Raw genomic sequence first — 72,089 nt, 5'->3', positions numbered from 1 at the left:
AAAATAAAATAATAATAAAAATAAAAATTAAAATTAAAATTAAAATAAAATAAAATAAAAAAGAATATAAAAATGAAAATAATTTTTATTAAATACAAATAATCAAAAAAACTATATAAAAATACATATGAAATATATAAAAAATCTATTTAGCAGTGATAAGACACACATAAAGAATTTTTATTGGAAAATAACTATGCTCTTACCAATTAGACAAAAAACAATTAATGTCTATGTCCGAGTTCAACCCCTTAGGGTACAAAGATCCCAATTGAAAGATCCATTTTGTTTCATTCTGCGAGATGCTCTTTACCAAATCTCCTCCCCTCCAAGGGGAAAAAATCCGATCAATCCCGCAGAATTTCAAACACGATGGATCCCTATTATGACACATTCTAAAATGGTAGGAAAGACTGTGATATTTGTATCCTTTTTTAATATTTCTAATATGTTCACCTAATCTCACTGACAATTTCCTGGATGTTCTACCTACGTATTGGAGGTGACATGAGCATTCCAACAAATACGTAACAAAGGAACTGTCACAAGATATGAAATTATTTATTTTATAAGAGGAACCCGTAGAGCAAGAATGAAACGAATCATATCTCCTCTTAGTATCTCCTTTCATATTTCTACATGCCATACACCTATTACATTTATAGAACCCCACAGTATCCAGAAAAGTTGCCTTTTTCTTAGGAATATCTGGAATATTTTTTGCTAACTTCATTCTCAATGTGGGCGGTTTTCTATAAATGAATGAAGGTTTCCTAGGTAATAAATCATGGAGAACTTCATCCCTTTTCAGAATCGACCAATGTTTCCTTATGATGTTTTCAATAACCTTATGTTGATTTGAGTAACCCGTAATAAAAGCCAGTTCACCTATTTTCTTTTTTTTCCTATTATTTGTTAGTAATTCATCTCTGTTAATCTTCCTCACTTGATCCATTGCACCTGTTAAAATTCTTTCTTCATGGCCTTTTTCTCTAAACCTTTCCAACAAAATATTTGCTTGCTCTTGAAATGTCTTATTATCATCACAATTCCGTTTAAGTCTTATCAATTGACTTTTAGGAATGGACTCGGACATAGACATTAATTGTTTTTTGTCTAATTGGTAAGAGCATAGTTATTTTCCAATAAAAATTCTTTATGTGTGTCTTATCACTGCTAAATAGATTTTTTATATATTTCATATGTATTTTTATATAGTTTTTTTGATTATTTGTATTTAATAAAAATTATTTTCATTTTTATATTCTTTTTTATTTTATTTTATTTTAATTTTAATTTTAATTTTTATTTTTATTATTATTTTATTTTTATTTTTATTTCAACTTTATTATTATTTTTAATTTTATTTTTATTTTTATATTTATTTTTATTTTTATTTTATTTTTATTTTTATTTTATTTTTATTTTTATTATTATTTATATTTATTATTTTTATTTTTATTTTATTTTATCCTCATTTTTATTTTCATTTTTATATTTATTTTTATTTTTATATTTATTTTTATTTTTATTATTTTTTATTTTTCATTATTTTTATTTTTATTTTTATTATTATTTTTATTTTTATTATTTTTATTTTTATTTTATTCTAATTTTAATTTTATTACCATCATTATTTTCATTTTTATTTTTATCATTATTCAGCAGTGATGTCATTCATTACTCATTTAATAAGGAATGCTTTTTGTAATAGGTAGGCAATTTTTAAATTGTATTTGTGTTTTTCCCACTAAGGACATGTGGTAATATACATGTTGTTGCTGGGAGAAAATTAAATATTGTTGGGAATAATTTAAAAAGGTTTTTAAGTTGTGTAGATATATGCCTCATTTGTAAAGGACTCTCACGTCACATAAACAGGAGGAGTGTTTTTTTTGATTATCCTGGGGATGTGTTTTGACCAATTGTAACGGAGGGGTGGGTCCCTGTTGGGTATGTAAGGGAGCTTCAGACAGGAAATGGACGTCTTGAGAACGCCCGATGGGAGGGGCGAAACGCGTTGACGCATTTCCAGTTGTTACCCCGTACGTCTGACGTCACTTCCGGTGAGTGGAGCGCATGCTGAGCGGTGCGTTCCAGCGGCCATCTTTTGGGATCTGTGCATGTTTGGTCTCTGTGGAGCTTCTGCTGTAACCTGGAGCTGTGATGTGAGATTCCGTGGGAGGTTGCCTTACATTCATTGTCCATCTGGAAGAAGCTTGTCCTAATAAATATGCCTTTTTAAAGTGATTTAAATGTGAGTGGCCTTAATCCTTGATTTTACTTCTAAATGGTATTTTGCAATATTACACTATCTGAGATTTTTTTCTCCCCGGTTGGATGGTGGAGCCTACACTGAAGGTGAGGATTCCTATAGAGTGGATACGAAAGAGGGTTTAGGATCCCATAAAAATTCCTAAAAGGCGTTTCACTCACCTAAATCTGGTGAGTGCATTTGATGTTGGTTTTCACGGGTGGAAGGTGGAAGTTTTTTCTTTATATTAGAAGAAGAATTTGAAAATTTCTTTTTGCACAAAATATTTTTGAGATTTCTGAACTTTTGTTGTTTATTAATCATGATGGACTTCACTATTAATATAAATTTCTATATATGTTTGCACTTTGTATATTGATTTGATATAGAGGTCTATGTTTGCGCTGTTTATTTATATTTATCACATTTTGTGTTTACCACATTGCACAGCAGCAGGATAGATCCTGTAGTAGGGTGTTTCACTTGGCGCAGGAAGAATTTTTAGTTTTTTTATAGTTCTGAATAGACTGTGAGGTCGCTGATGAGCGTCCTTACAGCTCATTCACAAGCCCTGCAGCTTGTAATTAGTCAGCCCGTATGAAAGTACAGGCTGTAATCTGCAGGGCTTATCTGCAGAAGTCTGACATATTACTCCTGATCCACTGATCATGGGTGCAATGCTTTCCAGGCTCTTTAGGAAAAAAATAATACAGAATATGCACTTTTTTTCAAGCAAAAATATGTGCATTTATTATTTTTTCCCAAATGCTGAACTTACCCTTTAACTCTAGTGCTATTAGACTGTTCAGCCAGGTTTATACACCTTGCACAACTGCTGTAACAGGAATGTCTATTTGACTGCACTATTTCAGTTACTTCAGTTGGGCTTTTAAGTCAAACCAATGCTTTGTGCAAAAGCCAGCAAGCTTACTCAATTTCACTTTAAAGTAACTTTAAGGTCAGACCCAGTATGGGCAAGTATAGGTTCACTTTAAATTAAAGTTCTATTAAAAGATTAATTTTCAAATGTGCATTTGAATTTTCAAATGTGGATTTTAACTCCTGGGCCTCTATTTTCTTATTGTTTTTTATTTTGTTTGTAAATTTTCAAAACAGCAAAGAATAATGCTTTTGGCTTTATTTCTAATTAACATGTACAGTAGATAAGCTTTGATCAAACACCCGCATTACATCGACACTAATCCTAGATACCGGTGAAAAATGCAAGGATGCCAGCTATAATATTCAGCATTATGTTTCTTCCTGTGCAATTGTAGGTTCTAATACATAAAGCATACCTGGCATCATATGGATTTTTTCATGTTAAAAGTGTAGTGCTACCCTCTTGAGAACCGCTGTGTTTCTAGGTCCTCACAAGCTTCGTACAGCCAGGTAACACGCACTTTCCATACCTGCCTCCACAGTCAGTGAACAATCCATGAGCTTGTATTTTGATTAAGGGATGCCCAACTTGACTGAATGAATGTACAGGAACAACTTTATTCGTTTACAGAAACAGATCCTGGACTGTTTTTTTCCTTGAAAGTAGTCAGTTTTTGCAAATCAGTAGCAACAGCCCCTTACAGGCTAGAGATTCATAGCCCTCTGAAAGGTAGCTTAGCTTATTGCAAACTACATGCATAGATATCTCTTTTCCCCTGTAGAACTGCTCCCAGCTCCCCAGCCTGCAGACACTACCAGCCCTCCTGGCTGCTCTGAAGATCTCCCAGGACAAGGATATAGGATCAAGCACAATGCTGTCCTTTGAAAGCTTGCTACATCTGGCAGTCTTTCACTGGGTGTGCTGATGTACTCACTCTGTCTTCCTTGCTCCCACTGATCCCAGGCCTTGATCCTGTTCATGCCGTGATTTTGAATGGACCTTCCTGAGCCAGCCCAAGCCCTGCCCAGAGGCCATCCCTCCCCCAGACCTAGAGGAAACCTACCAGGCCATGACAGTCTCCTCAGCACTCCATCTTCCAACCGACTCCCCTGTTAACCTGATTCTCCCAGTTATGGGTTGGTCTCACCACTCAACCAGGACCTCCAAACCTGGGATTGGTTAGACTCCCATAAACATGCAGATTAGGTCTCCACCCCTTCCACCCACTGGCTTCTGGAAGGTTCCATGGTCCTTCAGAACCAGGTGGAGGCGATAGAATCCCAACCTGTTAAGCCATCCAACCTGACCTAATTACACAGTTACCGTGAGTCATACACTAGACATTTACCTACACTACCCTAGTAGCACACTAGAGGGTGGTACAAAAGCATGCATACTAAATATAAAATATATAAATGTACATGCAGGTATTTACTACCTCTCATTGAGATCACAATACTTACCAAACCTTCCGTCAAGATGAAAGGTGCTATCTTTGTCCAGGCGTTATCCATGGTCAACATCTTGTCAGGGAGTGAGGAGCCAGACACACGAGGGGTGCAATAAAAGGTAGGTTTATCAATAAAAACAAGACAGAGTCTATGCAAGTCCAACAGCAACAGCGGATGACTTGGTAGAACAGTAGCCAGGAAGGATGGTTGCCAGATCCGGGGTCAGAAGCCAGGAAGGATGGTCGCCAGAGCCGGGGTCAGAAGCCAGGAAGGATGGTCGCCAGAGCCGGGGTCAGAAGCCAGGAAGGAGTCTTGCCAAAGCCGAGTCGGTATCCAGGAGAGCGATGAGAAACTAAACAGGAGCTAGCTGCTGTGCAACAGACAGGACACGAATGCAATGGACAGCTACAAACAGCAGACTTATATGTGATAAGCCGCCACCTCCTGGGGGAGGAGCCGCAGGGGGCTGAAAGCATAAAGGATCCCACAATGCTTTGCAGACACCTAAGATGGATGCCAGCACATGGAGCAGCACAAGCCCTGAGGAAAGGTAGGACCTTGACACATCTACTTGCTTGACAAGATCCTGACTCATTAATTTATTTTATTTCAGGTACTTACATAGCACTGTCAATTTATGCAGTGCTTTACATATATTGTACATTCACATCAGTCCCTAACCCTCAAGGGGCGTACAATCTAAGATCCCTAGCTTACATTCATACATACACATACTAGGGCCAATTTAGACAGGATCCAATTAACCTACCAGGATATCTTTGGAGTGTGGGAGGAAACCGGAGTACCTGGAGGAAACCCACGCAGGCACAGGGAGAACATGCAAACTCCAGGCAGGTGGTGCTGTGGCTGGGATACAAACCAATGACCCTAGTACTGCCAGGCAGAAGTGCTAACCATTTAGCCACTGTGCTGCCCATGACACAGACATTTAAATCCTGAGCCCTGCACAGTCCTTAAGTTCATAAATGTCTGAAACAAAGCAGCCTTTAACCTTTTGAGTTGCTAAAAAAAACATTGACTGGCCATTGGTGGATATGATACAGCAGAAATATCTCCTGCCTGCACCAGACCAACAACATCATCTCAGCCTAGGCAAACTCACTCAGCTACTTTATATTGATGAAGGTTGATACTGTTCCTGTATGTTTTGACATGTCAGACATTTATTCATGCTGACGTTTATGGTTTCTGCAATGTCCAGGCTCTTCCTCCTGACTAGCTTCATTGAAAAAAAATTGTTAAAAAAATTAGTGGTGATGAGGAGTCTGTTCATTTGGCTATGTTCACAATTCTTGCTACAGTGGCCTATGTTGTTTAACCTTTCCTGCTAGAGGATTTATGGGCTGAAAAAAAATGTATGTATATTCACAAGCTTCAAGGCCTTTCAAAAACAAATTACACCTTGATGCATAGGAATTAAGAAAACTGGGCAGCCAGCTGCACATCAATGAAAATTACACCTGTTCAGCAGAGAATTTGAATAAGTGATCTTTTACTGCTGATTACTCATCCAAACCATTGTGAATTTAATAAGTGAATGTGATTTCTGCACCATCCCTCCCTTCTCTGCAACAATTGTATCTTGCATCATAAGTGATAACTTTTCTTTAAAGATAGCTTTCCAGTCTGATACTCTGCATCATAGAAACCAAAAAATAACTATAAGTCCTATGCATGAAGCAGTGAAATGAAAATATAAGTATTCTAATATTGTATTAAACATCAGCTGTAATTCCGACCTTAACTAACTATTTAAATATAAATCACAACAGCTCAGGATTCATTGATGTGCACATTAAAGAGCATAGAAATGTAACCATTACTTTGGGTAATTATGTTTTGAAAGCATATGGTTAGAATTGCTTCCTCATTACCATGAGGGGATATGTGTGTAGGTGTTACAATATAATCACTAACTGTATCAGAGAATAAATATGTACCTGCATGAACTCTGCTATGAGTGTGTTAGCTGCGTACACACTGATCTCCTCAGCAGTAAAGCCTCCAGCAGAAAAGTGATAAATTACATTCTAAAGTGCAAATCAAAGGAATTAGATGTAAAGCCAAGTTAATGAGAAACCGCAGGATTTTACATTTATGCTGAACAGCAGGCCTTCAAGAATGTAGCTTAATGCTGACAATCTGTGATCTACACAATATGTAGCATTAAATAAAAAATGTATGTAAAATATTCACTCATTACACAGGTTTGGTAACTAAAATGCCCCTCTTTTTGAATATACGCTATATTACCAAAAGTTTTGGGACACCCCTCCAAATCATTGGATTCAGGTGTTCCAATAACCTCCATGGCCACAGGTGTATAAAATGAAGCACCTAGGCATGCAGACTGCTTCTACAAATATTTGTGAAAGAATGGGTCGCTCTCAGGAGCTCAGTGATTTCAAGTTTGGTACCATGATAGGTTGCTACCTCTGCAATAAGTCCATAAGTAAAATTTCCTTGCTACTAAATATTCCACAGTCTGTTTGTGGTATTATAACTAAGTGGGAGCAACTGGGAACAACAGCAGCTCAAAGTGGTAGGCTACATAAAATGACAGAGTGGGGTCAGTGCATGCTGAAGTGCACAGTGCTCAGAAGTTGCCAACTTTCTGTAGAGTCAATAGCTGCAGACCTCCAAACTTCACATGGCCTTCAAAACAGTGCACAGAGAGCTTCATGGAATGGTTTTCCATGGCTGAGTAGCTGCATCCAAGCCTTACTGTAAGGGAATTCCTGTGAGATGGTTGGCGAATAGAAATGCGCATGCGCACGGAAATATCCGGAGAAGAGTGACCAGTCGTGCATATGCGCACAGAAATGTGCGAATGCGCACACACATGCTCACGTGCACACACACGGCGAAGATTGGCACCAGACGGACTATTTAAAGCGTGCCTCTGCCTGTGCTGACTGGTCTTCAGCTGTCCCCCATGTCCTGCTTGTTCCTGTGTGATTCCCTTGTTGCTGACCTGGATTTTTCCTGACTTGACTCTTGTTTCCTCTCCTGCTTGATACCCGTTCCTGACCTCGGCTCTGCTCCTGACTTTGGCTTGCTTATGATTTGGTACCTCGCTGTCCACCTGTTGATGACCCCAGTTATTCCTATGACATTGCTCCTATCTCCCATCCCAGCTTCCTGCCTTGCTCTGGTACACATCTGGTGACCTACCATACCAGCTCTGCATATCGCTACTGTTCTTAAATCGGTGGTTCATCAGTCTTTTAAGGACTCCAGCTGCAAGTGCCTCAAACAAAATCTGCTGGCACTCTTGTCCCCCTGGTCCCTAGACACCATCTGTTCCACTTTCAGTGGGGTCAGGGCTAGTGACACAAGTGAGGCCGACCTCATCATTTCAGTCTCCAATCAGGTACGTGACACTTACATCACTAAGTGCAATGCAAAACATCGAATGCAGTGGTTTAAAGCACACCGCCACTGAACCCTAGAGCAGTGGAGACGTGTTCTCTGGAGTGATGAATCACACCTCTCTGTCTGGCAATCTGATGGACGTGTCTGGGTTTGGCAGTTGCCAGGAGAACAGTACTTGCCTGACCGCAGTGTGCCCAGTGTAAACTTTGGTGGAGGAGGGATTATTGTGTGGGGTTTTGGACAATTTTTATGCTCTCAACTTTGTGGGAACAGTTTGGGGATGGCCCCTCCCTGTTCCAACATGACTGCGCACCAGTGCACAAAGCAAGGTCCATAAAGACACGGATGAGCAAGTTTGGAGTGGACAAACTTGACTGGCCTGCACAGAGTCCTGACCTCAACCGGATAGAACACCATTGGGATGAATTAGAGCATAGACTGCGAGCCAGGCCTTCTTGTTTGACATCAGTGCCTGACCTCACAAAAGTGCTTCTGAAAGAATGGTCAAGCATTCCCATAGATACACTCCTAAACCTTGTGCACAGCCTTTCCAGAAGAGTTGAAGCTGTTATAGCTGCAAAGGGTGGGCCAACTCAGTATTAAACCCTACAGACTAGGATGCCATTAAAGTTTGTATGCATGTATAGACAGGCTTCCCAATACTATTGGCAAAATAGTATAGATATACTGTCATTTGATCAGCCAGTAGACATACCAAGGCAAAGTTTGAAGTAGAATAGTCACTGTCCTTGGTTCTTATAGTGTAGTATTCTCCAAAGTGCAGGACAATTACATCTGATGGCACTTAGCCTCACTCTAGGTGATACTCAGAAAGACTTGGGATTTATGGGAAACACTAAGTTCTAGGAGAACACTCTTACTCTAGTGAAGGCTGTAGTCACAGAAACTACTATGGTATTGGGATGTGGGACTTGTGTCCATAACAACATCAATGCATTTGTAAGGCTTGCAATATCCATATAAACTGTCCTATATACACTTTACCCTAATATTGTAATGTTCTGTCCACTCATAACATTTCAAATATAGATATATTACATTGTTGTCTAATAAAGATACAGCAGGTGTCTACACATTTTGTGAACAACGTTCACTTCTTCAGGAGAGTATAATTGTGTGCTAAGTTGTCCTTGTTGGCTATATAGAATATCACACCCTGAATCTATAACTATGAAGGACATTTTGTTAGACCAATGGAGGTATATATATCTTTGAAATGCTGTGAGTCCATATACAGCAGTTCTTGTGATGGATATTACCAGCCTTACAATGCATTGATGTTTTAATAGACATTTTCAGTCAAGAATAGCAATAAATTGTTGATTTTATGAAATTTATGGCTCTGTACCTTTAAAGTCCCAATACCAAAAAACTTTTCAATATACCTCTGTCCAAATAATAGGGATGATGGTGCAATCCCATTAATGGAGCATAAGTCATGGACATTATTAGTATAACTTGGGTTATTATGCTAACATATAGATAGCATTCATCAAAATTGTTTGTTGACACAAGCTTCAGGACTTCACAGGTAGAGTGGGGAATTGACAAGAAATAGCTGCAGCAACAAAGTGACCAAATACTATTCTCAGTTACAAATCGTTACAAGTAGAATGGGAAATAAATCCCTTTTGGTTTAAGCTAATAGGGAAGCCAGGATTGGTGTTGATATTAAGGGAGTTTGTGGAGATGAATGTGGTACTGTGGCCTCAGGGGTAATGTGGGATGCTCTCAAAGCCTTTTTTCGTAGAGTATTAATACAGCACATTTTGGGGATCAAGAGATGCACTAAAGAAATAGAATTATCTATTATGGAAGAGGTGACATTGGCAGAAAGACAAAATATGTATGATCCGGCTCCTGGTGCGCTTCTTGATTGGATGAATAAACAGGAAGAATATAAGAACCTAGTCTAGTCCTTGAGAAAACAGAGAATAAAATGTTGTTTCATAAAATGCATTGCTATGAGGGAGGGGAAGGTGTAGGTTATATGCTGGCATTATTAGCAAGGGCAAATTCTGTCTCTTCTGTTATACTGGCTATTAAAACAAACATGGGTAGAGTCTCCTCATACTTCCCAGAAATTGTAGATAATTTTAAAAGCTATTAGAAGGGGTTGTATAGCTCCTGTTATGTAGATATGGACGGAGAGATTTGGTATTTTTTAAAACTTTTGAGGATTCTATGCCTCTCTAGGGAAGATGCTTAATCTCTAGAGAGAGATGCTTGATGTGCTTATAGCTTTAGAAGGGTTGCAGGCTGTGGTAATGGCGACCGCGAATCAGAAATCTCCAGAGCCAGATGGCCTGTCAGCAGAAATATATAAGTAGTATGGGGTGTATTGCTACCAGAGTTGTTGCAGATTTTTAATGGAGCAATACTAGAAGGAGCTCCTCCTGCCTCTATGATGGAGGCTACTATTATTGTTTTGCCCAAAGAAGGAAAGATCACCTTAAACCATTCTCATATATACCAATATCCCTGTTGTGCACAGATATGAAACTTTTGTCAAGGGTTCTAGCTAATAGGCTCAGTAAGGTCATTCAGGTACTTATTCACTTGGACCATTCTGGGTTTATACCTAATAGATCAACTAGTGTGAATATAAGGTGAGTGAACCTTAATTTACAGATTCCAATGTTAAATATTGGATCAAGAGCTCTGTTGGCCCTTGACGCAGCCAAGGGTTTTGATAGCCAGGAATGGTATTATCTTTGGCATGTGTTGGGGGCTTTTAAGTTTGGTCCCTCCTTTATTAATTGGGTTAGGTTGCTTTATAAGGCTCCTTGAGTAAAAGTAAGAGTAAGTAATAAATGCTTGGAGACTTTTCCTTTGCTCGGGGGCTGATTCAGGGGTGTCCTTTGTCGCCCCTCCTCTTCACCCTAGCAATGGAGCCATCGGCAATAGCCATTAGATCATCGCCAGATGTCCATCTGTTCCTCACTGATTAAGTAATGGATATAATTTAAAATTTCAGGCTGTTCTCTGGCCTGACCATTAATTGCGATAAATCAGTATTGTTTCCCATGCATCCATTAGAGGAACTTTTACCAGCCCATCCTTTCAGATGGAGATAGCTAATAAAATTAAGTATCTAGGGGTATATTTAATAGGACATCCTAAGCGCTATATTATTGATAATTTAGCCCCATTAAGAGCTGGTTACCACAACTTTTGTTTGTATTACAGAACTCCCCGATATGGGTCCCTAAACAGTGGTTTCAGAGATTGGATACTATTTTTAGAGAACTAATTTGGAGAAAGGGGTGTCATGAATACGCTTATGTACATTACAATTGCTGAAGAATATGGGGGGATTACCTTTGCCTCCCCTCTGGAGTCATTTTCTTGCTTCACAATTACAACACTTAAGGAATAGTGGATTAACAGATGGGGAGGAATGCATGCAGAGATATTGTTTTTGATCCCCTCAGTACCATAGGGTGGGCCTACCATGTCTGCTAAGTTAAAGTCAAAGTCACCTCAAAACCAGGAGGAGTTGGAATTAGATTGCATTGCTGGTCCTTTTGATCTGCCGTCCTGATTGCTTCTTACTTTTGGGCTGCTATTTCTAAGGTAGCTATTTTGGAACTATGTGTCTTTTTGGGATGCGCTATCTCAAGCTATTACTTTGAATTCTTCATTAGTTTCCTTAAATAAGTGTTAGGCCAGTGTTCAGGCCTACTGTCAGTCTTGCACTGTATGGATGATTTAGTTGTTTATCGGTCCTGCAGATAGTAACTATTTCCAACTACATTTGGCCTCCTTCTAGGAGGTTTACATTCACCCGGGTATCTCATTGTCCACCAACAAAACAGAAGACCCTGTAAATGTTCTGTTGTTTTTGGGCAGGGAGATTGATGCTGTGTAGATGATCTAGTTTCCTGACAAATCATTGGTTAGGCTTTATGAGCATGACTAGGATAACAGTGGGGACCCAGGTGTACCATTTTCAGTCAGTTTTTAGGTCTATTGTTTTCTCTGGTGACTTTGATGCTGGAATTTGTTCCAATCACCATGGCAGTGAACCTATGGGGTGAACAATAGGGAACCAGTGTGTATGTGGGGGGGGGGGTTGGGACTGATATCTGAGTGTCGTACAAGTGATAAATCATCTCTCTGCGCACTCACAACCTGTGGTTGTATTTTTTTGTACTAGGATGCTTGAAATTGAATATCTGATTTGCAATGACATGTTACAGCTATATTTAATGCTATTATCTACGCTATTTCTCATTCACCATTCAAATATTTCTGCTCTGTGGCTCCTCTGTGGGTCTTCCTTGTCTCAAAATTTTGTGGACTCCCATTTCCGATGCTTGCTAATCCCACTCCAGGCCTTCCTATCTCAAAACACATGGGTAGCATATTGTCAGGTTTGGGACACGTGCATGCCTTCATAACGCAGTGCATTCTCTTTTTCCTCTCACCAAGACAGACATCTGCTTCTTTTAACTCTTCTTCCTGTGAGATGTCATTCAATTCAAAAGTGGGTACTTCTCTTTCTGCTCTGTTGTTTTGGTTTAACCTCTCTGGTTGGAAAGATGTTACTAAGATATTCCCTATCCTGCTTCTTTAAAGAGGGTTGGAAACATGCCTTGCTGTCCTGATCCCCGAAGTCAAATTTCTTTCCAGATCTTATTGACGTCCTCATGTCATCACCATCTGTTTGTTTTTTTTCCTTCTAAGTTGAGTATCTTTTAGTTAGAGTCGCATTTTCCTGGGTGTTTTTTTACTTCCTTGGTATTGGTGACCTTTTTACTAAGGACAAATGTACAGTTAGTGGCATCAGACTAAATGATGTGCTTCTACCAGCCTCCCTTGTCGCCATCCTTCTGCACTCATCAAAAAAGGAAAGGAAATCTGACTGTCCCATTCTTTCCCTGTGCTTCTGACTTACATGTATTCCCCTGTTGACCCCCCCTGCCCCCCTCTTCACCTCCCTCTGTTTTTCCCAGTCTATGCTGACTCCTCCAACCTGAGAAAATGATGGGTATTGAGGTATTTTCATCTTTGTCTTTCAAGCCGGGGGCTTACTCTCCTGAACTTCCCAACACATTTCTTCCACATCAGTGGAATGTGATTGGTTTTTTGACATTGAACTGTAATGTTCAGCAGGTGAGTTTTTGTCCCATTTTCCTTATGCGTTCACCTTTATTTTTTATTTGATTTTGTGTTCCCTCCAACATTGATTTGGATAATCAGCGATTCCTTCTTTATTGGGTCTCAAATCGTGCTTGAGTCTGGAGTTACAGGAAGAATCTGAGGATTTTCCTACAAAATGGCCAGAGTTTGCAGACACTGTCCTGAAAGCCTAAGATGGTCAACAATATTTCCTGGACTTTTCCACCTTCGAAAATTTGCTTTGTGCTCCATCCTTATCACCGACATCTGAGGTTGCGGCATGAGGGATTCTTATTAATTGCACCTGATTAAATATGCTAAACTTTATACTGCTCACTGTTGTGCTATTTTTACCAACTTGTTATACTTTGGTCCGATATTGTACCTCATTTGGTCTGGGCCCATCCTATACTGTATCAGGTTCATGCTTGGAGCGTTATAGACAAATGGTGTGTCCAGGTTTTCAAAATTTGTGTGCAGAATCGGGGGTACCATGATTTGTCACAGGAGTTTGGATGGTGGTAGCGGTATTTGTTCAGACCTAAGGGGTTCATTTGCATTACATTGGCTTTGATATCTTCCACCTTGGCCTTCAGTCTGGTGTTGAGAAAATACTGACAGCAGGGGGGTGCTGGCCAGTAAATCTCTGACTTGCGTGTGGCAGTTGGACCTTGCCAACAATTAACATTGCTTTAAAGCATGGGTGCTCACTCTGTGACCCTCCAGCTGTTGTGAAACCACAAATCCCATGAGGCATTTCAAGACTGACAGTTGCAAGAATGACTCCCAAAGACAGAGGCATGATGGTACTTGTAATTCCGCAACAGCTGGAGGGCCATAGGTTAAGCACCCATGCTTTAATGGGTTATGACCTCAAGTTTAATTTTTGGTCAGTCTAACACTAGCCTGGCTCTTATGGTAAGGACAGGCCTCCCAGAATATGTCCAGTTTTTGTTTACATGCTCACAGTATGACAGTAACTGGCACGGGTTTATTTTTTATATGGGAAAATTTCAATAAAGCTGTGTCCTTGCCCTTTTACAAATTAATCAGCCTCTGTGTCTTTTTTGGCCAAGGCATAGTTTTTAGTTGGCCATGACGGAGTCTCTGCTTCTCAGCAGTCAAGCTATATGAATATTTATTAAGTAGATGTTTGCCATCTAGTGGTAAAGTAAATAATTACATACAGGAAAGGCCCAGGAGTCAAACCCTTGCTTTTATGTTTCTTTTCATCCAAAAAGTGCATCAACATACCATATGTACACTGCATAGGTGTATACTAGGTAGTGGGATCTCTTAGTCTGGAAAAAACTGTGAATAACTAAAAAAAAAAAAGATATATATATATAAATGAGAGACATTTTCTTTTATAATGTATTAATTAAAATAGGTGTAAAATATTTTTGAACTATTATAGGCATGAATTTGAAGTTTATGCTAGGTACTGTATGTGCATATTAGTTAGTTGCAGGGCTGGAGCCACCATTAGGCAGTCTAGCCAGCCACCTTATGGTCGAAGGCTTTGCAGTAAAATCCGGATCTCCAGCCACTTTCTAGTGATTCAGATTTTTAAAATGCTTGTCCCCACCAGCAGGCAAATTCTCTCCTCCTCTGCATCCTTGGATCTGTTCCGTCAGGGGTAAGATCACTGCCCCGCTGCACCTTACTGCTCTCCAAGGATGCAGAGGAGGCAAGAATGGCGGGTGGATCCCAGGCATGTATAGGGAGGGGCAGTGTTCCATTGTCATGCAAGTTTCGGTCAGGGATGGTAGTGTGCGCCCGGCTATGCGGAGTGGGTTGGGCGAGGTGGTGCCAGCGGAGGAGGGGGCAGGGAGGAGCAGGCACCCCATTCTTTTCTGCAGCTGCCACCACCACCTGAGATCCTGGTGAAGATCTTCTCCTGTCTGCCTGGGACAGAGCTAATATGGGGGGGGGGGGATTGGTAAACCCAATGTGTGGGTGATGCTGGAGGGGGGTATTTGGAGGGGTGAACAGGAATGGGGGTTTGATCAGAGTGGAGGGATATGGGGGTGTAATCACGTTGGCAGTAACTGGGGGAGGGGGGGGGTTGATCAAGATGGGGGTATGTGAGGACTGTGATTAGGTTGGTGTTAGTTGGGGGGGGGTGATCAGGTTGGTGATATGTGAGGGGTGTGATCAAGTTGCTGGTATGTGGGAGAAGTTGTGTTCAGGTAGGCGGTATGTGGGTGTGTGTGATTGGAATGGAGGTATGTGAGGAAGGGTTATCTGATGGTGTGATCAGGTTGGGATTATCTGGGGAGGTGTGATCAAAGAGGCGAGTATCTGGGTGGTGTGATTTGGGAGTTTGTTTATAGGGGATGCCTGGGTGTGGGGTGATCAGGGGGTATATGGGGCAGGGCATGCACTGGGGTATGTGTATGGGGTGGATTCCTCTGGGGTAGGTGAGATAAACTATAGGGTATGTATATTGAGATGGAGGGTATCTAGGGCCAGTGCCAGCATAAGGCTGCTTAGGAAGCCACTTTAGGGTGTCAGGATGGTGTGGTGGTAAATTCTGAATCCCCAGCCACTTGGAGATTAAGATTTTTAAAATACTTGTCTTCTATTCCCTAACACTGTACCCTCTCTCTTTCCTGGGCACATGGAAATTTGCCTCACCTGCCAGCTGATTGTAGACAGTGAGGGGAAGTGGGGAATGCATAACCTGCCACCTCATTACACACTGCCATTTAGTGGCAATTAAGCACAGATCGATTTTCATTGCTGTGTGACATCCTTCATGTTGTGCCCCATCACATTACATGTCCAATGTGAAGGAGGTACCAGCATGGTTGTAGACAGTGGTGGGAGGGAGGGGGTGGCAGGAGAATGGGATGGGGGGGGGCAGCAAAATGCACCTTTGACTGTGTAGATATAAATCAGCTCTGGTTCGTTGAAATAGTAATTGGCTGAATTTATTATTGTAACAGTTCATGCTAAAAAAAGGGTACTCCTTAAGCATATCCTTTGTCATTTCCATACTGTATTTCTAGCCTACTTCTATTGATCTGAACAAGCCTCTACTTTGTAAACTTACTTGGTGAAGATCCCTGCACATTTGCTTCCTGGAATTCTGTGGCATGTATCCACTATACCCTGAAGGCAGACACTGCTGTGTCACACATTTCACAGAGTCTGACTTCTAAACTACAGAGGTGATAAGAGGAGGAGTTTCAGGAGGTGGAGTCAGTACAGGAATAACTGCTTGCAGGCAGTAAGGTACCACGTGATATTTAATTCTTAGAAATAGAAAGTAAACAGCGGGGGGGGGGGGCGCTTGGTCTCAGCATGGCTCCCCTGTAACCCTATCGTTACCCAGATAACTCAAAAGTTCGGCTACTACCTGTGTTTCACATGATGAAAAAACCTGATCACCACCCCCTGTCTGTCTCTACCAGCATGGATCGCTACCCGGAACCCCAACAGCCTGTGATCTTCACTCCAGCCCTTCCCAAGATGGTGCTGACCTGCCTTGCGGGTCCTACAGTGGACTCCCCAGATGCTAAACATTCTATGCAGTTGGAAGACAACAATACAATTCCGCCCTTCACTCCTCTGAGTGATCTTTCCCCCTGCCTTCCTAGATCATTGGCTCTGTACCCAGCCAAGGAGGATGGTTCACTGAGCCCACATCCCTGTGCCACACCAGCAGCCCTCACTCCACACAGTGGCCTTGGCCTCAGCCAAGCACCGGCTGTGGACACCATGGAATCGATACTCTCCCTGCAGGGCACAGTGAGTACCAAGTCTGCTCCCCCTCACCATCGAGATCATTTATTGCTACTGAGACTGAACAGACCTTATGGTCATTTTTACAACTGCATATGAGAGCTGACTTTGAGGTATTGGCAAACAGGGTGGAGACCACCTTGAGGGGAGAGGTGTAGATTCTGAAAGAAAAAGTGTCTATACTGGACTACCAGCTGTTTGACCTGGAGAAGGAGCATGGCACAGTGTACTAAGCCATACAAACCTTGCAATCTTTCCAGACAGACTTCTCTGACCACAACTCAGACGGAGCTCAGCTCTGTAGCCACCATCTTTAATTGATACTTGGATGATCTAACTAACATGGAGATTATCATTGACAGGGTTCACCAGACCCGCGGCCCACAGCCCCCTTTTCCTGACAGGTCCAGAGATGTATTATATCGCCTGCACTCATATAATCTTAAGGAAGAGATCTTATGGCGGGCTTAGCACGTTGGCGTGTTGGAGTTAATTTTTACCCGATGTATTCAGAAAACCCTGCTGATCAGCAGGACCCTTAAATCATTACTGGACTGGTTCAGTGAGCTGGGCCTAACTTACCAGTGGGGACATCCATTCCACTTAATTGTCCGTAAGGGGAACAATACCTTCCTTTTAAGTCACCCTTTGGACCAAAGAAGGGTTGAGGTATTGGCAACGGGCCACCACACACCGGCCAACCCAAAAGGTTCTACAGCAGATGGTGAGGAGCTGTAGTCTGCGAAAGGGCGACATGTCCGGTCGACCCATTGGACACGTGAGGGTGCCGCGGAGGACCCCGGTGAAGATCCCGCCTCGACATGAGCGAATATTGATGCTGCCGTTGGGGCTGGATGACGACTGAATGGACTGGAGGTCCTGATGGAGCCCGCTTACCAAGAAGAAATGCAGACTCATCCACTGGTAGCCCGGGCCCTCGCTATTGTGAAGGATGGATGTGTGCCTGCACGCTGCCTCAACATTGAAGACTGTGAGTTAACCATCCCTGGGAAGACCTTGCTGGCCGAAATTTATGTGTCCGAAGGGGATATTCCTCGATAGAGGAGCTTCACGCTATGGGCAGATAGGAGATTAGCCTGGACCTATGCTGTAGAGGTCCATCAAAGGGAGACCCCGACAGCGGAGTGGAACGATCGAGTGATCATGGCCCGGATGGGGGGTGGACTGCAAGATCCTGACTCCAGGACAACAGAAGTTGCTGGAAGACACCCTTTGGGAGTTTCAGGAGGCCTTCTCGAGAAATGATGAGGACTTCGGGTGTGACTCCACCATCGAACACGAAATCCCCACCGGCAATGCTGCACCGACCATTGAACGTTACCGGCAAATCCCACCTAAAATGTACCAGGAGGTGAAGGATATGGTGGCTAGCATGTTGGAAAACCAGGTGATCCAGGAGAGTCAAAGTCCTTGGGCTGCTCCAGTAGTCTTGGTGCGGAAGAAAGATGGGAGTCTCCGTTTCTGCGTGGATTATCGGAAGCTGAATGCCCAGACCGTCCGGGATGCCTACCCCCTTCCGTGGATTGAGGAGTCGTTGTCCGCCCTGAGTCATGCGAAGTTCTTCTCGACTCTCGACCTGGCCAGTGGGTATTGGCAGGTAACGGTGGCCAAAAAGGACAAAGCAAAGCCTTCATCCTACCTATGGGTCTCTACGAGTTCAACCAGATGCCATTCGGCCTGTCCAATGCCCCGGGAACATTCCAGCGGTTGATGGAGCACTGTCCGGGAGATCTCAACTTCGAGTCGGTATTGATATACCTGGACGACGTAGTAGTGTTTGGGGCCTCTTTTGAGGATCACCTCCAGAAACTGCGACAGGTCTTAGGACGGCTGCGAGACCATGGGCTCAAAATCAAGCCCAAGAAGTGCCAACTGTTTCGACAGCAGATAGAGTATTTGGGACATTTGGTCACCCAGGAGGGGGTAAATCCAACCCCCAACAAGGTGGAGGCCGTCCAGAAGTGGCCCCAGCCGAGTACACTATGAGAGGTGCGGGAGTTCATTGGACTGGCTGGCTACTACCGGAGGTTTATACCCAAGTTTGCTCATTTGGTGGACCCGTTAATCTAGTTATTAAGGGGCACTGCAGGGGGCCCGAGGAATCATCCCATCGAGTGGGGACCCCGGCAACAAGGGGCCTTTGAAGCAGTGAAGGGGGTGCTGATCAGTGCCCCGATTCTGGCTTATGCGCAGTTCGACACCCCATTCCTGCTGTACACTGACGGAAGTCTACATGGGCTCTGGGCTGTATTATCCCAAGTCCAGGATGGACATGAGAGAGTCATTGCCTATGGCAGCCGGGCTCTGAGGGAGTCAGAGCGCAACCCTGACAACTACAGCTCCTTTAAATTGGAACTACTGGCACTGGTGTGGGCCATGACTGAAAAGTTTGCGGAGTACCTGACCGGTGCAGAGGTGACCGTGATGACGGACAACAACCCGTTAGCACATCTGGAAAATTCCAAACTCTGTGCGCTTGAGCAGAGGTGGTTGGCTCGCCTTTCTAAGTACCAATACCGCATCAAGTTCCGGTCAGGTAGGGAGAACGGCAACGCTGACGCACTCTCCCAAGTGTAGGGTTGTCGGCTCAGAGTGCCGATGAGGAGCTAGAGGACACTGAAACCCCTGACCTTGGTCGATTACCCATGTTCCAGGACGTGGCACATTCAAGTGAGGTGGCGTCCGGGATGCCAATGGTGCTGGGAAAGACGCTGACTGATTGGGAGAGGATCCAGGATAGCTGCCTCGGTCAGAAGAGCGGGCTCGTCTGACTCCCGAGGGCCAAAAGTTGTTGAGGTAGTGGGATAAGCTAACTGTTACCCAGGGCCTCCTGTGTCGGACCATATACTTGCAGTCAGAGTTGCAGTACCGGTGACAGATTGTCATCCCCATGTCATTGGGACCGGAGGCTGCCCGGGAGGCCCATGAGAGGGGTGCCCATTTTGGGAGCGATAAAACTTTCAAGTGGCTCCAACGGCTCGTGTACTGTCCCGATTTGGTAGACATGGTGGCCAAGGCATGTCTTAAGTGTCAGCCCTGCGGGCTGAGTAAAAGTACTGAACAGCAGGCTCCTGTCCAAGCCATCCAGACATCAGCACCCCTAGAGCTCCTTATGATCAATTATGTACAGATTGGGTACTCTACCTCGGGACACTCGTACTGTCTAGTCATGACAGATCATTTCACAAAGTATGCGGTGGCTGTACCCACCAGAGACCAGACGGCAGAGTCGGCCGCTGAAGCGGTCTGCAAACACTTTATACAGGTGTTCGGGTGTCCACAGAGAATACATTCGGACCAGGGGGCATGTTTTCAGGGTACTCTAATGAATGAGTTGTACCAACTGTATGGGATCGAATGTTCCCGCACCACCCCGTATCACCCCCAGGGAAATGGGGCGTGCGAGCTGTTCAACCGCACCTTGCTCCAGATGCTGCGGACTCTGGAGGACTGCCAAAAAGCTCGGTGTCCCGAATACCTACCTGAACTGATGTGGGCCTATAATAACAGGGTACACAGTACCACCGGATACTCCCCACATTTGCTAATGTTTGGGAGAGCCAGACGGGAGATTGAAGATCTCCACATGCCCGATCCGATGGAGCCACCACCAAGAAATACTACCGCATGGGCGCAAGAGCACCGACGCCGGCTGAGAGTGATCCACAAGGTTGTGGGGGACAGCCTTAGACAAGTGGTATACCCCACTCCAAGACCAGTGGAGAAGGAGGGGTATGCCCCGGGTGATCGAGTGATAGTCAAAGCCAAGCGGCCGTCTGGAAAGTTGGATGGGCGGTGGGAGGCAATCCCATACACGGTGAAGAGGAGGGTAGACCCTGCCATCCAGGTCTATGAGGTAGAGCCAATAGGGACTGGGGGGCCCTCACGAAACTTGCACCGTAACATGTTGAGGCATTGTAATTTTGATGAACCAGTGTGCGTGGAGGGGATGGCTCCTCCTGCTCAGAGTACTGAGGAAATCCCCTTAGAGGAGGGGGAGGAATGGTGGGTTGTCCCTGCCCCGGTACCCACAGAGGCTCCAACCATAGCAAGTTTGCCACCAAGGGAAAGTGTTGAGCGGTCAGCAGCTCCTCTCCCATTAAATGTGCCTGACGTCCCCAGTGCTTCTGAGCCTGTCACTCTACGAAGGTCAACAAGGCCCAAGAATGCCCAGAATGAGTTTGTATGAGGAGGGTTGCCGAGGACGACAACCTCTAGTGGGGTGGCATGTGAGATGGGGAAACAGCTCTCATTGTTTGAACACTGTTTGTGTGGCAGTAAATTAATGTTTTGATTGACATTCTGCGGTTTAGCCACAAGATGTCACTGTTTTTCTAACACAGCCTCAGACTGCATAGATATTTGTATATTCATTAAGAGGTGGGGTTTTTTGCACACAGAGTTGGAGAGAACAGGAAGGAGAGTGAGAAGCCATGTTTTGGAGCATGGTGAATAAGGGGCCCTGTGAGCTGAGAATCTGATGACATCCAGGTGTGAAAGCGTCCCTCTGCAACCAGAGCTGCAGCTAAGTGAAGCTGATGAGATTGCTGCCAGGAAGTTGATGAGATTGCTGCCAGGAATGCTGATGTGATTGCTGCCAGGAAGGCTGATGAGAGCAGAGGAACTAAGCAACATATACGGTGAGACCACATGCTTGTTGGAGAGACATTTGTTCTGTTCAGAGTCACCAGCGTATGAAAAGCAGACCCGGGTCGGTAAGATCGTGCACACACCTCATTTCAGTGTTGGCGTCTTGAGACTGTGTCCAGGCCTATAGTTAGTTAGTCAGGGTCTCTGTTTGTGTCAGGCCACAAGTGTTGTTACTGATCATTGGAAGGACTCCACAACTTAAAGTGACATTTCACATTGGAGAGCTGATAAAATCCTACAAACTCAAGCCAGACTGGCGTTTTGCTCAGTAGGAATACTCAGGCATGTGCTACAGGACCAGTTATGGGAGAGGGAATACTGTAGATCTGTGTAAGATTGTAAGCTGTTGTGCTGCACCGCAGGCTAGCCCATACCATACACCCATACACTGATTCCTGCTCTTTTGGGGTAATAACAGGTAAGGTGTGGCAGCTCAGTTGTGCCTGCCAGTAGGTAAATTACTTCACTTTCTACCTTCATCCATCAGAAGGCGCCGTGCTGTGCAGCACAAGGGTCTCAGCCTTTGGGCTGGGTGTATGTAAATTTATTGTATGTTTCCAGCATTTGTGGTTGTTTATTTGCCACATCTAAGTAAAATTCTGTTGTGGCAAAAGCTGGTGTTGGGGTTGCTTTCCTCGTTCGTGACTTCACTGTATCCTGGGGAGCCCACCCCGGTACACGGCTTACAAAAACACAACAGCAACACGCAGGGTGCACTAATTGCTGACACTCAGTGGCCTTTATAAGGACTGCAGCTCTGCTGAGTGATTGCTGGATTATCGTCAGCCCCTCCTGTTCCTGAGTCTACTGCTGATTACCCATTACCGACCCGGCTTGATCCTGACCTTGTCCCTGTCTGCTGCTCTGTGTATGACCCCTGCTTGATCCTGACCTTGTTTCCATCTGCTGCTCTGTGTATGATCCCGGCTTGATCCTGACGTTGCTCCTGTCTGCTGTTCAATATTGATCTTGGCTCTGGCTACTGACTATTCTACCCATCCTCCGGGATCCACGTGTTCTCTGGAGAAACGCATCCTGCAACTGGAGCACCCATGGGTTCCATCTCATCAGGCATTTCCAAGCAGCAACATCACTGGCAACCCATGCTTTTTTGGGCACTGCACCTCCTGTTTCCACCTCCAGGGGCGCATTGCACTTAGCCATAAGGGGAGCCCTCTCTCTATTACAGCCTCCGGTCAGGTACGTGACACCATCTTCATCTTCTAAATCCAAGGGGACCAGTATCGTCATTGCCAAGTCTCTCCCCTGGCAATTCCTCGGTGAGAATCAGAATCAGAAGGGAAGGTTCCTTCTACTGAAGGGGAAACTACCAATACATTCACTCTTGTGAACATCTACTTATCTAATACCAAACAGCTCCCCACCCTTGAGTCATTCCTATCTACTTTTGACTTTTTCCTCAAAGGGACTTTCATTCTCAGTGGAGACTTCAGTATGACCTTAGATCCCCATGGGTTCTTCTTTCCTACCCAGAGGGGTTCATCTCTGACTTAAGGACCTTTTACACTCACACCAACTAATTGACATCTGAGTGATAATATTTCACCCCCTGGAGAAAGATTTCACTTTCTATTTCCCAACACATGGTTCATACTCTAGAACTGACTTCTTCCTGCTCAAATACTCGGCCATCTCCATAGCTTCTAAAACAGATATAGGCAAAATCACGCCCTTGGATCATGCTTTGTTCTTCTTGCAGCTAACTCTTCCACAATCTTCTCCTAAGATGCCAATTTAGTGACTCAATGGGGCACTTCTCAATGACCCTGCCTTAGCCATGGACATTCTGCAGGAATCAACTTCTTATTTTACCACCAATACAGGATGTGTTACCAACCCTCTTTCTGTAACGTCTACCCACAAATGCTATAGTAGGGGGATTTTATTAACCATGTCCATGTAGCCAAGCAATGACAATTGAAAACATAATCTAACCTATTAGCACAGCTCCATGTCTTGGAACGTCAACATAAAGCCAAGCCAGACCGCACTACCGAAGCCAAACCAGCTAGGCTAAGGGAGGCTATTAGAGAGCATTCTTATATATGAAAAGCACATACATTGCTCTTTCTATGAATATGGAGACAAATATTAGCTAACCCCTTATGAGCTACAAGATCCTAATCTTATATTCCTATGTTGATTTCTCTGACAGGAGAAAGAAAGTTCCTCCTTCCCTGAACTTGGCTAAGATCTTTCATGCCTTTTATTCCAAGATTTACAATCTGGAATTGGCCTCTTAACTTTGTCAAAATCAACGCTTGCCTTCAGACTTAACCAACTACTTACAGGAGGCGAGCCTTCCTACACTTACAGCAGATGAACAAGATGCGTTATCCCAGCCTATTTCACTGGAGAGATTCATGGCGGCCATAACCGACACTCAGACAGAAAAGGTGCCTGGTCCTGACAGATTCACCTTTTCGTATTATAAAATGTATCAGGCCAAACAGCGCCCTACTTCACTGAAGCCTTCAATGCCATTACGGCTGGCCACAGTGTCTCCCTGAATGTGCTTCTTGCCTGAATCTCAGTAATTCCAAAGTCAGGTAAAGACTCACTATTATGAGCCAGTTATTAGCCTATTCCCATCTTGAACTGCGATGTGAAACACTTTACCAAAATAATTGCCATGAGGATGAACACCCTGTTACAGCACCTTATCTCTCTAGTCCAAGTTGGCTTTATTCAAACCAGAGAGCTAGGGACAACACCATTAGGGCCCTGAATATTGTAGAGAGGGCAAAACAATATTGTATTTCTCTTCTACTCCTGTCTACAGGTGGCAAAAAGACGTTTGAAAGAGTGGGTTGGATTTTCTTTAGGCATGTGGGAGCGCCTGCAACTATCCATTCTTGAATGTTGGCCTTATAACCCATCCGCTACAGTCAGAGTTGACGGATTTGATTCCGAACTATTTACTATCTCCAACGGCATCAGGCAGGGATGTTCCTTATTGCCTTTACTCTTTGTTCTTACTGTAAAACCTTTTCTCCAACATATCAGAAATAACCGTTCTACAAAGGGTGTCCATATCAGCAAGTACCAGCACAAAGTAGTTGCATAAACTGATGGCCTCTTGCGTCTTTTGCCATTCCTGAAGCAGGATTTAAATGGATATGGAGCCCTATCTGATTTTAAGGTCAACTTTCAAAAATCATAGGCTTAAACTGCCTCCCTCCCAGACTCAGTTATGAACGGACTACTCATCACCTTTCCTTTCAAGTGGGCCACACATTTGATCCAATATTTGGAAACTAGAATTTCTGCAAATCTAAACACTATCTTTTCACTCAACCTACAGCCCCTCCTGTCTACATAATCTGCTGCCTTAACCACTTGCCCTCCAGAGGATTTACCCCCCTTTGTGACCAGGCTAATAAAAAGCACTGACACTCTACTAATGACACTGGGCAGGAAGGGGTTAACTTTTGGGTGATCAAAGGATTAACTGTGTGTGTTTTACTGTGTGTTCTGTGTGCTGTTTTACTACAGAGACATGCTGCTTTGTATTTCTCTGCTGTGCAGAGAAATACAAAACAGCATGTCCTTGCTGGTGGGAGAAAGACCTGTGTTGTTTACACACAGGTCTCTCCCCTGTCAGATTTACACGGCGTTCACCGGGTGCCGGTGGGGGATCTCCGGCTGAGACCAGGTGATTGACATCCCTAGCCACCAATGGCAACGCAGGTAGGGGCAGTGCGTGCCGCCTACCAAGAAATGCAAATCACTTATATATATGTGATTTTGCGCAGCACTGACACCCTGCAGCAGTACTTATATTATAGGGCGGCAGGCAAGCAGTTAACAAAATTGGACTCCCTAGCTTTATCCTGATTCGGCTGCTCTAATGTAATTAAGATGAATGCAATGCCCAGACTTTTGTACTTGTTACAAAACCTACCAGTTATAATATTCAAGCCTTTTTTCTTTCCGTGTGTTCTGCATTTTTCAAATTCATCTAGCACGGTATACACCCTCTCCTCAGCAGATCCTTGTTACTTAGGCCCAAACTTCAGGGCAGCTTAGGCTGCCAGCCCTGTACTACATGGCAGTCCACATGACCAGGGTCATTGATTGATGCAAACACAAGAACCAGAAACTTTCAGTTATGCTGGAACATGATGCCACTAGAGCACTGCTCTCAAGCCTACCTTGGGCTAGGAAGTAACATTTTGCCCATTTAGCTACCCACCTATTGATTAGACCCACTCTTACCGAAATGGACAGATTTTTCAACCTAACCTCTCTGAGCAGGTTTCCCTTCCCTATGACACCTATAGTGGGACACCCTGGGTTTCCACCTGGTCTTACTGACCTGACTTACCTCTCACATCCATTGTAGGGGCCCCTCTGTGCCTTTCATTTCCTGTGACCTTCTGGTTGGATCTCAACCAAGACTCTGCTCACTAGCCCAGTCTCCTCTTTGGATCATTGGAGACCTCTCCAGATTTCTCATTCTCTCTGCCCATTTCTTAACCCTGGGCTCTATTTTTAGGAAACTATGCTTGGGAGAGTGTCTGATTCGGAAACTATGCTTGGTAGAGTGTCCGATGCCTCTCTTTCAACATCCTACAAATTCCTCCTAGATCTTCAGGCCAAATTGGACCAACCCTTTATTGCTAAATGGGAAAGGGACCTGCAAGTCATTTTTTTCAACCCCCAAAAGGAGCTTTTACTCTTCTTTGTGTACAAGTCATTTCTATGCAGTAAGTGCAAGTAGGCCACCTACAAATAGTTATGCACTGGTATAAGACTCCATCAGTCCTTGCCAAGCTGTTCCCCCAAAATCGGACAGCTGCTGGAGGTGTGGCTTTAATACCGGCACTCTCTTGCACATCTTTTGGGAGTGCTCCAAGTTATGTTTGTTCTGGCAGCCCATATTCCTACTTATCCACTAATTTATAGCTATTTCCTTGCACAAAGATCTTGCAGAAGTCTTACCCCTTTATCCAGGAATCTGTATCACAAATCTCTTCTCAAACTCCCATGTATGTGGAAACAACAGTCTGCCCAATGGTAGCTCAATGGCTACCTGACTTCTGCCCTTCAACACAAATTTGAGGAACATACAGTAAGACCAGGTGGTTCTACTGGAACCTCTTCTGTTACTCTGATGAATACCTCCAATATATGTGACCTACATTAGCCATCTACTGTATATACTGAGCCAACAGACAATTACTACTTCTGCTCCCTCAGTGGTGGCCCTTTCACCCCCATTCCCCTTCTTTTTTCCTTCCCCCTTCTTCTTCCTCTTAAATAAATAAAAATTTGGGGTGCACAGATCCAAACTGGATCCATTGCATCTGACTTCCTCATTTCCTTTTTTTACTTGAGGTTACCTTACACAGTCTGGTCCCTTCTTCAGCAGTCATCAATGGGAATGTGGAGGCTTATCATATTATAAGGGATTTATCCTCCTTGTGTAACATTGGTAGGCTACCCTTGCATACCTTGTTTTAGACTATAGATCTTTGTTCTGTTTAACCACTTGCCTACCGGACACTCTTAGCCCCTTCGTGCCCAAGCCAATTTTCAGCTTTCACTGCTTTTGCCTTTTGAATAACAATTGTGAGGTCTTGCAAGATTGTAACCATATGAAATTTGTATCATTTTTTTCACACAAATATACCGTAGCTTTTTTTGGTGGTATTTAGTCACCACTGAGGTTTTTACTGTTTGCTCTATACAAAAAAGTGCAAACATTTGGAAAAAAAAAGTTTTTCTTTGTTTCTATTATACAATTTTGCAAACAGGTCATGTTTCTCCTTCACTGATGTGAGTTGATGAGGCTGCACTGATAGCACTGATGGGCACTGATAGGCGGCACTGATGAGGTGGCACAAATAGGCAGCACTGATAGACTTCACTGATGAGTTGGCACTGATGAAGCGGCACTGGTGGGCATTGACGAGGAGGCACTGATGATGCTGCACTGATATGCAGCAATGATGGGCACTGATAGGCGGTACTGATAGGCAGCACTGATGGGCACTGACAGGTGGCACTGCTGGGCACTGATGGGCGCAACTGATGGGTGGTACTGATGGCACAACTACTGGGTGGCACTTCTGGGCAACACTGAGTGGCACTGCTGGGCACTGGTGGGTGGCACTGATGATCAGGGCAGTGATCATCAGTGCCCTGATTATCAGTGCGGATGTCCTCTGTGATATTTGCCGGTTATCGGCAGTACTTTCCTCATGCTGTGACAGCATGAGGAAAGTGCTGCTGATAACCGGCAACTGTGTTTACTTGGTGATCAGCTGTGTAATTGGACACAGCTGATCATAAAAGGTTGCTGTGATTGGCATAGAAGGACATAGAATTGGATAGGACACAACAATCACTGACAGCGCCGGATGCGCGCAGCTGAGGACACACGGGGGGCATGTTATGACACCCTCCCAGAACTGGACAACCATGCTGTAGCCATCATTCAGCTATAGCACGCTTGTAAAGTGGTTAAGTAATAAAGGCAGATTAAGACTTGCGGAAGAGGTCTGCATAGTGCTGTACATAACGTTCTGAAGACATCACACCTCCCTCCCTCAGTGCTCCTCTCAATTGCCCTGAGCCTGATGCAAGCAGTGTACTGGCTCCTAGAAGGAGATATGCAAATATCAAAATGTCTGTCTGTACAGGTACTGTATTTGCATGTGTGCTGTTTTAGATAATGTCTCCATGTGATTGTTTAGCCTCCATAATTGAAAGAACTGAAATCCAATGAATGTAAGGGGGTGAGCCAGGGACAGCCAGGTTGGGGGGGGGAGTGCTAGATGATGCTGGGCATCATCCACCCAGGAAATGTTGCAGGTTCAATCTGACTTGCTGTAGCTTCTAATGCATACTTTGAGAAGTTCACGGTGCGCAGTGATCAGCGTAAGCAAATTCATTGCAGAAAAGGAGCCTGCAAAACTGTGCAAGACTGAAAGTAAGACTGGAGTTCAGCTTTAAACAAGACAGGAAAATAATCTGTATTAACAGTAGTAAAAGAAGTAGGTCCTCAGCAAAGATATCTGTAATTTTCTGTCAAAATTGACAATTTTAGGTTTGTCAGACAGGGAGCCTTCTGGGCCATCCTAAGCCCACCCCTTCCACCGTCTCCATCAGTATGATGGCGCTTTTACAGCATGAACTTTTATATGATCAACACCTAAAAATATAGGTCTGCCGTCAGCTTTTAATGCTGTTCATATACTGGTGAAATTCAATGATGACACAGAGGTCAGAGAGTGTGGCACTGTGGATTGCCCAGAAGACCTCTTACCTACAAAAGTATTGATTTTTTTTTCTGTAGAATCACAAAACAGATCTCTCTGCTGACTGGGGACACATTGCTATAGCAGACAAGGTTTCTGTAAGTAATCGTATTACAGATTTGCTGCCTACCCGTAGTTTAATCATGTCATGTCCTTGGGCCATTTTATAATCTCCTACACTTAAAGTGGTAAAACAAGCGAATGGCTGCAACTGCAGCTATAAGCTTGATGGCATTTTTTTTTTCACCTGGCTGTTCAGTAAAAGTGACAGGTGGCTCTACAATCACTTCCACAGTGGTGAGAAGGGAAATGCCCCCATCCACAGTGGTTCTAGTTCCCCCAGCAAGTCTGGGACCATGGTTAAAGGCAGTAACTTTGAGAGTAGGAGGTGATCAGGGTATATCTGTTCCCTGATTCTCCCTGTGGCTAATGAACCTGGAAGCCACATGTTTACATCACTTAGCAGTTCACAGCTGTCATTCCTCAGCTACTACACCTGAGGATGCAGCTAATCAAGCTGAACTGAAATGCAGGGGAGACATTTTGGGTCTAATAAACCCCTGATATCTCCATAAACAGTAACTTTCACCTGCCTATCCTATCACATAGGAGACTTGTGTAGCTCCCACATGTGTATGTAAAGAGAAATCGTACCACACATAGGTATTTCCGTGAACGTTGGAGTGAGAGCTATAACTGCAGAGCCACAATTAATGGATAACTTTAAACTGATAACTGTCAAAAGCTTTTAAAGTGTCACATGATAAACATTTTAGGTACCATGGTTTTTCACCATTTAATGGACACATTCAATGTTTAGTCTTTACTAGTTAGATATCTATTTACTCAACACAATCTCATATTTTATATTTTACAAAAATGGTATTATATTGTATTTGTGTGCACTAAAATTTACTTTATTGTATTTTTTCTCAAAAATATATACAGTAATATGTTTGATAAAGCATTCACAGTGTACTTGCTCTATCTCTAGCTGCAGAGGCTGAGCTCAGCTAGAGAAGGAGAGCACACTGCGCATGCATGCATCCTTTAGGGGCACATAAATGTAGTGCCCAGCTCATCCTACAAACAGCCAGACTGGGGGGAACGGAAGAGCCCAAGGATAGGACCCCCCCACAGGTGCAGCATTTAAAACAGGAGGAGTGCTGGTATGTACTATTAAGAAGATATAGAACTGAAAAAGGAGATTTTTGTAAAATGTTGCTAAAACTGAACATTTATTTAAGGAGTACCAGATGGTGACAGAGTCACTTTAATTAGACTGGTGTTCATCGTTAACCCTTTGATTGAATCTCCACTCCTCAGACAGCAAAGACCATTCCTATAGTCAGAGCTACTATGTTCAGGGATATACCCCACCCCTTGATCATAACTGGATTTGCTAATATGGACACCATAGATTTTGCATCTCAACAATTTCAATACTAGTAGCATTACTTTATGCCATGATGAAAGATCCTCACCCTAGAAGGTATCAATTAAATCAAAATTCTTATAATATCAGAAAAATAGTTTTCAGTGCGTTTTTTATGGCCATGTTTCATGGGTAATCTAGAAACCACTCTTTAGCAGTACACAACAGCGTATTCATAATGATGCATAAATAAATATAATCAATACAGCACATGTGAGCCTCAGAGGGGTCAACTAATAGTTTTGGGTTTTAGTCATGATTTGAATAAACTATTAAATAAATGAAATAGCATTATTAATTATATATTTACCACAATCACCTCTTGTAAAAGAAAGCGCTACTTTAATTAAAAAATAATAAAACAAATATACTATGTAGCAAAACCCCCTTGGGGAGCTGCTGGTTGTATTGGGCTTTTCTGTTCTCAATTGGGTGAATTGGTTTGAGTTCTGATATCCATTGACACACCTTGAACTTTAAATCAAATTTACTGGGTAAAGAATGTGCAGCAGATCAGAAAACACAGTTAAATATACAGCATCAAACAGTGATGTTCTCTGTTATAGCTGTCATGATAAGTATATCAGAAAGTGAATTTCAGTTTAACAAGGCAGCTCTAAAACACATTTCACAAACACACAATAGTGCATAAAAACTATAATGCTAAGAAATATATGTGTAAATTGAGCCAAGTTTGTTTGAAAGGTCCCTCCCCTTAACATTGGTCAATGTATTTTAAATACTGCTGAGATTTGTAATCAAACAGCAAATGCTAAGTATCTGGTGGCAACCTGAGCAAAGAAGTCCAAACTTGGTTGGCCAATGGGCCTTCACCACTTTGGACTCCTGGCTGATTTCTCAGAGTCCTGGTGAGGGATCACACTTTATATCCTGAGCCTCCCTCTGCGTCCCTCTGTCTCTCCTCAGCAGCCCAAACTGGAACAACCAGTCTCTGGCCACCTTTAACTGTGACTAAGGAGCAATTGATTTCTGGATGCATATTCAGGCTTTGATGTTTATTGACCAATTATCTCAAACTGCTTTAAAGTACCTGAAGGCTTCTGTGCTGAGTACTCATAGGTAGCAAACTCAGTCCTTGTCTTCAGAAGTACTCATAATGAGCAATAACTCTCAATAAGTCTCTGTCCTCCGAAGCAAGCAGCAGCTCTCCTCCAGGTACAGCCACATGGACCTGGACAGCTGGGCAGTATAATTCTTCCCTTCTCCAGCTATATGTGTCTCTAATCTTTCTTGATTGGCAGGGGTCATTTACCTGTGTTAGCCTGTGGCATTATACAATCCAAGTATTTCCTGTGCCCGGTCCCCAAAAACAGGGTCTCTGCCCCTTCATGCTTAGAGACACTTTTCCTTTGCACACTGCTCTTTCAGGCTGCTAACCCTGCTGTTTCCTCAGATGTTTGTGACACTGACACTACCAGAGTACCCAGAGGAAGCAGCCACAGGGAGAACATGCAAACTCCAGTCAGGGGGTGCCATGGTTGGGTTGGAGTTAGGGTCGAACCAATGTCCCTAGTACTGCCAGGCAGAAGTGCTAACCATTTAGCTACTATGCTGCCCTGGATTATCTGTTAATTAGATCTCCAATGTACACATTACAAGTACCATTGTTAAGCATATCCTAGTAGGAAGCGCCAATGGTTATTTTTTCCAGACTTTCAATGGTGTAGCTCTGGTTGGAGGAGCCCTGATGAAATCTTACAGTGTTCCCCACCTTGCTGAAACCCTCTCCCTTTGTAACCTTCTTTTTCCACTTCCTCTCCTAGCACTCACAACAAAGCATTCCAGAGATGTACTTTAAAAAGAAGACATCCCAAGCCACAAGAAGACTCCCATAGTATAGCTGCACAGGGAAGTTATTATTGATTGCCACTTGGATGCTTCACCATGCATCCCCTGAATTTGCTTGTGTGACATCACAGATCATAATAAAGCAGAACTATGTTATATTTGAGCACCACAAAACAAAATCTCTATTCATTCTATTTAAAACTGCCCCATCCATCCATGTCTCCATACTTTATTTTGTTGAGATATCACCATGGAAAAACATCCCCTAGCAGTTCTGGATGTGGCCATCTTGAGTAAGGACAGGTGATTCATGTAGCATTTACTTTCTGAAATTCATCTGCCCTTAGCTCAGGAATGTAGGCAGAAGGCTGTGCTTAGCTGAGAAAGCCCCTCCTCCCCTCCTGAAGACTCCTGGGATGTTTGATATCATTTGCCTAGGCCTCAAAACCAGAACGTAAGAGACGAAATGTAAAAAAAGTTTCAAAGTGAATATGATAAACTTTCCTATTTACGTACTAATGTTAGCAGCATAAGAATTAAAAATAGTCAATGTTGATTGAGAGATCAAAGTTTTGCTTTAAATGACCAATACATAGGGCAGCACTCACGTGCCCAATAAGCATTTCACTGGGAATCTTCTTGTTACAGCATCATACAAATAATTAGAAAACAGCCCAAAGAACTGGATAGAAATGGAACACTTATATCACTGGCGGAACTGTTTATTTGATTAATAATAGAATAAGTAAACTGTAGATGTGTTTTATGATGATACAGATATATTTCGAGCAAGAGGAGAAAATAAAAAGAATTTGGCACATAATCTAACTCAACATCCACTGTCATGTATCACACAGAAAGCTTGTTTGCCAAGTAATCACATGGTACATTATCATTATTTAGAACAATAAAATATTCTGACACGTCACACATGCCAGAGTGGCTGAACCTTGAGCTTTATTTACATAGGACAAAGTTTTGTTATAGCTTCCTCTATTCTATCTCATTGCATAAAGGTAAAAGACACCGCCTGCACAGAATAAGAAAAAATAGTGGCCAGCACTGGAACAGTATATAGTGGCATTCTTATGAAGTTATGTGCCTATAATCATAAACTAAGTGGATGCAAATGGATGTCGTAAACAGACTGCTGAAGTATAAAAAGATTGTAAGTATGAGTTCCTGTTTTCACACTACAACAGACTTAAGACAATGCAAAGAATCAAGAAGATGGGCAAACTGCAGTAACCCTTAGCACCCAATCCAATTTGACATAACTAGAGTAGGCTTAGTGTAGTTTGGTATGAGTTTTCTGCACATTGCATCGCTAGAATAAATAAACCTAGAATAAAAAATAGAATAAAAAGAGGTCTTCAGCTTCAGCATTGATAGCATATGAGTTGTCTGGTGCACCAAGTTGATTTAAAGCTCCTGGCAAATACCTTAAGAACAAAAGTTAGAAAGCCAATATATCTGTACTATAGCTACGGAGTATGGTGAATGCAACCTGTTACCTAAAAAACTAGGTATCTTATTTAATTTCTTTTAGCGATGTTACCATTATTATAGTGCTGTTTTTATACTTCTGTTTTATTACTGTTTATATAAATATATTTGGGTTTATAGTTTTCTTCTAGATTAAAAAAAACATAAAAATTGTATTACTGCCATCCAAAACAACACAAAAAACACTTTCTAATCCCTTCCTTAGCACAGGGCAAAATGTTTGCTTGCTATATAAACCTTGTATGATAACAATGATAATACCCACATAGAAGAAAAATATATTTGAAATATATTTTAAAAATATTCTTCAAAAATATATTGCCATATATTTGAAATGCTACAATTTTGGCCATATTCAATACTTTAAAATATATTTCAATATATATATATATATATATATATATATATATATACACACAAACTGCATGTTGAAATGCGTTTTAATTACAAAATATATGAAAAATATTTTTTAAAAATACATTTCAAATATACTGTATGTCTTTAAAAATACAAATCTATATTTTTGGAATGCATTTACAAATATATGTGAAAATATATGTAAAATTATTTTTTTTATATGTTAAAAAAAATCTGAAGAATATATTTAAAAAAATGTATTTTTAAAAATATTTTTCATATATTTTGTAATAAAAATGCATTTCAACATAATATATATATATATATATATATATATATTGAGTATGGTCAAAATTGTAGCATTTCAAATATATGGCAATATATTTGGGAAGGATATTTTTTAAATATATTTCAAATATATTTTTCTTCCATATAGGTAATATTTAGCATTATGCGATACATGTTTGTTCCATAGTAGGAACTTGCTAAGGAGGCAGCGTTTTTATTATTTTTTACATACTGTAATTGGTAGTATAAATCGTATTATATGATATATAGCATAAATGGAAGCATTTGATATTTGATATAATGTATGATATTGTAAGTATCAGGAAATACTGCACAATTATTATTGATTCTATATATAAGTCTATTTATTTTGTTTGCAGATTGAAGGCTTGTTCACACCAGATGTGGTGCGAAATCGCTTGCATTTTCCCACATTGCACACAAACACACTGCCTTCATTAATTCTTATAGCACCCCTACACATTTAGCAAATGTACGTGCCTTTGCACCTGCAAAAATGCATGGTACTGCAGTATCATGTGTTTTGGTTCAGTGCGATTTTAAAAATAATTTTTGTTGCACATTTCATGCACATAGGGCACCTTATTGAAATTTATGGGCTGCCCGAAAATGCAACCAATGGGAACAACTGTGTGCTCAGATTCGTCTCCTGGTGTGATTGAACCCTTAGAGCCCATTAACACCCAAATCGCACAGGAATGTGGTCCGCGATCTTGGGCATTTCAGTGCAGTGTGATTTCAGCCCATTCATGCACTACTTTTCAAAAACGCACTGCATTGGATTGCAGTATTATGTGATCTGGGGCAGGCAAATGCACTGTATATGAGACCTGCATTTAAGGTGTCGTTAGGGTTATATTGACACCCACATCACAAACCTGGGTTTCTGCACCCCGTTCCAGTGTGAACCAGCCCCTAAAGTTTTGTTTCATATTTTTATTGTTTATTAAAAAAAGTATTTTACAAATAAACATTACAAATAAGGTGCATGGTGTTTTTTTAAAGATAGAGAGCTTAGCAATGACTTTTACTTGCAGATATTTTCTCTCTTGGTCAAAGTTTGTAGAGAGCCATACAGAGCAGGGAACAGGAGGCAGGGAGAGGGGTGAGTCCTCTATGTGTGTAATTTGAGCTTCAGCTATTGAGCCCTGAAAGCATCAGATTTTTTTGTATCAAAACAATTAAAGTGTATCTAAATGTACACACTAACCTAATATGTTGTTGTACATGTTCTTGTCATGTCAAAAGGTTTACTCCTTTATATTTCCCACTTTTACCACTGCTGGTGATACGGAGTCATGTCAGAGCTTACTGAGGGCAAATTGTTGGTGCCCGCTTAGCTGGTGACTCTATGACTGAAGTAGCCAATTTATTTGTACAGTATCAAGGTTATGACGGCATATACAGTTTCTGGGAAAATATTGTCTGATAAGCATAAGGGCAGTCGATATGGTCAATTGACCAAAAGAGACAAAAGCACATTGCACAGGATTGTGACCCGGAATAAGAAAACAACTGCTGCAAGCAGCAGTTGTTTTCTTATTCTGGTCAGTGTCCTGATCACCACCATATGCCATACCAGCACCCTGAGCACCACCATATGCCATACCAGCACCCTGAGCACCACTATACGCCATACCAGCACCCTGAGCACCACCATATGCTGTACCAGCACCCTGATCACCATCATACGCCATACCAACCCCCCAGATCACTGCCATACACCATACCAGTTTTCTGATCACCGCCATACACCATACCGGTGTACTGGTCACCGCCATACCCCATACCAGCGTTCTGAGATCCCCATATGCCATAACAGCATCCTGATCACCACCATATCCCATACCAGTGTGATGATCACTGCCATACCCCATACTAGTGTACTTATTACAGCCATACCAGCGTCCTGATCACTGCCATGCCTCATAACAACGTCCTGATCACTGCCATACCCCACACCTGCGTCCTGATCAGTGGCATACGTTATACTAGCGTCCAGCATTTTGGGCCTCAACTGATCAATTTTCAGATATACAGGTATATCCTATCGTTTGTAGACTCTATAACTTTCCACAGACTAAATAATATACACTTTTTTGTGTTATTTTTACCCAAAAAATGCAGCAGTATACCTTTTGGACTAAATTTATGAAGAAAGATTTTTTATTTGGAAAATTTTATACCAAAAACTAAGCAAAAAACTTTTTTCGAAATGTTTTGTATTTTTTTCATTTATGTAGCAAAAAACAAGAAAACCCAGTGGTGATCAAATACCATCAAAAGAAAGCTCTATTTGTGTGAAACAAATAATAAAAAATTTCATATGAGTACAGTGTTGCATGACCGCACATTATGTCATTCAAAGTGCGACAGTGTTGAAAGCTGAAAATTGGCCTGGACTGGAAGGAGGTGAAAGTGTCCGGATTTGATGTGGTTAATTATACCTTAAAGTGGCACTACATGATACCCTTATTCTCAAGAATAATCCATACACATCCACTAATCAATGTGCTTTTGTCTCTTTCGGTCAATTGATCCTGTAATCTATTTTTCAGTACATCGTTTCTGTAAAATCCTTTGTGAGCTCCTGAACCTCTCCTTTTCCCCTCACTTTAGCTTGTTTGTAACCAGCATTGCACATTAATTGTAATATCATGCACTGGTCTATGCACGCTACAAATCCCATAATCACTAGTCCATAGTCTATCTCAGGAGCTAGAAAGGATGGCTACATCCCTACACACAGTTGGGGTTGATTTATTAAAACTGGAGAGTGCAAAATCTGGTGCATCTCTGCAAAGAAACCAATCAGCTTTCAGGCTTTTTGTCAAAGCATTATTGAGTAGACTGAAGTTAGAAGCTGATTGGCTACCATGGAGAGTTGCACATGTTTTTTTCACTCTCCACTGGGACCATGAGGAAAAAACGTTCCCACCCTCTAACTAGAATCACAGCAGCACAAACAATTTGGAGATTTGGAGATTTTGCGTTAAAGTGGTTGTAAAGGCTGAAGGTTTTTCACCTTCATGGATTCTATGGCCTTTTTAAAGCAATCCACGGAGCTGGCCAGAACCAACTCTCAAGGGAGTCTATTCCACATTTTCACAGCTCTCACTGTGAAGAAACCTTGCCGTGTTTTTAGATTAAATTTCTTTTCCTCCAGACGTAAAGAGTGCCCCCTTGTCCTCTGTGATGACCTCAGGGTGAATAACTCTACACCGAGTTCACTGTATGAACCACTGATGTGTTTATACATGTTGATCATATTCCCCCTTAATCTCCTCTTCTCAAGAGAGAATAAATTCAATTCCTCTAATCTTTCCTTATAGCTGATCTCCTCCATGCCTCTTATCAGTTTAGTTGCCCTTCTCTATACTTTCTCCAGTTCTCAAAAACTTGTGGAAAAAAAATAAATCTTCCATGGACTCAATATGCCTCTCAGCATATTGAGTCCATCTAGCTTAGGGTGCCTACTTTCCGAAAAGGGGTCATTTGGGGGTGTTTGTACCAGGGGCAGACTGACAACTCGTGGGGCTCCCGGGCAATAGGGGATCATGAGGCCCCTGTGTCCTTGCCCAAACTCAAAAAAGCCTATGAAAAAGGTACCAGGGGCATCTCATGGGGCCCCCTACTGACCCCGGGCCCTCAGGCAGTGCCCGAGTTTTCAAATGGTCGGTCCGCCCCTGGTTTGTACTGTCCTGGTATTTTAGCAACTCAAGAAATGTGACAGACAGTCAGAAAGTAAAAGCTGTATAAACTCCATTATCTATACCATAGTTTGTAGATGCTACAAATTGTTTTTCTTCAAAATTTTCAGTCTTTTTTTGTTTATAGCGCAAAAAAATAAAAAGAGCTCAGGTGATCAAATACCACCAAAAGAAAGCTCTATTTGTGTGGAAAAAAGGACATAAATTTTGTTTGGGTGCAACATTGCATGAACACACAATTACCAGTTGAAATAGTGCAGCGCCGAATAGCAACAAGAGGCCTGGTCAGGAAGGGGAGTAAATCCTAAGGAGGACAAGTGGTTAAACAGATTTTTTTCTTTGTTACCAAAGTTTAGCGTCACCTTAAGTTCCCAGAGGGCAAGAAAGAGTGGCTCCATCATACCATTCACTCTTCCTGCTCACATTCATAGAAACTCAGAAACAAATATATGACAGTTTCATGCTTGGGGGAGATCAGGAGGTATTTAGGTGGGAAATAGTTCTTCAAAGGATTGGATATACAGTCATGGCCGAAATTGTTGGCACCCTTGATATTTTTCCTGAAAATCAAGTATTTCACACAAAAAAGGTATTGCATTAACACATGTTTTGCTATACACATGTTTATTCCCTTTGTATGTATTGGAACAAATATAAAACAGAGGCAGAAAAGCAAATATGACATAATGTCACACAAAACCCCAAAAATGGGCTGGACAAAAGTATTGGCACCCTTAACTTAATATTTGGTTGCACACCCTTTGGAAAACATAACTGAAATCAGTCGCTTCCTATAACCATCAATAAGCTTCTGACACCTCTCACCCGGAATTTTGGACCACTCTTCCTTTGCAAACAGCTCCAGGTCTCTCTTATTGGAAGGACACCTTTTCCCAACAGCAATTTTAAGATCTCTCCACAGGTGTTCAATGGGATTTAGATCTGGGCTCATTGCTGGCCACTTCAGAACTCTCCAGCGCTTCTTTGCCATCCATTTCTGAGTGCTTTTTGACGTATGTTTGGGGTCATTGTCCTGCTGGAAGACCCAGGATCTTGGACGCAAACCCAGCTTTCTGACACTGGGCCCTACAGTGCGACCCAAAATCCTTTGGTAATCCTCAGATTTCATGATGCCTTGCACACAGTCAAGGCACCCAGTGCCAGAGGCAGCAAAACAACCCCAAAACATCATTGAACCTCCACCATATTTTACCGTAGGTACTGTGTTTTGTTCTTTGTAGGCCTCATTCCGTTTTCGGTAAACAGTAGAATGATGTGCTTTACCGAAAAGCTCTATCTTGGTCTCATCTGTCCACAAGACGTTTTCCCAGAAGGCTTTTGGCTTACTCAAGTACATTTTGGCAAACTGTAGTCTTGCTTTTTTATGTCTCTGTGTCAGCAGTGGGGTCCTCCTGGGTCTCCTGCCATAGCGTTTCATTTCATTTAAATGTCGACGGATAGTTCGCGCTGACACTGATGCTCCCTGAGCCTGCAGGACAGCTTGAATGTCTTTGGAACATGTTTGGGGCTGCTTATCCACCATCCGGACTATTCTGCGTTGCAATCTTTCATCAATTTTCCTCATCCGTCCACGACCAGGGAGATTAGCTACAGTGCCATGGGTTGCAAACTTCTTGATAATGTTGCGCACTGTGGACAAAGGCAAATCTAGTTCTCTGGAGATGGACTTGTAACCTTGAGATTGTTGATATTTTGCCACAATTTTGGTTCTCAGGTCCTCAGACAGTTCTCGTCTCCTCTTTCTGTTGTCCATGCTTAGTGTGGCACAGACAGACACACAATGCAAAGGTTAAGTGAACGTCTCTCCTTTTTATCTGCTTTCAGGTGTGATTTCTATATTGCCCACACCTGTTACTTGCCCCAGGTGAGTTTACAGGAGCATCACATGCTTGTAACATTCTTATTTATCCGCAGTTGTGAAAGGGTGCCAATACTTTTGTCCAGCCCATTTTTGGAGGTTTGTGTGACATTATGTCGAATTTGCTTTCTTTCCTCCCTTTTTTTGTTTTGTCCCAATACACACAAAGGGAATAAACATGTGTATAGCAAAACATGTGTTAATGCAATACGTTTCGTGAGAAATACATGATTTCCTGGAGAAATATCAAGGGTGCCAACAATTTCGGCCATGACTGTATGTCCAGATGTGTGGTAGAGATCACACAGAGAAATAAATTGTAGACTTAGAAAATGTGGTCTCACAGACAAACGTAGGTTTAGGGCCTGTTCACACCAGAATAGGGTTCAGGAAATCTACAGTTGCCATCTGCAACGGGTGTCAATGTTAACGACACGCCAAATGCAGGTTGCAAATACAGTGCGTTTGCCTGCACCGGATCGCATGTGCCTATGGACCTAAGTAACATGCGATCAGGTTGCAGTGCGTTTTTTAAAGGAGAGCATGCACTACTTTTGGTGCAGTCCAGTATGATTCAGCCCATTCAAAATGAATGAGCTCAAATTGCACTGCATGTGAATTGCAGTGAATTCCTGGTGTGAACCAGCCCTTATAACTTGGGTAATGTCTGCACAGAAAAAGAACAGATTAATTGACAGAAAGGGTGACTATCTTTACACTGGAAAGATTTTATTTAATTATTTATTTATTTGGCTAAATGGTTAGCACTTCCGCCTGGCAGTACTAGGGTCGTTGGTTTGAATCCCAACCACGGCACCACCTGCCTGGAGTTTGCATGTTCTCCCTGTGCCTGCGTGGGTTTCCTCCAGGTACTCCAGTTTCCTCCCACACACCAAAGACATGCTGGTAGGTGAATTGGATTCTGTCTAAATTGGCCCTAGTATGTATATGTATGAATGTGAGTTAGGGACTTTAGATTGTACACCCCTTGAGGGTTAGGGACTGATGTGAATGTACAATATATATGTAAAGCACTGCGTAAATTGATGGCGCTATATAAGTACCTGTAATAAATAAACTTTTCTTTAATGACTAAAACATTTGATTTCAAACATTTCCCCTGTGTTATTCATTCAAACTTTTTAAAACTATTAAAATAACCTATTTACCTGGAATTCTATATTGGATGACATTGTAAATGTGGCTTTATTTATTTGATATCTTGTGTAAAAGGATGTGTGTATCCTGGATCACTGCCCCGCCCATTGTGTGATCTTACATTAGACGGAAGGTAGTTTACCTGCTGGTTTTACAGCATTCCAATAATGAGGGTGTTACCAGCTCCTAATATTACCATGACTTAGATGAAATCTGCTCTGCTACACAGAAGACAATGCTGCCTAAGCCTGCCATGTATACCGATTATACCAACTTAGAAAAACCTAATATTAGAAAGGTAAAACTCTGCCTTTGTGTTTGTCTCCATACAGTAATACAGAATGTAAAAATGACTTTATAATCCAATGAACATGTAGGCACATATATTTACATGCACAATGTATATCTTTGTGTGATTGCTGATCTACAATTGTCCTTCCTGGCATGTTTGTGAATCTTAGTTTAAATGAGTGTTCATATTACAAGCATCATGCTGCTCAATGTACCTGGCTTGTGAGGCCGCATTCACATTGCGGTAAAAAAAACACATTTACAACTTTTTTTTATTTATGGATCTGAATGCAGCTGCATTGTTTTCAATGGAGGCATTCACACAGGTGCATAAAATGCAATGCTTTCATATCCATCACAAAAATCTGCATTTGAGGGTATGCGTGTGCATGTATATCTTTGTAGAAAAAAAAAAACAGGACAATTATAATGCAGTAAAACGTGGACCTATTTACTAATCATTACACAGGAAATTTTGTTCCTTGCCTTAACCACTTGCCCTCCAGAGGATTTACCCCCCTTCCTGACCAGGCCATTTTTTGCATTATGGCACTGCGTTACGTTAACTGACAATTGCGCGGTCATGCAACGCTGCACCCAAATTACATTTATGTCCTTTTTTTCCCATGAATAGAAATTTCTTTCGGTAATATTCAATCGCCTGTGTGGTTTTTATTTTTGTGCTATAAAAAGCACTGACACTGTGCTAATGGTAATGGGCAGGAAGGGGTTAATATGTGGGGCGATCAAAGGGTTAACTGTGTGCTGTTTTACTTTGTGTTGTGTGTGTGCTTTCAACTGCAAGCATGCTGCTTTGCATGGATCCAGTGTGCAGGAGCTGACAGGGAAGAGAACTGTATTGTTTACATACAGTTCTCTCCCTCCATCAGTAATGCCAGTGCCAGTGAGTAATCACCTGCCAAGACCCCGTGATTGACAGCCGAGGCCATGAATACCTGCACTGGTACCCGAAAATGCAAAATCACATTTATATACGTGATTTTGCGCACCCGTGCTGCCCTGTAACATTATTACTGCTATAGGGCAGATGGGGAGTGGTTAATGATCAGTGAATGTTTATGGATGTGTTACGGACATGTGAATGAGGCCTGATAGTGCCGTGACTGCTTTAAGCACCACTAACAGCAATCTAGTAGTGCAGGGGTTAACCTACGATTAAAGATAGTGACTTTATAACATAAATTATACTGGAAATACTTTGTGACTACAGTTTATATTTAAAACCATAAAACAGTTAAAGCCTACAGACCAGAATCACGCCTAGACATGCACATTTCGTTTGGATTAATTTTTCATCCGAAAATTGTATTTTTGTTGATTCGGATGTATACAAATCTCCAAATGGACATAGTAACCCAGGGATTTTTTTACCATGCGTGCATCTTATGTTTACTGTAGTAAAGTGAGTAAAAAGATGAAACTTGATTGGTTTATATTATTTACTGCGCTTTACTCCTTTTCATTGTTCTTTTTATTACCTTAAGTCAGTATGGGGTTGATTTACTAAAGCTGGACATTGCTAAATCTGGCATAACGCTGCATAGAAACCAATCAGCTTCCAGGTTTTATTGTGAAAGCTTAATTAAATAAGCTGAAATGAGAAATTGATTGGCTACCATGTGCAGCTGGCACCAGATTCTGAGTGCTCCAGTTTTAGTAAATCTCCAACTATACAGTATATCTAAGGCTAGGTTCACATATGTGCGGGTGGTGCGGCTGGGGATCCGCATGAAAATCCGTGCAGCCGCACCACCTGCACAGAGGAATGCAGACCCGCAGGCTGGTGCCATTAGTTCTAATGGCACGCCGTCCGCACTGGAAAACGCAACCATACTCAGAACCGAGGTTCCCGTGTGGGCTGCGTTTTCAGAAGAAGTGCAGGAACTTCTTCCCTGCGTGTCACGGGGCACGGGAGTCCATTCAAATGAATGGTCTCTTGTGCCTGCACAAAACGCAACCCGCACGGTCGCATATATGTGAACCAGGGCCAGCGATACACATTAATTAGATGTTTTGTAGGGAATATTATACTGCCTTTCCTCAGGTTTGTCTGCAAATAACTTCCCTTCCATTTCAGATAAAGACTTGCGACTAATTCATGGAGCTGCCATTCACCAATCTAGAAATAGCATTTATATTACTGGCTTTCATTATCTTCTCACTGTTTTCCTTGGCATCAATCTATAGTGAACCTGACCAACGCAATGATGGTGAGTATGTGCAGCTATACATTTCACATATGTAATGTTTCAGTAGAAAGCAAATGTATACTATTGGTAAAGCATTAACATGCAGGTCAATTAAAGAGGAACTTCACTCTCTTCATCAACGTTGACTATTTGGAATCCTTATGCTGCTAGCATTAACAAACAGATAGGAACGAATATTATACTTACTTGTTTTAAAAGTTTTTTTCTACATTTCCTCTGTTACTTCCTGGTTTTCAGACCAAGACAATTAATATCATATATCCTAGGAGTCTTCCCTCCTGCCTGAGCTAAGGAAAGACGAATTCCAGGAAGTAAATGCTACATAAATCATCTGCATTTACTTAATATGGTCACAGCCATAAATGTTAGGAGGTTTTTCAAAGTGATCTCTCAGCAAAATAAAACATGGATACATCGATGCGTGAGTTTGCTTTAAATATTAAAAATGAATTAAATAGTGTATTTGGTTTGTGGTGCTCGGATACAGTGTAGTTCTACTTTAACTTCTTGGCATGTGTCGTACTCATATATACAGCCACTCAGTGGGTGGGCCTAAGGCTGGCCATACATTATACAATTTTCTTGAGATTTTTGGTTTAGATTTACCAAAAACCATATAATAGGAGGTCAAAACTAACACTTTCAATTGTATCCAATTAGGCAGGCTCTTGCACTACATAGTTGAAGGTAAATCTAAAGGAAATTGGGCAGAAATTGGACAGAAAATTGTATAGTGTATGGCCAGCCTTACACCGAGCAGCCGCATATATGCCCTGTTAAATCAACTTACCATGCTGAGAGCACGCTCCCAGCACAGTGGCTGACAGGGATCGGTAAGCTCCTGATACATATTTGCGAATGGGATCTCCCGGATTATGTGATTAACCACTTGCCGACCGCGCATAGCCGAATGACGGCTTCACCGCGGCCGGCCAGTTCTGAGTGGACGTCATATGACGTCCTCCCAGAACGCGCTCTCCTGCGCGCCCCAGGGGGCGCGCACCCGGCGATCTCCGTGATCGCTGTGTCCTACGGACACAGCTGATCACGAGATGTGGTGAAAGGCCGATCCCACCGGCCTTTTACCACTCGATCAGCGGTGTCCAATGACACGCTGATCACAGGAAAATGCAAGTGCCGGTTCTCGGCTGCACTTTCCTCACGCTGTCAGATCGTGAGGAAAGTACTGCCGAGAACCGGCAGTTGTCAGAGCGGGGATCGGCACCGATCATCAGGGCACTGATGATCAGTGCCCTGATGATCGGTGCCCAGCAGTGACCCCCGCAAGTTCCGATCAGCTGTGCGCCCACTAGCCCCGCCCACCCATTCCCAGCAGTGCCCCCCACCTGTGCCCAGCAGTGCCCCCACCTGTGCCCAGCAGTGCCCCCACCTGTGCCACTCTGCAGTGCCACCTACCTGTGCCCAGCAGTGCCACCTACATGTGCCCAGCAGTGCCACCCACCTGTGCCCACCCACCTGTGCCCACCAGCGCCACCCACCTGTGCCCACCAGTGCCACCCACCTGTGCCCACCCACCAGTGCTGTCCACCAGTGCCACCCACCAGTGCCACCCACCAGTGCTGCCAGTCAGTGCCACCAGTCAGTGCCCAGGGGCTGTGCCAGTCAGTGCCGCCAGTCAGTGCCCAGAAGTGATGCCAGTCAGTGCCGTCTATCAGTACCCATCATCAGTGTCACCTATCAGTGCCGCCTATCAGTGCTGCATATCAGTGCCGCCTATCCGTGACCCCTAATTAGTGCTGTCTATCAGTGCCGCCTATCCGTGCCACCTCATTAGTACTGCCTATCAGTGCCCTTTAGTGCTGCCTATCAGTGCCCATCAGTGCCGCCTATCAGTGCCCATCAGTGCCGCCTCATCAACGCAAATCAGTGAAGGAGAAAAAATACCTGTTTGAAAAATTTTATAAAAGAAACAAATAAACTTTTTTTTTTTTTTCAAATTTTTTGCACTTTTTTTAATTTATAGCGCAAAAAGTAAAGCGCCCAGTGGCGATTAAATACCACCAAAAGAAAGCTCTATTTGTGAGAAAAAAATGATCAAAATTTCATATGGGTACAATGTTGCATGACCGCGCAATTGTCAATCAAAGTGCGGCAGCGCTGAAAGCTGAAAATTGGCCTGGTAAGGAAGGGGGTATAAGTGCCTGGTAGGCAAGTGGTTAATGTGACAGCTAATCACAGAAGTCACATGACCAAAATGTCCACCTCTGCTTCCCAGCTTTTAGAACCCTTAAAGGTCCAGAAGGCGGTCAGCACCAAGGGGTTAATTGTTAAAACTTCTCTGCTAAACAAGGGTTCTTGTATGTCCACCTTTCCCCATGTGTTTACATAAATAATACTTGGTATAGAAGATGTGACCATATCAGAGATATATCAATGTTTGCTGAAAGTGGGAGTAAACTCAGATATTTGCTCTGTTTGACAGCCGTTGCATGCACTTTGAAGGAGTGGCATACACGTGCCGTTCCTTCAGAGCACTGTGCCATGGCCTGGAACTCCCGAGTGCATGTGCCGGAGTGTCGTCATGGCCACAGCTTGCCTACTCGGAAGGAAGACTGGGTGAAGATGGAAGCCTCTGCAGTGGCGACAAGCTGCTGGAGGGCTTTGTTTTAAGGCAAGTCATAATGTGCTAGTATGCGATGCATACTAACGCATTGTAACATTACCTTGCAGGGGATTTTTTTCTTTTTTTGCAGTTTACTACTGCTTTAAGGTCTTACTATGGCTAGTACTATTGTCCTCTAAAAATAGAACTAGTGATTTTTGCAACCCTGACTAACCAGCCATGACTGGACGGGTCTGGATGGTGCACCAAGTAGCACTGGCATTTAGGGCAGTATGCATCCAGGGAGGAATGCCCAAAATGTAGACTGCTTGCATTCTGTGTTCATCCCTGGGCACATACTGCCCTAATTGCTAGTACCACCCAGAGAATCATTCATCTGCAGCAGCTTTCAGCCTCTCATAGAATTACCGGTTGCTGGCAAACCTGAGCTGTGTGCCCTGTGCCTTTCACCTGCAGCAAAACATTGGGATCTCTCGAAGGGGTATATGAAAGTGTGCAGTCTTCAAAAAAGTTCTTTCTTTGTTTCCAATAAATCTGGAAGGCCATCCCATGTTCCAGACATTACAGTCTTCTTTGTTTGTCCATAAGTGTACATGGCCAAAACTGTTAAAGTGATACTAAATGCACACTGTTTAATTTACATTATCCCTTCTCTTTATGTACAGTCATGGCCAAATATATTGTCACCTATGGGCGGACTGACAACTCATGGGCAGTGGTGTATTTAGGTTTTGTGATGCCCTAGTCAACACAAAGATTGTCTGTCTTTGCGGACACTGACCACCTCAACCTCCCCTTCCCCCTGCCTTGTAGAGAGCCTGGCATTGACCAACAACACCCCTGCCCCCCACTCGGGAGAGCCTTCCACTACCTCCCCCCCCCCGGCAAGAGAGAGACACTCTGCTTCACAACTCCGGACATCCCCGGGAACGAGTCAGGCTCTGCATACACCATCAAGCAGCTCACAGCCTCTCTCGGATCCCACCTGGTTCCCATAACGCTTGTCCCTTCTTTCATCCCTTCTTCTGGGGGGAGGTGCCGCCCCCCTGAAAAATGCTGCCCTAGGCAAGTGCCTTATTTGCCTTGTGGTAAATACACCCCTGCTCATGGGGCCCCTGGGCAATAAGAGATCATGGGGCCCCTGTGTCCTCGCTCACACTCAAACCACACCCAAAAAAGCCTATGAAAGGTAGCAGGGGCATCTCATGGGGCCCTCTACTGACCCTGGGCCCTCGGGCAGTGCCCGAGTGCCTGAATGGTCAGTCCGCCCCTGTTGTCACCCCTGCATTTTTGTCAGATAATGCACCACTTCACCCAGAAAATTGTTGGAAATACAAATGTTTAGGCATTCTCATGTTTATTTCTTTTAACACAAAAAAGTGGAGAAACAAAAAGCCAAATCTGATACATTCCACGCAAAACCCCAAAAATGGACTGGAGAAAATTTTTGGCACCCTCAATTTAATATTTGGTAGCACACCCCTTGGAATAAATAACTGAAGCAAATCAATTCCTGTATGAAGGAAATCCTCCTGCGCTCAAAAAGGAAGTGATATATATAAATAAATATACTGTATATATATATAGATATAAACTACCGCTGCTGACACTCTGAACTGATACCTTAACAGTGATGAATATCATTTCTCAAAATTAGTGCAGCGCTGACAAAAAAAAAAAATTACCATACAGTATATTGATAGTTTTATAATGATGTGGGTTTAATGACACTTTAAAGATAACAGCTATTGGAGATCAAGCTGGTAAATTTTCTGGTTTATAGATACATGGAACTATTCAATTTGAATCATTAAAATATTTACTAGACTCCACAAAAATGTTACTTTTATCTAGAAAAACATCCAAATATATAAAAAAAATAAAATTTATTTTAAAAAGAGATTTCTCTCTTGAGGGTGAAGAGACACATCTTTACTACTATCTCAGGAGATCCCAGGATTTAGATTAAGCTTCTTGGCATTTTGTGACAATATGATCCTAAGAATATTTCTATGCAGGATCCTCTTCAGCTCAAGTGATGCAGCACTGATGTGGCCTAGTCTCGCTAGTAGATTCTCTATTAAAAGAATGAATGAGAACATGCTTAGACAGTAGACTATGCAGGCCAAGACAACTGTAGCTCAGTTTAATAGCCAAGCTTTACCAGTCATGTCAGAGATAGGGGGAGATCTTTCCTCCAGGATCCAAGTTGGACAGCAGATAAAATAAGCTGTTCTTAGTTAATGAGACAATAAATTGTATCTCTAGTCTCCAAATATAATATTTTTAATGAAATCATTTTGTACTGTGTTTTCTAGACATGTGCAATTAGTTTTATTTTGAAATAAAATAGAATAGAATACAATAGAATAAAAGAGAATAGAACAGAATACAATAGAATATAAAGACATAGCATAGAATAAAACAACATAGAATAGAATAAAATAGCAAGAATATAATAGATTAGAATAGAATAACATAGAACAAATAGAACAAATATAGCCATCTTCTGAAATCCAAATTTTGGAAGACGACCATATTCATTCCATTTTACTCTTCTTTTTTTTCAGTTGTATTCTATTATTTTCAATTGTATTCTTCTATTGTCTATTCTATTATTTTCTATTCCATTCTATTTTATTCTATTCTATTTTTTTCTATTCTATTCTTTTATTTTCTATTCTGTTTTATTCTATTCTTTTCTTTTGTATTCCATTCCTTTATTTTGTATTATGTTCTATTCACTTTTATACCTTACTGTATTTATTGCAATATGTTTCCATTTCGAGTTTGAATTCATTTTCAAATTCATTTTCAAATTTGAATTAATTTCAAATCAATTTGAAAATCACAAATATACTAAACTAATCTGTATATACGAACCAGATTCTGAAATGTAATCATTTTAACATAAAGAGTATGATGAAACAAAATTATTAACTTAACTAACAAATCCAAAATGAAACAAAACAAATATTTCCGTCGTGCACATCTCTAGTGTTTTCATCTTTTTGTAAGCATCTTTACCTCTACTTTTCCCCCTCACTTCAGTTTGGAGTGCACATTAGTTGTGGTCATGTGCACTGTACACAATACAGATCCCATAGTCCATACTCTATAGTCCATATTGGGAGCAAGCAAGAGAAGGGTGGATACATTGCTAAATATAGTGGGACCATGTAGAACGAACGTAGTCACCCTCTAACAGAAAGTCAGATTGCAGCCACAAAAAAAAGGGGGGGGGATTCAGCCTGAGAACAATAGAAGGTACTTTCTGAGTGAGTTAGTTTTTACCAGCATATAGTGTCAGTTAGTGGTTAGTTAGTGGTTCTTACGGTAGAAGGTTTTGTTTTACCTTAATGCATTCTGTGTGCTGCTCCCCCCCCAGCACCCACCATACTTACCTGAACCCGATCTCGATCCAGCTCTGTGCCTGAGCACAGCAGCTCTCTTGGCTCTCTCTCTCCTCATTGGCTCCTGCTGCTTTCAACTATAGCCAGCGAGGAGGGAGTGGGGGCAGGGCAGAGCCATACTGTGTGTGTCAAGAAGCTTTCTATAGGGGCACTCAGAAGTTGAAAAGAGCCAGGAGTACTGGTGGAGCAGGTAAGTATGACATGCTTCTTTTTTTTTAATTCCTTTACAATAACTTTAGCCATAAATGATGGACAAGATACGGTAACTCAGCCACTAACCAACTTTGTTGTTAGGATGGTGAAAGATAAAGAATGTTAGCTTCTGTGAATTACAGCATTTTGGACATGTCTGTAGTGCCTAATTAAAACAGATACGGTTTACAAAACTGTTAGCCAGGTTTGTTACAAGTAGTTGGGCATGGCCCCTGCCAACTCAATGTAATTACTGGTGTCATCTTACGTGGAAAAACAAAACAGATAAGGAAAGTGACAATACATAGGCATTATTGCAATTATTACCACCACACAAGTGAGATGGGTTACAAGCATTAGGCTAAGTGCAATACACTTCAACTAATGACAGCCTGCCTGCTCAGTGCTCTTGCTGGTGTACACTTCAGCTAATGACAGCCTGGCTGCTCGCTGCTGTACTCAGCAGGCCAACTAGGGGACACGCTTCTTCTACAAGTGTACACTTCAAAACCACACAAACACTCATATAGGTGTCTAGTACGTACAGAATGATACTAATCAACTCGAAGAACATTAGTAAACCATACTTCAATCCCACACGTATCTCTTTTTGTTTGAAAACAACACAGCATATTTATGAAAACAAATATTCAACCTATATTTTAATCGCATTTAATCTTAAAATTAAGAAATAAGCTCCATATTTTGTATTGCAAGTAATCATCCAAAATCCATCTTGTAATGCATATTTCGATTATATGTCAAAATAGTGAATGTGTGTTAAGAGAGACCTCAGAGGTTTCACAGTGAGCCTCAATACAAGATGGGGGGACTGAAAGTTTACAGTGTATACTTTTATAACGATATTCATACTTTTAGTTATCTTTCCCAACAAAAGGGATTTGTTCAGCATTGATGTTGTACGAATATTGCTGAGGAAGTGGTAGCCATATATATTTAATATTGTTTGCTGGGAAAAATAAATCATACTATAAGCAGGGTATGTCAGCAGCCATGGTGTTCAAAGACAGGAGTACTCCTACCTCATTATGGCAAATGTGAAGAACTGTGAGCATCATATGAAATTTCAAAGCAGGCTTTCCTCTTGTGAAGGTCCAGCTGTAAAGGATTCAAATCAAATTGAGCTGCAAACCTACATGGCAGTCATTCCCTTGTAACAAAGAGGCACAAGATTCCAATGTAAAAGGAAAATTGCCAGTACCATGGAAAGTTGGGCAGTCTGACAGTTTTCTGAGACTTTCTGACATTAGTAACAGGAACAGATTGTGAGGGTGAATTTGCCAGCGGGGACACAAGCATCAATATAAACCTGACAGTGGGTCTATTCCTTTCATGCTCTGCTGTAAACTTAAAGAAGGTGTTGGCTGGACTTTAGATCATGTCTACATCATACCCCCTTAGTGATACCAGGGTGCAGGCCTTTTCAATGCCAGAGAGAACTTGCTTTAGTCACTATACCATGCTTACCTAAATGTATACTAGAAGAAAGGTTTTGGCTGAACCTTAGATAACCACACCATGGCACCCTTAGTGATACCATGGCAGAGGTCTTTTCAATATTAGAGAGAACCTGCTTAATTCACTATACTAGGCTATGCCCAATGCTATACGGAAATACACTGCTCAAAAAAATTAAAGGAACACTTTGAAAACATATCATATCTCAATTGGGAAAAATATCATGCTGGATATCTATACTAATATGGACTGGGTAATGTGTTAGGAATGTAAGGATGCCCCATCATTTGATGGAAATTAAAATTATCAACCTACAGAGGACTGAATTCAAAGACACCCCGAAAATCACAGTTAAAATAAGGATGCAGCAGGCTAGTCCATTTTGCTGAGATTTCATTGCAGCAACTCAAAATGGTACTCAGTAGTTTGTATGGCCCCACCTGTTTGTACGCAAGCCTAACAATGTTGGGGTATGCTCCTAATGAGACAACAGATGGTATCCTGGGGTATTTCCTCCCAGATCTGGACCACTGAGCTCCTGGGCAATCTGAGGTGCAACCTGGTGGCGTCGGATGGACGGAAACATAATATTCCAGAGGTATTCTATTGTATTTAGGTCAGGTGAGTATGGGGGCCATTCAATGGTATCAATTCCTTTATGCTCCAGGAACTGCCTGCATACTCTAACCACATGAGGCCGGGCATTGTCGCGCACCAGGAGAAACCCAGGACCCACTGCACCAGCGTAGGGTCTGACAATGGGTCCAATGATTTCATCCCAATACCTAATGGCAATCAGAGTGCAATTATCTAACCTGTAGAGGTCTGTGCTTCCCTCCATGGACATGTCTCCCCAGACCATCACTGACCCACCACCAAAACCATCATGCTGAACGATGTTACAGGCAGTATAACATTCTTCACAGCTCTCCAGACCCTTTATGCCTGTCATGTCACATATGCTTAGGATGAACCTGCTCTTATATGTGAAAAACACAGGGCGCCAGTGGCGGACCTGCCAATTCTGGTGTTCAATGGCAAATGCCAATAAAGCTCTATGGTGCGGGGCAGTAAGCACAGGGCCCACTAGAGAACGTTGGACCCTCAGGCCACCCTCATGAAGTCTGTTTCTGATTGTTTGGTCAGAGACTTTCACACCAGTGACCTGCTAGAGGTCATTTTGTAGGGCTCTGGCAGTGCTCATCCTGTTCCTCCTTGCACAAAGGAGCAGATACCAGTCCTGCTGATGGGTTAAGGACCTTCTACAGCCCTGTCCAGCTCTCCTAGAGTAACTGCCTATCTCCTGGAATCTCCTCCGTGCTCTTGAGACTGTGCTGGGAGACACAGCAAACCTTCTGGCAACGGCATGTATTTATGTGCCATCCTGGAGGAATTGGACTGCCTGTGCAACCTCTGTATGGTCCAGGTATTGCCTCATGCTACCAGTAGTGACACTGACCCTGGCCAACTGCAAAACTAGTGAAAAACAGTCAGAAAAGGTGAGCAGGGAAAAAAATGTCAGCGGCCTTAACCTGTAAATAATTCCTGTTTTGAGGGTCGTCTCATTGTTGCCCATTTAGTGCACATGTTGCTAATTTCATTAACACCAAAGCGGCTGAAACTAATTAACCCATCTGCTACTTAACTGACCAAATCAATATCCCAAGAGTTTAATTGACTTGATGCTATACTCTGATTAAAAAGTGTTCCTTTAATTTTTTTTGAGCAGTGTATATACTAGAGGAAATGTTTTGAATGAATTTTAGTTCACTTCCACACTATGTCCCCTTAGTGATTTTAAGAATAAGGCCTCGTCACTACTAAAGAGAATCTGAGCATTACATTTAGGTATAGCACAGGGCATAGAATGGTACAACGACTGTACTATGCTCTGTACTACACCTGAATGTATAAAGGAGGAAAGGTTTTGGCTGAACTTTAGATCATGTCCACTCCATAAGTAATACCAGAATGCAGGCCTCTTCAATGCTAGAGAAAGCCTGCTTTAGTCGTTGTACCATTCTATGCCCTGTGCTATACCTAAATGTGATCTATAGGAAAGGTTGTGGATGCACTTTAAATCATTTCCATATCATGCCCTCCTTAGTGATACCAGAGGGCAGGCCTGTTCACTGTTAAAGAGAACCTGCATTAGTCACCGTACCATGCTACATCTAGATGTATACCAGAGGAAAGGCTTTAGCTGGACCTTAGATCTTTCCACATTATGGCACCCTTAGTGATGTCAGGATGTAGACCTCTTCAATGCCAGAGAGAGCCTGCTAGTCATTGTGCCATGCTTTTTCCCGTGCTATGCATGCTAGAAGAAAGGTTTTGGCTGGATTTTAGATCATGTCCACACCACAGCACCCTTAGTGATGCCAGGGTGCAGGCCTTGTCAATACAAGAGAAAACCTGCTTAAGTCACTGTGCTAGGCTATGTTCACTGCTATACCTAACCAGGGGCGGACTGACCATTTGGAAACTTGGGCACTGCCCAAGGGCCTGGGGTCAGTTGGGGGCCCCATGAGATGCCCCTAGTACCTTTTTCATAGGCTTTTTTTGAGTTTGGGCAAGGACACAGGGGCCCCATGATTCCCTATTGTCCGGGGGCCCCATGAGTTGTCAGTCCGCCCCTGTACCTAACCTAAATGTTTACTAGAGGAAAAGTTTTGATTGGGCTTCATATAATTTCCATGCCATGGTCCCCTTAGTAATACCAGTGGCCAGCGTCTTCAATGCTAAGGAAAACCTGCTTTAGTCACTGTACAATGCTTTGCCCTTTTCTCTACCTAAATGTCAGGGGAACCTCCCAACATTTGAACGGCCTACAACTTTCACAGGGAGTTTCCTTTTTCCACTATCATTTCTATGTTAACTCAGAAATTATGGTATACATGAATAAATTACAATCGCATGTTTACAATCAGCTTACATTTTTTAAAATACTATAACTTAGGCAAGCCTCTGTTTTTAGCTTGTCAGCACCAGTATAGAGTTGTACAATTTTCTGGCACAAAGTTCCAGAAATGTATTTTCTTTTCTTTAGAAACAAAAGAAGGCATTGTTTATTTTAGTTTGAAAAAAAATGCAGCCAGAAAGCAGACAGGAATAATTGGTAAATTAATAAATGATGACATTGTTATTGCATGCTACATATCTGACTCGCCAAATTTAGCTGATTTTTTACATTCAGCCGGTAACTCTTTAATAACTTTGTAGCAGAAATAACACTCTCTCTGCAATTAACACCAGGGCGCCATGGAACATTCCACTTTTATTTAGCTCTAATTTATTTTCTGTTTTGATTTCTCTGAACATTCTAGATAATTGTAGTTTTCCTGCTGTGCTAGGTTTGTGCATAATTAACATTTCTGAATTTAACAGAGTACACTCACTTCTAGGGGAAAAGAAATCAAAATAGACAGATTCAGAGAAAGTGTCAGAAAAAAAACTACTTTGTTCAATGCAATTAACAAAAAGTTGCTTATTCAATTTTCTGGCATTCATTTTATACATAGGCGGCAGTTAAGCGACATTCCTCCTTTTCTTCCCAGATGATTAAAATGCTTCCCATGTGGTCTTTTTCTCTGTTTTATTGAAACTACATAGAACTGAGAAAACAGTGTTCAGCAAAAAAGCTGCACGTGTAACGCACATCCAGCTACATGATCATCGTTGTAGGCATTTGGGAAATAGAAGGCAGTTGGGGTAACTAGTGCCAGTGCCAGTATCCCTATATGATAGCAATTTACTGTGGAAGGGTCTCTTTACTGAGACATCAGGAGTCCATTAGACCCCTGATGTCTCCCCTGCCCTTCAGTTAAGCTCATCTGAAAGCTGACAGTCCTCTTGTGAAGTTTACACAGAAGCAGCTACAGGGCTACTGTTAGAAACCCCAGGGCCCCATACAGATAACCTGACAGCCCCCCCCCCCTCCCCAAAAAATCACAGTTTACTATGGTTCAGATATGAATGAACACAGTGAGTGATCAGTACCAATCACTTATTGCATTCATTCAGGATAGATAGGGACTGGTAGATGTGAAATATTTGTGGAACCCTTCCCCCACTTTCCATCCTTAACCCCTTAGAGCCGGCGCCTCCCAACCCTTTAAGGGTTTCAGAAGCCGGGAGGTGGGGCGGGGTTTTAGGGTCATGTGACCATCATGATTCGCTGTCACGGCGGTCACATGATCGGTGAAAGTTCCCAATGGAAAGAGGAGATCAGGACCTTTCCGTGAGTACCGGACATGTGTCCATGGGGCACTCTCACCACATATGTTTTTCTTAATTGCACGCAAATGTGAGGCCGCTCGGCGTCAAGGCCCAGACACCAGGAGGCCGCACATTTGTGTGTGGCCAGCGCCAAGAGGTTAAGGATCCTATTGTGTGCTTGCAGCTGCCGGTGAGGAGAGGAGGAAAGTCGGCAGCACTGCAGGCAGGGTTGGGGGCACACAGGGGGGCTTGAGCAGCAGGGGGAAATGTATGGTGCACAGGGAGGGTGATGGGTGCAGCGAGGGGGGGCAATTACTGGAAACATTCCCCTGTATGTCTCTCTCTGCAGCAGCTGAAAGCCAGCAGGAGGGGGAGAAATAGAAGCCAAATTTCAGTTGCTGCAGGGAGAGCCATACAGGGGATTGGTTCCAGTAATCCCCCCACCGGGCTGATAACCCTCCCTGCCCACATCCGATACACCCAGCTGCCTGGGCCCCCTTGCTGGCCTGGGACCTATACAGAAGGACAGGTGGTACCCCCTTATCCACAGCCCTGAGCAGCTACAGCAACAAGAATATTTGAACCCAAAAACAAAAGTTTTATATATTGCAGCTTTCTAGTCCTTAGATGTGGTAGTTGCATTAGTTTTTCTTTTCAGCCTAAGAACATTTTCAGCAAGCACAGAAAATACCTGTCGGAAACACAGCATCTCTGTCACTTCCTGTGAGCTTAAAAAAAGCACAAATAACCTTTTCTTTGTTATGTAAACTACTAGTCTAATCAATCCACCATGTAACCGAGATGAACAAAGGCAGCCATGTTTGATGTCCCACCAGTGTGATGACCATTACTCCCGTCATACATACATTGCAGCAGTGAGCATAGCTGCAAAGAGACAGGAAGTGCCTGATCTGCCAAATTGGAAAAGTGGGTGGCCCTGCAAGCCCATCAAAAATCAGCTGCTCACTTGACTTTTTTTCAATTGCTGGCCAAACAGTACCTGCAGTTAATTAGCTGCATGCGCCAGTTGAGTATTCTGGCAGCCAGCACCAGTGGCTGTCAGAATACAATAGCCCAGCAGGGGGGAATTGTCCATCTATGCCGTTTGTGTGGATGGAGGAATGTGTGAGATTTCTATAATTCAGCCCTAAAGCTGAACAAAAGCAATCTATCTGTATAGCCAGCATGAAATGTAACAAAAGATGTAAAAACCTCTCTGCCCTCCACCGCCCAATTCTCCAAGATACTCAACATTTTACTACCTACATGTTATTCAATATGGGTTTCATCTTCTGTAGCCTCTCTAGCGGTCTGATTATGTCAGTATTTCTGTGCTCAAAGCGGTACATTTTCTTTTGTATTGAAATATGTATTTTTTTATTGTAGGCCAGTAATTTTTAGGAATAACTCACTGATATCTGTCCAAACAAGAGACTAGTAAACATCCCGGGTATGTTAAAATTTGAAACTTGAAATCATAAATTATAATTTAATAAATAATCATACAAAATAATAATATAATAATAATAAATTTAATTCAATAATATAATCAAACCAAAAACACTGAAATTTGAAATATAGCGCCAAGTTCGCACATCGCTGAGCAAAGTCGCAAAATCATTTTCAGTTTCTGATGACGATTTTCCCCATGAATCATTATCACTCAATTATACAAGTACGGTAGTTCTAATTTACTATAGCTGGTCTCTTTTGACCTAAAGGAACGCTTTTTGGACGCCATGGAGATTTCTCAGTTTCCTGGCAGAAAGAACGGTAAAAATGCAGGCAGGGCACAGGACAAAGCACTAGGGACAAAATGAATGTGAAATGGTTTGATACAATAATGTTTTACTATGTGATTTTAGTGTATTGAGTAAATGTCACCTTTTCACATTTTTAAATTTCCCGCCATTCTGTTCCCGTACGTCCCGTCGTTGCAGGGAACGGAACCCAGAAGACATATGCCGGCATCCACCGGATGACATTGCCAGGGACACTGCAGAGGGGACATCGTGGGAGCGAAGGACAAGGTAAGTGCAGAAGGGATCCCGCAGCAACACTGCAAGGTATTCTGAAGTATAGCTCGGGGTTATTGCTTGTGGTGCTGAAACTTTACCCCGAGCTACACTCGGGAATACCGCCAGGGAGGTTAACTGACCTTCCATTGCCTACAAGGCCTACACTAATTTCTTTCTATGCAGTTTGTCAGCAACACTCCCTATGCTCTCTCTGTCACAGTTAAAGTGGTTGTAAAGCTTAAACATTTTTTACCTTAATGCATTCCCTGCATGAAGGTAAAAAAGTTTCAGTATGTATACCGCCCTGTTACCCCCCCCCCCCCCTTATACTTAGCCCGATCAAAATCCATTGCTGTGCCCATCTGCAGCGGATCTCTCCCTGCTGTCAGTCAAATCTTGTGATGAGGGAGCAGGGGTGGGGCTGAGCCTCGCTGTCTGTGGCTTGGAATCAAACCAACAGGTGTGCCACGATAGGAAGTGGCTTCCTATGGTTGCACACCAAGAAGAGGAGGAGCTGAGAGCACCAGTGGGAAACCCAAGAGGAGGAGAATAAGGGCTGCTCTGTGTAATTGTATTGCACAGAGAAGGTAAGTATATTGTGTTATTTTAAAGCAAAAAAATGCTTTATAGATGTTTTTAAAGGACATTGTAAATATGCCTGCTACTACCGTACACTTTTATGGCTTATCCAAATGCCCCCTTATTGGCCCTCCTAAGCCAGATGACCTAACTTCAAAGGCCAGGCAATGCATTATGGTTACTATAGAAAATTCCCACATTATTTTGCCAGGTCTTTGGGTCTCAAATTTGCAGGGTTCACCATGAACCCATGCAAGTGGAGAACCCGGACCTCCTCTCTACCTTGTAAGTCAATAACTCACCTAAGCAATATAATAAAGGATGACAAATTTAGAATGCATGCTGGAATTCCCTAAATATGAGGGAGAGGAAACATTGCTGAAGAAAGGCAAATGCAGAGTATAACTGATTAAATTGACAATAAACACATCTGAGTATACATAGCCAGCCTGGAGGCAAAAGTCATGGCAAGGGTAAACGTTAGTAAAATTACCTAATTTATTGGAGTCTTTCCGCAGGCTGATTAGACACACACTGTTCTGTTAAAAACATTTAAAGAATATTACTATTTTAAGAAGAAATCATTTTGAAAGTCCTATTTATTTCACTACCCAGGGAGAGAGGTATTTTAGAGACTTGAATTGAACAATATAAATGACTGTGTTGTCTGTTAACTTGGTTAGAATGAACTGATTCAACCAAGTTATTAAAGATTATTTTTCCTAGACTATGATCACTCAAAACCTCAAAAGACCTTTTCCTAAAATGATTTCACAATGGTCTTTCCTGAAATAAAGAATATTTATGTATTGTATTCTCTTTCTGTTGCTGATTTACACTAGAAAGTGAAGGTACAATATATTTACCATACCACATTCCTTTCTTTACGTGACATTAGAGCAGATTTACAATGAACATTTTCAACAATTCATATCTTTGTTTGTATTTAGGAAATTTTAGATTTGCAGAATGGGAGTGAGCAATCATAAAGCTGTTCACACAGGGAACAGGCCCATGCAGACAAAGCTGAGATGTAACTAATTTGGCCATCTGTTGGCAGCACAGTGGCTAAATGGTTAGCACTTCCGCCTACCAGTACTAGGGTTGCTGGTTCAAATTCCGAATATGCCTGGAGTTTGCATGTTCTCCCTGTGCCTGCGTGGGTTTCCTTCGGGTACTCCGGTTTCCTCCCACTCTCCAAAAAGACATGCTGGTAGGTTAATTGGCTGCTGTCTAAAATGGCCCTAATATGTGTATGTATGGATGTGAGTTAGGGACCTTAGATTGTATTCCCCTTGAGGGTTAGGGACTGATGTGAATGTACAATATATATGTAAAAGAGCTGTGTAAATTGACAGCGCTATATATAAGTACCTGAAATAATAAATCAAAATTGCTGGGAACAAACAGAAACAAGTTTAAGACATTGTTTAGTATGGTGCCTCCAATGAAAAAAATGAATTCCACTTGCTCTGTGTGTGCAGTAATCAGAAATCTAAATTCTTCCACCAAGAAGGGTAAAAGAGAACAATGGATAAAAAGAACATGTAAAATATGGGGTCACTGGCTGAGAAAATAAGACAATAGAAGTCTACAGTATACAGGCCCAATTCCTTTAGACCAAACCAGTGCTAGACATCTGGTTGCCAGTCACTTCAACTACAAGGTCTCACCACCCTTTTAATCCCAAGAGCTTACCCTGTATCAAAACATTACTGACGTGTCTAATATTTGTCCTCTTGAGGAGGTCAGCATTCGAAGTCCAGTATCCTGAGAAGTGGCCAGCATTCCAAACCTTATGTGTACAATGCAAAAGCAGCAAAGGGGCCCAAAACTTTTAAAAACTAGGTGGGGTTGATCCTCTCCCACCTCTGAGGGTTGTAGTTACAATGTACAAGTTAATTGGCTTATGTAAATAATCTGCCAACTGTAATCAGACTAAAGTAATAACTGGCACTTTTATCAGATTACTAAACTTGGAGAAAAGTTAGGTGAAACAATAAAAAACATGTTCAGAATGGCAAAGAGCATGCATGAACTACAATCTAATACAAAACAGATTAGGAAACCTATGGACTCTTCACAGCAATGTAATTGATTGATTAGGGTAACATGTGGCTGAATAGTAAAGTCTCTGTAAGACTCTATACCGATGTATAGGGGGAGATTTACTAAAACTGGAGAGTGCAAAATCTGGTTCAGCTGTGCATAGAAACCAATCAGCTTTCAGGTTTTTTTTTTTATTAAAGCTTAATTGAACAAACTGAAGTAAGAAGTTGATTGGTTACTATGCACAGCTGTACCAGATTCTGAGTTATCCAGCTTCAATAAACCTCCCCCACAGGATAAATTGAGAATGTGAATGCAAAACATATGTGTAAAGTGCTGCGTAAAGTGATGGCACTATATAAGTACCTGTAATAATAATAAAACAGTTCAGAACACAAACAGCTATTTGTCTTCAAACAGCAGCCCTCTCAGTGGAGTCAAGGGCAGCTATGGTAACACCAGCAAACAGATCTGAGGACACAGAACCACCCCACTGGGGCTAATCTGGTAGTAGTTGGAGAGGCGCTCCTGACAGTAATCAAGTCTTCCAGGGAGACTGTGTATTATCAAGCTCCTGCCCGCCATCTCACACTGTGGTTTTGACAGTGGAGGTGAGGTCACTTCAGTGCTGTATTTAGGGTTTGTGCTGCACTAGGCAACACAAAAATCCCCCCCCCCCCACAGAGAGACCCTGACACCGACCACCACCCCCCCACACACACACACACCCAAGAGAACCTTCCACTACCACCGCCCCCCATACAGTGGCAACCTCTCCCCAACCCGGTGAGAGAGAAGATATTCACCTTCACAGCTACAGATATCCCCAGGAACAAGAGTCAGGCTCTGCAAACACCATCAAGCAGCCCGCAACCTTTCTCAGATCTCACCTGGTCCCCATGGTGCATGTGTCCCTTTTTCCATCCCTTCTTTCGGGGGCAGCACTGTCCCCCTGAAAAATGTTGCTGCCCCCCTGAAAAATCCCGCCCTAGGCAAATACCTTGTTTGCCTTGTGATAAATACACCCCTGGCTCACCAAACTGCAGGTCACATGCTTAGTTATCTCAGCTTTATCAGATGTGGTCCCTCTGAGCCACTGATGGAGGAAAATTAAGGAGCCTCTCTTCCCTGCGCCTGCTCCGAAACCCAGAGGGTTGTGGGAGATGGAGTTAAAGGGGTCTGCACACGTGCATTTGAGCATGGTGAGTAAATCAGCATTCCACTACACTACTAGTTCACTTGGATTTACAGGTAGGTAGCCTATTGTTCTCCTAAGTTTCAAAGTAGTCTGGTGTGCACATAGACATGCAGGATTTTAGGATGTGAGTGTTCATGTCTATGTGTTGTGAAACAAATTTTCTGCATTTGGATTATGTGCAATGTACCCAACCACCATCTTTTGTCTCTGCTGATTTCAGGGCTATTTTTAGTTTATTCCTTAAGCAAGATTTCCAAAGGCATGAGATGATATAAAAGTTGAGACCCACAATAGTATCTAGGATGTCTAGGTTTATTACAGTTATAAACTGGTAACCAATCACCTGCTAGACTATTTAACTGTAATTTTGATTCATGTATTTATCCAAACTGAAATATTATTTTTTTAAATATGGTTTTGAACTTTAAATTTCCCAATAACCTCATTGCTTTCCAACCATTTTTCCTTCAAAATCGACAAAACAAAAATTGTTGCAAAATACATAACAGCCAGCAGAGGGCACATTTTTACAGTGATTGGCTAAATCAGGGGTCCTCAAACCATGGTAAATAAGGTAGGTAGGCACTACATTAATAAAATTTAATATATTATAAGTGCATTTAGAAAAGGGATATGTATTACCAAAAATCCCTATATCTGGTGCCTCAAAATTGTTGCATGCCCCCTAGTGCATGAACCCAACCTAGTAAATCCTATATAAATAATGATGTGATCAAACTATGGCCCGCCAAAGACATTTATTCAGCTCTTTGGGCCAGCAGAACAAAAAAAAAAAAAAAACAACAACGCCGGCCGGCAATTAGCTAGGCTGCTCACTGGGTCCTCGACCACAAGGCAGCCTGCAAGCCCCGGATTTCATTGGCTGCAGCCAGAGGAGCAACAGGACAGGAAAGGAGGAGAGCACACCAGGTACAGTGCATTGCGATGTCCAGTGTATCAGAGTACAGTGCCTTACATTGTACAGTGCATTGCGGTGTCAAATGCGTTACAATGCACAGTGAATTGCGGTGTCCAATGTACCAGTGTACAGTGCATTGTGGTGTCCAATGTATCAGAGTACAGTGCGTTACAGTGTACAGTGCATTGCGGTGTCCAGTGCGTTACAGTGTACAGTGCATTACAGTGCCAAGTGTGTTACAGTGTACAGTGCATTGCAGTGTCCAGTGTGTTACAGTGTACAGTGCATTGCAGTGTCCAGTGTGTTACAATGTACAGTGCATTGCGGTGTCCAGTGCGGTACAGAGTACAGTGCTTTGCGGGGTCCACTGCATTACAGAGTACAGTGCTTTGCGGGGTCCACTGCATTACAGTGTACAATGCATTGTGGTGTCCAGTGCATTACAGTATACAGTGCATTGTGGTGCCAAGTGCGTTACAGAGTACAGTGCATTGCGGTGCCAAGTGTGTTACAGAGTATAGTGCATTGTGGTGCCCAGTGCGTTACAGAGTACAGTGAATTGTGATGTCCAGTGCATTACAGTGTACAGCACATTGCGGTATCCAGTGCGTTACAGAGTACAGTGCATTGCGGTGCCAAGTGCGTTACAGTGTACAGTGCATTACAGTGTCCAATGCATTACGGTGTACAGTGCATTGCGGTGTCCAGTGTGTTACAGTGTACAGTGCATTGTGGTGTTCAGTGCGTTACAGAGTACAATGCGTTAAAGAGTACAGTGCTTTGCGGGGTCCACTGCGTTACAGAGTACAGTGCTTTGCGGGGTCCAGTGCGTTACAGAGTACAGTGCTTTGCGTCATCCAGTGCCTTACATTGTACAATGCATTGCAGTGTCCAGTATGTTACAGTGTACAGTGCATTGCGGTGTCCAGTGCGTTACAGAATACAGTGCATTGCGGTGTCCAGTGCGTTACAGTATACAGTGCATTTTGTTGTCCAGTGTGTTACAGAGTACAGTGCATTGCGGTGTCCAGTGTGCTACAGTGTACAGTGCATTGAGGTGTCCAGTGCGTTACAGTGTACAGTGCATTGCGGTGTTCATTGCATTACAGTGTACAGTTCAATGCGTTGTCCAGTGCGTTATAGTGTACAGTGCATTGCGTTGCCCAGTGCATTACAGTGTACAGCACATTGCGGTATCCAGCATGTTACAGAGTACAGTGTATTGTGGTGTCCAGTCCATTACAGTGTACAGTGCATTGCGGTGTCCAGTGCGTTACAGTGTAAGTGCATTGCGGTGTCCAGTGCGTTACAGTGTACAGTGAATTGCGGTGTCCAGTGCGTTATAGAGTACAGTGCATTGCAGTGTCCAGTGGGTTACAGTGTACAGTGCATTGCGGTGTCCAGTGCGTTATAGAGTACAGTGCATTGTGGTGTCAAGTGGGTTACAGTGTACAGTGCATTTTAAATATTGTATTGTTTTTCTCTGTTTTTTGCACTACAAATATGATATGTGCGGTGTGCATAGGAATTTGTTCATATTTTTTTCAAACTATAGTTTGGCCCCCCAACAGTGTGAAGGTCTGTGAACTGGCCTCCTGTTTAATACGTCTGAGGACCCCTGGGCAAAATGAATGCAGGTATTTCCTTGTTTGTGCTCAGTTTCTTGTAACAGAACGTCAGGCAAATAGCTAAATACAAAGTTAAAACACATATGTTTGAAATGTCTTAAAGGTTAAGTTCAACTTTTAAAAAAAGTAACAAATGCACATCGTTTTGTAGGTAAAAATCCCACTCATTTGTTATTTCTCTATTCTGCAGCCTGTAAGGCATTGCCCCCACGATCAGCACAGCATGGGTCCAATTCCAGTCTCTCACAGACAGTTACTGAATGGCAGGAAGAATCAATGAACTATGAGGATGCTCACCACCACCCTCACAGTTATTGAGAGCTGCAAGATATTGTCCATTTATTCGCAAAACTCTATTTTTAAATTCTGACATCAGGTGCAAGGAGAAGAACCCGGTCCACTGTCACAGGAAGGGGGGATCCGGGGGAGAGGAGGCAGTAGCTGGAACATGTTGCATGTTCCACCCTAATATAGGTGGAACTGGTAACATGTTCCAAAGGTGAACTTATCCTTTAAAGTGAAACTAAACCTTCAGTAAAAATAATTGTACGTAGGGAGCTTTTTTATTACAGAAAAGACATACTCTCTCTTCTTTGCAATGACACAAACTCACTTACCTGTTTGCAGTCTTCTATTGAATGTACACTGAGCTGAGCATGGACAGGTTAGTATACAATCTCGGCAGCGTGCCAATGTACAGGAGTCATGTCAACCCTGCTGGCCAAACAAGAGGCCAAAAACCCTGCATTTGAAAGAAGCCCAGATACAGGATGTCAGTGGCCCATAAGGGATTCCAAATTTGCACCAATTGAATGGAGGTGAGTATTCTGCAGACTTTAGTTACCTCTTAACTTAAATTATTTGAGGTAAATCTGTTCAGCCTCCGTTAGGTCCAGGGAGCAGCAGTAAGGCTGCTAAGGCAGCTGCCTTAGGGCACCACGAAGTGCGGCAGCTGTAAAATCTGAATCCCGTAGCTAATGAAGGGTAGTGGAGAATGCAGAACCCACTGGTATTTAGTAACAGTTTAGCACAGCTCAAATTTCCAATGCTGTCTGGCATCCTTCACACTGCATCCTACCAGGGCACCTGGGGGGTGAGGGGTAGCATTGCGGAGGGGGGCGGGGCAGCAAAATGCACCTTCACCGGAGTAGACAAAAATCCTTGCACTGGCCCTGATCCTAGTGTTCTTCCATCCAAATCCACTAAGCATATTCCCTGTATTAGAATAACTACATTGTGCACTGCAGCAGAGCATGACTTGATTCTGGTGATGCTCCCCCAGCTCCCAGACTGGGTCTTCCTGTTCAGAGGATTATAAGAAGTTGATTCAAAAAGAAATTCAAGTAGTCACATTAATTACATTTAAAAATCTCCACTATGCATTGGCAGGTTACTCCACACTAGGGCCTGCATTTTGTGGCTCAGTCATAAAAGAGAGCCTGCAGTACTTTATCCTAATGAAATATTTCTGGTTAACCCAACAGACAAAAGTCTATGATTGGATGAGAAATCTGTCTTTCGACTTTGACAGTTTGTTTGACTCTCCTTTTGTTTTAATTATTTTAAAGCAGAGGAATGGCAGCAGAATTATTTCTTAAATTTTAACCTTTTTTATATAGAAACATAACTTCACTGTTTGTTTTATATCTATAGCTTTAAATGTGGCAATACTATTAGGATCAGAACTAGAAAAAATAAATATATATGAAAAAATAAAGCCTATAATAAATATATTGTTATTCATATTTGTAGAAGAAAGCCTACAAACATCAATAAAGGAGATTCAAGTAAAGAGGAGCAAGAAGAAAAAGAAAAAGAAAAGGAAAACCTCAAACATTACTGGTTTGGTGGAAGAAGTATAGAGAAAGATGTACAGAATCCTGTTAATCAGGATGGATATGGGAAACAATGAAGAGGATGAAGGATGAGCTGAACTGAATACTGGCCACTGATGGCAGAAGACACCAGTCAGAAATGACCATAATAAAGGATGACAGACTGCATTCCCATCAAGTGGCTGTGGCATCCTTTAATCCTTCCATTTCATGTCCAGCAAATGAAGAATTGCTTTATCCTAGTCACACTCACGCTCAAATCTTAGACACGGATAATCAGTATCACTCACTAGATATTTTATATTTTCTCTATTAATTCTAAGGTTATATTTATTTTCCTGAGCACATTAAAAAAGTCATTTTTTATTCTTTAAAGTACATGGATTGTTTCTGCCGGTCATTATTTTTTGTTACATTCCCCAGGTCAGATAATGTGTACATGTTCACAGCAATCTGTGGCATCAAGGTGTTTGGGGAAAAAGTCCTGACAGCTGCTTTTCTCATGTATTCTGTGCATTTTCCTATTCAAGCCAACCGGATGAGGTCCTTTATAACATGTGCAAAACATACCCATACTGAATTGAAAACACACATGTTATTGCATGCTGAAACACATGTACTTTATGTGAAAGCGCTTAAATATTCTTTTGTTAGAACACCTGCATTCCTCTTTTATGATGTTTGAAAGAACATATATTGCACATTTTATTGTCCTGAAAGTAAAAAGCAATAAGATTACAGAGTAACAAAGTACATTTTCTCTTTCCTGTATACTGTATATAGTAAACAGCCTGCAAGACTGATTAGCCAATCAGGTTCAAAGAATAGCTTGTTATTTTCTTTAGTCAAACCTGTTGAATTTTCTGAATTATAATCTCGAAAGAGCTGCTACATGTATACCTGTGGCATTGTTGCAAAGCTGAAACAGTAGGGCTATAACCTGAAAATGACCATTCCCGGAGAAGAATCTGATTGGGACTGGGATGTAAAAATATTAACACTTACAGTACAATACATAATCATTTATTAAAATGGTTTCTAGCTTCTTCTTTTTTAAAGCACAACTCTTTCCACCAGGACACAGCTTGGAGAAATGTCTCAAATGAAGCAAAAGGCAAACTCCAGTAGAGGTTTCAACCTGACACCCCTCTATCCAAATTGTATGAAAATAGTTGTGTTTTTGCTTAATTCAATAGCAACCTATTTACATCATATTGTAAGCTCGAAAGAGCAGGGCCCTGAATCCCCTCATGTTTTGCATTGTATTGTTGTTGTTCTGTCACATGTTCTGTCCCCCTTTGTAATGTACAGCGCTGAGCGAACTATTGGTGCCTTATAAATACTGTATAATAATAATATTGTGTACTAATGCATTTATCCTCCTTCACACCCCTTTATCTTCTAATCTGTTGTTTGTGTTTCTTTAAGGCTTAAGATGGCCATAGATGGTTCAAATCTTGGCTGATTCACCATGGACTGGCCGATATTCGAACCATGTATGGTAGGCTGAATGTAACCAAGTTGATCAATCAATCAACTTGGGTACAACCAGCCTGTAGAATTTTACCGTACATGCGATTCTTGCTAAACAAGCCCCTAGCAGTAATCACTGTGTCTCTGCCAGGAGAACACAATGGCTCCACAGGAGAGATGCCTCCATCAACACTGTGTTGATGGGGGAATAGAGAGTTTTTCTTTCCTGCAACCCATGGAAAATTGCTCCAAAATCTGCTCAGTCAATAGCCAGCTTTATTTTAAACATAAAGCTCAAATCCAGGCATGGAATTCCCTCCTACCCATTGAAGTGCCTCCCCTCTCCAACTTCTTCTTCCTACAATGTTGAGTGAATGGCAAAGATCTCCTACAGGATTCTAATATGATCCTAGGATGATAAGTGAGTTCACAATAAGTAAGATGAATGAAGCTGGCTGCAATTTACCAGGACAAGGACCAGCACTGGATCAGAAGGCCAGCAAGTCTGCAGGGGACAACACCAGAGAGAAGGTGAGTATGGAAATCAGAGCTACTTCATATTTATTTGCTCAATCTGGGAGTGGGGATTATTATTATTATACAGGATTTATATAGCTCCAACAGTTTGCGCAGCGCTTTACAATGTAAGTGAGACAGCACAATTACAATAAATTTCAGTACAGAAAGAATAGCAGGGCCCTGCTCATAGAGCTTACAATCTAAAGGAAGGGGAGGTGGTACAAAAGGTAATAGCTGTAGGCGATGTTCTGATGGAGGTGGCTCAAGTACAGTTCTTAGGTGGAGGTGGGGTAGGCTTCCCTGAATAAGTGAGTTTTCAAAGATCACCTAAAGGCCTACCAGGTGGAGGCTGACCGGATGGAGGCTGACCGGACATACTGTGGTAGGGTGCTCTAGAGGATGGGGGAGGCTCTGGAGAAGCCCTGGAGGCGAGCGTGGGAGGAGGTGATGAGGGAGCTAGAGAGCAAGATATCTTGGGAGGAGCGGAGCGGGCGATTTGGACGATATCTGCAGATGAGGTTGGTGATGTAGCTTGGGGAAGTGTTGTGGATGGCTTTGAATGCTGTGGTTAGTATTTTGAATATTGATTATTGTATTGTAAACAATCTATACTTTAGCATCATTAGTTTCTGAGTTTTAACATCTACAAGTTTAGTTCTACCAATTCCACAGAATTATTTTCTCTGATTAGTAGTGGATCTTTTCTGGTGAAGGTCTTTTTATTTGTTTAATGTTGTATCCCTCATACATAACAAAAAAATATATTTGGGGTTATTATAGGGTTATACAGCTTCTACAGACAAGTCTTTTCTTTTCACGTGTTGGTAAAAATGAGAGTTTAATATCCAGTTTTAGACATAAATTAACCTGTACTCTTGATTTAATGATATACATGCTTTGACTGCTTACAAACTAAACTTTTGTGTGGATAAATATCCATGAGAATAGGCAAATTCCACGTGAGTCAGAATGTGATCATGTAGGGAGCTCACAGACTATTTGTGTAAAATGTTGTGTACCAGGCATTTATTCTTACCAAAACGAGATTACCTCTAAATTATAGGAGGTCCTTAGCATATGTGATAGCATATATATTACACACTGTATCTGTATCGTTCCAAGATTTGCACCCAATGGTCCTCAAAGCTAGCCTCAATTCAACCAACATGTAGAGGGAACTGTTATGGACCACCTGGTGTACTCTAGCAGTCCACAGGACAGGATTCCCCAGGGCGCGGAGTCTAAGCCCCAGTCCGCTTGTTCACCAGAGCCCCTGATGGTGGGGATGGGCTTGGAGCGGACAGTGACCAGGTCGCGGCCCCTGACTACACCCACCTGAGGTAGAGGAATCACTAGAGGTAATGACAGGTAGAGAGCCTGATGTGAAGAGGCAGGCAGGTCTGGAGAGTAGCAGCTAATCCGTGCGGGTCGGATGGATGGCTGAGCAATAGCGTGGTCAAACAGGCCAGGTCGATAACAGAGGGGTCAGTGTAGTACAAGGCAGCAGGCAGAAGAATAGTCAGGTCGGTACCAGTAGTTCAGATCAGATAGGGATATCCAAAAGAGAGGTTGAACTTAGCCAGGGGTCAGAGCAGGAGAAGTCAGCAGGGGTCAGGTCCAGGCAGGTCAGCAACGAATCTCAAACAACAGCAATACAGGAACACAGGAACAAGATCAGACCATACGGCAACTTGTGTCTGTGCAGGGCTGATTTAAGTAGCCCGCCCTGCACCTGACAGGTGCAGCCTAGGTCCTAGTGCCTGCCCAGCACCGTCATAGGCGACGGGTGCGCCTGGGTCCTAGTGCCCTGCTGCCCGCATGTCTTGACAGACACCTACGCATGTGCTGACAGGAACAGATAAAAGCCACATCAGGAGACAGAGACAAGCATGAAAACATTGATCCAGCAAGTGTGGTGATGTCACTCCTAGGCTTTCAAAGAAAAAAACTGAGAAAAAAAAAAACTCCTAGGCTTTAACTGATGCATTTAATCACAAGGAATCATAAAGGGACAGGAGTCTAGCAAGTAACATCCTCCATAACATTAAAAATACTGCAATCAACAAAACAGTATTAAAACAGAACTATCCAATAATGCATTTGTATAAAAAATAAATACAAATCAATATTAAATCACCATAAAGTTCTGACCAGCTAAACTCTAGTGGCCATTAATCAAATTGCTCACAATGATTCCTCATTATATGACCTATATAAAAATAACCAAGCTTAAAAAATATGTTTGCAAAAATCTGAATTACAGTAATACTAAATTATAAACCCATAATTTTAAATTAATATTTATAAGGGCTTATAAAACACTTATTCAGTCTGCTGTGCATTACAACAACAATGGGATATAAATCAATAAATTCATCCATAAAAATGTGTGTGTATATATATATATATATATATATATACAGTGGGGATCGAAAGTTTGGGCACCCCAGCTAAAAATTTGTATTAATGTGCATAAAGAAGCCAAGGAAAGATGGAAAAATCTCCAAAAGGCATCAAATTACAGATTAGACATTCTTATAATATGTCAACAAAAGTTAGATTTTATTTCCATCATTTACACTTTCAAAATAACCGAAAACAAAAAAATGGCGTCTGCAAAAGTTTGGGCACCCTGCAGAGTTAATATCTTGTACTGCCCCCTTTGGCAAGTATCACAGCTTGTAAACACTTTTTGTAGCCAGCCAAGAGTCTTTCAATTCTTCTTTGAGGTATCTTTGCCCATTCTTCCTTACAAAAGTCTTCCAGTTCTTTGAGATTTCTGGGCTGTCTGTCACGCACTGCTCTTTTAAGATCTATCCATAGATTTTCAATTATGTTGAGGTCAGGAGATTGTGAAGGCCATGGCAAAACCTTCAGTTTATGCCTCTTGATGTAATCCCCCGTGGATTTCGAGGTGTGTTTAGCATCATTATCCATTTGTAGAAGCCATCCTGTCTTTAACTTCAGCTTTTTCACAGATGACATCAAGTTACCATCCAAAATTTGCTGAAATTTTATTGAATCCATTTTTCCTTCTACTCGTGAGATGTTCCCTGTGCCACTGGCTGCAACACAACCCCAAAGCATGATTGATCCAACCCCATGCTTAACAGTTGGACAGAGGTTCTTTTCATTAAATTCTGTGCCCCTTCTTCTCCAAACGTACCTTTGCTCATTCCGGCCAAAAAGTAAAATTTTAACCTCATCGGTCCACAGAACTTGTTTCCAAAATGCATCAGGCTTGTCTATATGTTCATTTGCAAAGTTCAAACGATGATTTTTGTGGTGAGGACGTAGAAGAGGTTTTCTTCTGATGACTCTTCCATGAAGACCATATTTGTACAAGTATCTCTTTATAGTGGAATAGCGTACCACAACTCCAGTGTCTGCCAGATCTTTCTGGAGGGATCGTGCAGTCAAACGTGGGTTTTGAATTGTTTTTCTCACAATCCTGCGAGCTGTTCTGTCTGATATTTTTCTTGGTCTTCCAGATCTTGCTTTAACTTCCACTGTTCCTGATGACTGCCATTTCTTAATTACATTCCGAACAGAGGATATTGACATCTGAAAACGCTTTGCTATCTTCTTATAGCCTTCTCCAGCTTTGTGAGCGTCAACTATTTTCAGTTTCAGTTTTCTAGACAACTGCTTAGAAGAACCCATGGTGCTGATTGTTGGGGCAAGGTCAGATGAGTCTGGGCATTTAAAACCTTTGAGCTTGACATCACCTGGTCTTCCCAGACGATGATTGAGAACAATCCATGACACTGGCAGGTCTCAGCTTGGCAAAGGGGGCAGTGCATGCTATAAATTCTGCAGGGTGCCCAAACTTTTGCAGACGCCATTTTTTTGTTTTCTGTTATTTTGAAAGTGTAAATGATGGAAATAAAATCTAACTTTTGTTGACATATTATAAGAATGTCTAATCTGTAATGTGATGCCTTTAGGAGATTTTTCCATCTTTCCTTTCCTTCTTTATGCACATTAATACAAATTTTTAGCTGGGGTGCCCAAACTTTCGATCCCCACTGTGTATATATATATATATATATATATATATATACTTTTAAAGAGCCATCAATTTACTTCCCTAGCTCACATTCATACACACAAATACTAGGGCCAGTTTAGATAGGATACAATTAACCTACCAGCATGCCTTTGGATTGTGGGAGGAGACTGGAGTACTCATAGGAAACCCGTGTAGGCACAGGGAGAACATGCAAACTCCAGGCAGGTGGTGCCATGGTTGGGATTCAAACCAATGACCCTAGTGCTGCCAGGCGCATGTGCTACCCATTTAGCCACTATGCTGCCACCATCAGAAAAATATATAAAACATATTCAAAGTATTCTATAGCATAACAGTTTTGGGCTAGCATAATCAACCAAATCATGAATCACTTACAACCATTTAAATATATCTTACAACATTTGGAATCAGCTAATCAATTTAGCACCCTA

At 42.2% G+C, this 72,089-nt stretch overlaps 1 long non-coding RNA gene across 1 annotated transcript; it reads left to right on the top strand.

Annotated features, from left to right (window-relative positions):
- Window positions 1–43,388: 43,388 nt before the first annotated feature.
- Window positions 43,389–66,011, top strand: LOC149468225 (uncharacterized). The gene is made up of 2 exons (XR_016311757.1): window positions 43,389–43,521; window positions 65,551–66,011. It is a non-coding gene; the product is annotated as an uncharacterized LOC149468225 (long non-coding RNA).
- Window positions 66,012–72,089: the final 6,078 nt, after the last annotated feature.

This window comes from Staurois parvus, unplaced genomic scaffold, assembly GCF_062004578.1.
Source record: "Staurois parvus isolate SC_StPar_1 unplaced genomic scaffold, SC_StPar_1.0 ptg000090l, whole genome shotgun sequence".
NCBI classification, from domain to species: Eukaryota; Metazoa; Chordata; class Amphibia; order Anura; family Ranidae; genus Staurois; species Staurois parvus.
The sequence above is the reverse complement of the archived record's forward strand: the minus strand, read 5'-3'. Positions and strand labels throughout refer to the sequence as shown.